The sequence below is a fragment of the Entelurus aequoreus genome, unplaced genomic scaffold, assembly GCF_033978785.1.
Source record: "Entelurus aequoreus isolate RoL-2023_Sb unplaced genomic scaffold, RoL_Eaeq_v1.1 HiC_scaffold_208, whole genome shotgun sequence".
Taxonomy (NCBI): Eukaryota; Metazoa; Chordata; class Actinopteri; order Syngnathiformes; family Syngnathidae; genus Entelurus; species Entelurus aequoreus.
The window spans coordinates 1-59,512 of NW_026908134.1; the positions used below are offsets into that span (position 1 = coordinate 1).

At 41.1% G+C, this 59,512-nt stretch overlaps 2 protein-coding genes across 2 annotated transcripts; one reads left to right on the plus strand and one right to left on the minus strand.

Annotated features, from left to right (window-relative positions):
• Nucleotides 1–11,023: 11,023 nt before the first annotated feature.
• On the plus strand, nt 11,024–37,028 carry LOC133645488 (Golgi-associated plant pathogenesis-related protein 1-like). The gene is made up of 5 exons (XM_062040328.1): nt 11,024–11,342; nt 11,615–11,723; nt 22,839–22,942; nt 24,046–24,123; nt 36,514–37,028. Exons 1-5 carry the CDS (start codon nt 11,330–11,332, stop codon nt 36,687–36,689), a joined length of 480 nt encoding a protein of 159 aa, XP_061896312.1. The 5' UTR covers nt 11,024–11,329; the 3' UTR covers nt 36,690–37,028.
• A 3,908-nt stretch (nt 37,029–40,936) lies between these two features.
• Nucleotides 40,937–54,327, minus strand: LOC133645489 (microtubule-associated protein futsch-like). Its single transcript, XM_062040329.1, has 10 exons — nt 54,173–54,327; nt 48,774–49,057; nt 43,734–48,693; nt 43,423–43,653; nt 42,960–43,051; nt 41,944–42,012; nt 41,704–41,850; nt 41,501–41,635; nt 41,303–41,425; nt 40,937–41,073 (listed from the first exon to the last, which is right to left on the minus strand). The coding sequence occupies exons 1-10, from the start codon at nt 54,255–54,257 to the stop codon at nt 41,059–41,061; spliced, it is 6,141 nt and encodes a 2,046-aa protein (XP_061896313.1). The 5' UTR covers nt 54,258–54,327; the 3' UTR covers nt 40,937–41,058.
• Between the last annotated feature and the right edge of the window lie 5,185 nt (nt 54,328–59,512).

Sequence of the window (59,512 nt, forward strand, 5' to 3'; positions counted from 1 at the left end):
AGATATAGTCGGACTCACATCGACGCACAGCAAGGGCTCTGGAACCAGTTCTCTCGAGAGGGGCTGGACTCTCTCCCACTCTGGCGTTGCAAGCAGTGAGAGGCGACGGGCTGGGGTGGCAATTCTTGTTGCCCCCCGGCTCAGAGCCTGCACGCTGGAGTTCAACCCAGTGGACGAGAGGGTGGCTTCCCTCTGCCTTCGGGTGGAGGGACGGGTCCTGACTGTTGTTTGCGCTTACGCGCCAAACGGCAGCTCAGAGTACCCACCCTTTTTGGATTCACTCGAGGGAGTACTTGAGAGTGCTCCCCCGGGTGATTCCCTCGTTCTACTGGGGGACTTCAACGCTCATGTTGGCAACGACAGTGAAACCTGGAGTGGCGTGATTGGGAAGAATGGCCGCCCGGATCTGAACCCGAGTGGTGCTTTGCTATTGGACTTTTGTGCTCGTCGCAGATTGTCCATAACAAACACCATGTTCAAACATAAGGGTGTCCATATGTGCACTTGGCACCAGGACACTCTAGGCCGCAGTTCCATGATCGACTTTGTAGTTGTGTCATCGGATTTGCGGTCTCATGTTTTGGACACTCAGGTGAAGAGAGGGGCGGAGCTTTCTATCGATCACCACCTGGTGGTGAGTTGGCTGCGATAGTGGGGGAGGATGCCGGACAGACCTGGCAGGCCCAAACGCATTGTGAGTGTTTGCTGGGAACGCCTAGCAGAATCTCCTGTCAGAGAGAGTTTCAATTCCCGCCTCCGGAAGAACTTTGAACATGTCACGAGGACATTGAGTCTAAGTGGACGATGTTCCGTACCTCTATTGTCGAGGCGGCCGATTGGAGCTGTGGCCGCAAGGTGGTTGGTGCCTGTCGTGGCGGTAATCCTAGAACCCGCTGGTGTCCGGTGAGGGATGTCGTCAAGCTGAAGAAAGAGTCCTATCGGGCTCTTTTGGCTCATAGGACTCCGGAGGCAGCAGACAGGTACCGACAGGCCAAGCGGTGTGTGGCTTCAGCGGTCGCGGAGGCAAAAACTAGGACATGGGAGGAGTTCGGGGAAGCCATGAAAAACGACTTCCAGACGGCTTCGAAGTGATTCTGGACCACCATCCGCCGCCTCAGGAAGGGGAAGCAGTGCAATGTCAACACCGTGTATGGTGGGGATGGTGTTCTGCTGACCTCGACTGCGGATGTAGTGGATCGGTGGAAGGAATACTTCGAAGACCTCCTCAATCCTACCAACATGTCTCCCTATGAAGAAGCAGTGCCTGGGGAATCTGTGGTGGGCTCTCCTATTTCTGGGGCTGAGGTTGCCGAGGTAGTTAAAAAGCTCCTCGGTGGCAAGGCCCCGGGGGTGGTTGAGATCCGCCCGGAGTTCCTTAAGGCTCTGGATGCTGTGGGGCTGTCTTGGTTGACAAGACTCTGCAACATCGCGTGGACATTGGGGGCGGTACCTCTGGATTGACAGACCGGGGTGGTGGTTCCTCTCTTTAAGAAGGGGAACCGGAGGGTGTGTTCCAACTATCATGGGATCACACTCCTCAGCCTTCCCGGTAAGGTCTATTCAGGTGTACTAGAGAGGAGGCTACGCCGGATAGTCGAGCCTCGGATTCAGGAGGAACAGTGTGGTTTTCGTCCTGGTCGTGGAACTGTGGACCAGCTCTACACTCTCGGCATGGTCCTTGAGGGTGCATGGGAGTTTGCCCAACCAGTCTACATGTGCTTTGTGGACTTGGAGAAGGCTTCGACCGTGTACCCCGGGAAGTCCTGTGGGGAGTGCTCAGAGAGTATGGGGTAACGGACTGTCTGATTGTGGCGGTCCGCTCCCTGTATGATCAGTGTCAGAGCTTGGTCCGCATTGCCGGCAGTAAGTCGGACCCATTTCCAGTGAGTGTTGGACTCCGCCAAGGCTGCCCTTTGTCACCGATTCTGTTCATAACTTTCATGGACAGAATTTCTAGGCGCAGTCAGGGCATTGAGGGTATCTGGTTTGGTGGCTGCAGGATTAGGTCTCTGCTTTTTGCAGATGACTTGGTCCTGATGGCTTCATCTGACCAAGATCTTCAACTCTCATTGGATAGGTTCACAGCCGAGTGTGAAGCGACTGGGATGAGAATCAGCACCTCCAAGTCCGAGTCCATGGTTCTCGCCCGGAAAAGGGTGGAGTGCCATCTCCAGATTGGGGAGGAGACTCTGCCCCAAGTGAAGGAGTTCAAGTACCTCGGAGTCTTGTTCACGAGTGAGGGAAGAGTGGATTGTGAGATCGACAGGCGGATCTGTGCGGAGCCTTCAGTAATGAGGACGCTGTGTCGATCCGTTGTGGTGAAGAAGGAGCTGAGCCGGAAAGCAAAGCTCTCAATTTACCGGTCGATCTACGTTCCCATAGATAGGACAAGATCACGGGTACAAGCGGCCAAAATGAGCTTCCTCCGCCGGGTGGCGGGGCTCTCCCTTAGAGATAGGGTGAGAAGCTCTGTCATCCGGGAGGAGCTCAAAGTAAAGCCGCTGCTCCTCCACATCGAGAGGAGCCAGATGAGGTGGTTCGGGCATTTGGTCAGGATGCCACCCGAACGCCTCCCTAGGAAGGTGTTTCGGTAGGAGGCCACGGGGCCCAGGACACGTTGGGAAGACTATGTCTCCCGGCTGGCCTGGGAACGCCTCGGGATCCCCCGGGGGGAGCTGGACGAAGTGGCTGGGGAGAGGGAAGTCTGGGCTTCCCTGCTTAGGCTGCTGCCCCTGCAACCCGACCTCTGATAAGTGGAAGAAGATGGATGGATGTATGGATGGATGGATGGATGGATGGATGGATGGATGGATGGATGGATGGATGGATGGATGGATGGATTTCCAAATTGTTATATTATTTCCAGGCTTTCGCGGACCATACAGAATGATGTGGCAGGCCAGATCTGAGCCCCCGGGCCTTGAGTTTGACACCTGTGATCAGGATGCAAGAAAATGCATGTTACAAGATATGTTCCTAGATATAGGAGATATTATATACTTTACAGTAGTACCGCAACTTTCAAACTCAAATGGTTCTGTGACAGAGCTCTTAAATCATAACACATGTATCTCAAATCAACGTCTCCCAGTGAAATTATTTAATTGATGCATCACAATTTTAACATGTAACATGCCTTTTAAAAATATAAACAACAACAACTACAGTAGTTTTATAAAGTCATGAAATAATAATGTTGAGCATTGGAAAGTAAACTTTTACGGCATCTCCTTACAGCTGCTTCTCCGTCAAACACACCATCCGCAGCATTTCCATATTTTCATGGATAAATGTTTAGGTTGTTATTTTAACTTTCTTGGCTGGCGTAATCGACGCATAACGCTTCAGTATGGTGCCAGCTAGCAGTAATACGATCAAACTGCTTCCCCGAGATGGAGACACGTTTTTAATTATTTCTTTTTTAATTCAATGAATATTTGAAAAAACAAAGATATATCCATCTCTAGCAATAAGTTAATGCTAGCAAGTAAGACACTGTGGCATTTGCTACGCCAATTAATTACGGGGATGATTTTAACTACTGATATTTTTTGGTACCGGTCCAAGAAGACCGTTAAGATTCTGGACTAATGACACAGTTATTGATTGCCTCTTCTCACTGCTGCAGTCAGGCAAGCGCTACCGGAGTCTCATGGCCAACACGGAGAGACTCAGGAGGAGCTTCTATCCCCAAGCCATCAGACTGCTCAACTGCACCGCTGATTAACACTTATCACAATTGCACAAAACCGCACGCACAAGAATCACTTTACTTTCCACTGTAATTACCGGACTACAATACTCTTCATTCAATGACTGTAAATACTGTAAAAACAAGAGTATAAAGAAGTCATACTGTTCCATTACCTTTGTTCATACTACTGTCACTACTTAACTGCCAAAAGAACTGTAGACACCTTAATATTTATTACTTCCTATACTGTATATACTGTGTATACTGTATATACTGTTATACTATTTGACATTGCACTGCTACTGTATGTGACTACTGTACTTGTGCTTGTACTGATACTTCTACCATAGCTACTGGGACTTATTGTGCAACTTATTGTCTTGTAATTAATGTACATCAGAGCTGTTGAATTTGTTGTATTTTTTGTATTTAGTGTATTAGAATCAGCAACTAGTGTTTGGATCCCACTGTACGCAATATCTGAAGAGCATGGAAAAAAGTATTTCACTGTTGTGTATTCTGCATGTGACGAATAAAACCCTTGAACCCTTGAACCTTGAACCTTGATATGTGTTTTTATCTACAAAACCCAAATCCAGTGAAGTAGGCACGTTGTGTAAATCGTAAATACAAACAGAATACAATGATTTGCAAATCCTTTTCATCTTATATTCAATTTAATAGACTGCAAAGATAAGATACTTGACGTTCGAACTGGAAAACTAATATTTTTTTGCAAATATTAGCTCATTTGGAATTCGATGCCTGCAACATGTTTCAAAAAAGCTGGCACAAGTGGCAAAAAAAGAGAAAGTTGAGGAATGCTCACCAATGCAAAGCGAAATGTCACGGCCAGGGCGCATTGATGCGCCCTCATCTGTTCGTCCTGACGAACGCACCTCGGGACACACCCATGGCCGCGGCGCACATCCAGGGGCACGCTGTGCGCGTCTCCGCCCTGCAGGTGCCGTCAGCTGCAATCATTTACCGGCAATCGGCTCACCTGCCTGTAATGAAGGAGCTGCCTACATAAGCCTGGACAACTTGGCATGCCGGGGCCGGAATATAGTCTACTGTACAGTAAGCGATCATCTGCTGCATTACGCAATCCTGCGCTCCCTGTGCCCCTTCGTGTTCTCAGTGTGTTTTCTTGTGTCGTCTCCGCAGTACCCTCCGTCATCTCGATAGTGAGCTGTGCGCCTCACTGTTCCCCGGATCTCCCTCTGGACTCTGACTGCCTCCCTCGATCCTTGACTTCCCCCGCATTGGACTCGGACTTCTCTCTCCCCTAGACTTCCTCATCTCTGGTTCAACGCTTGGTAACACACACTTCAACTAACTACACACATAGCCTTACACCACATACACTTTTGGATCTAGTTCACACTCCACTCTATTGTTTATTTGTATAGTTTGATTATTATATATATATATATAGTTAATATATATAATACATAATTGTACATACTGCCATCTAGTGTCTGTTTGCCGTCACCTCTTCTGCAAAACCTTAACACGAAAGCCATTTATCAACAACACCCAGAAACGCCACCGGCTTCGCTTGGCCCGAGCTCATCTAAGATGGACTGATGCAAAGTGTAAAAGTGTTCTGTGGTCTGACAAGTCCACATTTCAAATTGTTTTTGGAAACTCTGGACGTTGTGTCGTCCAGAATAAAGAGGAAAAGAACCATCCGGATTGTTATAGGCGCAAAGTTCAAAAGCCAGCATCTGTGATGGTATGGGGGTGTTTCAGTGCCCAAGGCATGGGTAATTTGCACATCTGTGAAGGCACCATTAATACTGAAAGGTACATACAGGTTTTGGAGCAACATATGTTGCCATCCAAGCAACGTTACCAGGGACGCCCCTGCTTATTTCAGCAAGACAATGCCAAGCCACGTGTTACATCAACGTGGCTTCATAGTAAAAGAGTGCGGGTACTAGACTGGCCTGCCTGTAGTCCAGACCTGTCTCCCATTGAAAATGTGTGGCGCAATATGAAGCCTAAAATACCACAACGGAGAGCCCAGACTGTTGAACAACTTAAGCTGTACATCAAGCAAGAATGGGAAAGAATTCCACCTGAAAAACTTCAAAAATTGGTCTCCTCAGTTCCCAAACGTTTACTGAGTGTTTTTAGAAGGAAAGGTCATGTAACACAGTGGTAAAAAATGCCCCTGTATCCCCTTTTTGCAACATGTTGCTGCCATTAAATTCTAAGTTTGTCAGTTCGAACATTAAATATCTTGTCTTTGCAGTGTATTTAATTGAATATACGTTGAAAAGGATATGCAAATAACTGTATTCTGTTTTTATTTACGAATTACACAACGTGCCAACTTCACTGGTTTTGGGTTTTGTAGCTGATCCTTTAATTATGACACGCTGTCACATTCAGTAAAGTGCAGCTGTTACGCATTAAAAAAAGACACGAGTAGACGATAACCATCTTGAAATAATCACAAATAAGGAAGCAACACCACACAAAAGTCTGTATTAAAAATATGTCCTCCTAGTCCCTCAAAGTCACACATTTCGTCAACCGTCCTCTAAACGATCCAGTAATCCACATGCCAATATTAATCCACTCAAAAAAGTCAAAAATTAAATAATCACTTTTTATGTATACATATATTACACACACAACACAGACATACATCAGTAGCTGTCAACACTCAATATGGCTTCCGGTCAGTCACTCAAATACGTCAGTGTGCTACATAAACACAAATAAAATGTCCTACTGTTACAAAATGCACACCCACCTAACCTGCTAATTAATTGTATTGACTTATATTATATATTTTGTATGATGTATAATGTAAAAGGTCTGTGCTCTGCAGTGCCGGCCCAAACCTCCATGGGGCCCTAAGCAAAATTCGATTTTGGGGCCCTCTATTTCTGCCAATAATATTGATTGTTGATCATTCACACACCTACTATAAACTCATTGCGGCTCTGGCAGTGTTGTTTACATTATCCTATTGTCAGCCTGACATGTCTTTACAAATGACATGTCATTTATAAAGATATGGGGGTGGCCCAGTTAAGAACATAAATAATACCAATGAATGAACGAATGATGTCCAGAGTGCCACATATGGTTCCTAATCTTAAAATGTAGAAAACATTCAGCTACAAGAGTGGCCTGGGGTTGAACAGTCCAAGTGATAAAGCTTTGTATTTACAGTAAAAGTGTCATCTTGTCTCATCAGTCTTGTACATATTAGTCTTTAATTACTAGTTTATATTTTTAGTTAATTGTTCATATTTAATGTTTACTTTGTACAAAGAGAGCGCAGTCTACTGAAGTTAAATTCCATGTGTGTTAAACATAACTGGACAATAAAGCTGATTCTGATTCACTTGATTATTTTTGGTAACAAAAACCTGAAACAGCAATGTGCAAAAAAAATTCGTAGTGCAAGAAAAACAATAAAGTGCAACAATAAAATCACTTAAATATATATAAAAAGGAACAAATTCAATTGTACAAAAAACAACATAATTAAATTAAATATCCAGCAAATACTTAAATAATATTAATGAACAGAGTTACCAGAAACAAGGTAACATAACGGTTTATAAACAAATATAAAGTTACTTCATATTAAAACTATGTAAATGTACATAACGATGTGCAAAAAAAATTTGGGGAAAAAATCAAAATAAACTACCTTAAATTAAGGTCCTTAATTCACACATTTGACCATCACATCACAGTTTTGTTCCTCTGTTCTTCACCACCCACAGCACTCCACCCACTCCTTAAAACCTGTGCTTCCTGGCTTTTCTGGAGGCAAAGTCATTTATGACATCACTGTAAGAAATCTGATGGCCGACTTTGTTATTAATACTAATCACTGCCAGTCCACTCAGTCTTTCTTGAGCCATGGAAGATCTCAAGTAGTTTTTTATTCATCTGAGCTTGGAAAAGCTCCGCTCTGCAGATGCAACAGTCACAGGAAGAGCTCAGGCTATCCGCAGAGCTACCCAAAGATGTGGGTACAACTCACTGATCTTTGATCATTTAGAAATCATCAGTCAGACTCGTACATGCAAAAAATAAAAAAATAAGAATTTTTTGTTAATTGCTTTTGGGGGCCCCCTGGTGGCCGCGGGGCCCTAAGCAAGCGCTTAGTACGCTTATGCCTTGGGCCGGCTCTGGTGCTCTGTTATACATACTGTAAATATCATTTTACTTTACTATCTATTTCTTTAATACTATTATTTTAAATATTATTATAGGGACAGGTGGTAGAAAATGGACGGATATAATGAGTGTAATTTTAATGAAGAGAAAAACACGGTGATGGATGTGTGCATGGTCTTTACAAGATGATGACATAACTGTATTGCATCTTGCACTGCACACATAGTTGACTTGTTTAGGACTAAAAAGCAGGTGTTGAAAAATATGTACCTGCTGTGAAATGTTTTGTGGTGTTGCTGGTAGGGTTGTACGGTATACCGGTACTGGTAAAGTATCGCTGTACCATATCAAAAACGGTACTATACTCTGTTCGAAAAGTACCGGTTCCCGGGCATGACGGCGCGTCGTCACGTCATGCTGGTTTTGCGAGCAGACAAGCATGTTCGACAGCGCACATTCACTGAGTACTTACAAGCAGACACAGTGTGTAGACAGGAAAACAGAGAACGGACACATTTTGGCCTAAAAACTAATGATAAAGGTAAAGTTATAACACTGAAACGCCCTCAGGAAGAGTCGGCAGTGCTTTAGCTACTTCAAAATTACCAATCCTCGTCTCCATGGCGACGAATAAAGTACATTTCTTACAAGTATCATCCCTGCAGGACGAGGAAAAACATGCTTCGCTACACACCGTGGGAGGATACAATAGCTAACCGCTAACAGCAAGCTAGCACCTTGAATGTAAACAAATGCCATAGGTGGATCTACAAGTGACATCCACTGTAATGATACCAAGTACAATAGTGTATCTAGTCAATACTACTATGATTACATCAATATTTTTTATCATCACAAAATATTTTTCCTTCTTAAAAAATTCATATTATGTTTATAAACAGAGGAAATATGTCCCTGGACACATGAGGACTTTGAATATGACCAATGTATGATCCTGTAACTACTTGGTATCGGATCGATACTGAAATGTGTGGTATAATTCAAAACTAATGTAAAGTATCAAACAACAGAAGAATAAGTGATTATTACATTTTAACAGAAGTGTAGATAGAATGTGTTGAAAGAGAAAGTAAGCAGATATTAACAGTAAATGAACAAGTGGATAAATAATACATTTTTACAGCTTGTCCTTAATAATTTTTACAACATAGAATGAGAAATGACACAATATGTTCCTGCATTGTCAGCAGACAAATTAGGCGCCTTTGTTTGCTTACTTACTACTAAAAGACAAGTTCTCTAGTATGTTCACTATTTTATTTAGGGACAAAATTGTTATTCGATTGCAATAAGAAACATATGTTTAATTTACCGTAAGAGTTTTTGTTCGAATAAAGCCAATAATGCAATTTTTTTGTGGTCTCCCTTATTTAGAAAAGTACCGAAAAGTATCTAAATACATTTTGATACCGGTACTAAAATATTGGTATCGGGACAACACTAGTTGCTGGTGTACAATCTCTTGTGCTAATACAAATGTGAATTAAAAATGCATTTTTTCACATCTTTGTTTTAGTACCGATAAGAGAGATGAATACAGTATCAATAACCTGCTCAGTGGCCTAGTGGTTAGAGTGTCCGCCCTGAGATCTGTAGGTCGTGAGTTCAAGCCCCAGCCGAGTCATACCAAAAACTATAAAAATGACCTCCCTGCTTGGCACTCAGCATCAAGGGTTGGAATTGGGGGTTAAATCACCAAAATGATTCCCGATCGCGGCCACCGCTGCTGCTCACTGCTCCCCTCACCTCCCAGGGGGTGGAACAAGGGGATGGGCCAAATGCAGAGGGTAATTTCACCACACCTAGTGTGTGTGTGACTATCGTTGGGACTTTAACTTTCATATTGATAAAATCCTAACGATATACTTCCCTACTTGTAACTTACATAACTAAAACATAACAATGAGCCATTTTCTACCACTTGCCCCTTTCGTAGTCGCGAGTGACATCAAATCTTTGTGACTTGTGTCTTTTAATTACTTTAAGTCCAGATGATGTCATATTGCAATATTTGTCCATTTCCTTGATGTCTTATGACAACAAGTACTTTGGCTTCCTTTGGGTATTCATTTAATTCAGGGGTGTCCAAAGTGTGGCCCGGGGGCCATTTGTGGCCCGCAGCTCGTTTTTAATTGGCCCGCGACACTGGCAAAATACAATTTGTGCTTAGGAAAAATGGAACCAGACCAAATTCCCCCAAAATGGGACCTGAAAACCAAAATTGCTGTTAACCTGTGCGTCTTTTACATGGTGTTTGATGAACATATGTACACATTTTTTGCAAGATATGGTAAGATTTAGAGTTTGCAAAAGCTAAATATGAATAATAATAAGTATTGATAAAGACTAATTATAAGATGAAGAATTGATTGAACTAAATTGTACTAGTTTTTTGTTACGTTTTGTTTTATGTAGTTGCAGAGACGGCGGGCAAGTGCAGAAAAGAATGGTAATGGTAAGATTTTGAGTGTGCTAAGCCTTATAATGTAATAATCATACTAATATTGATTAATAATTAAATAATGAGAATAATTGATTCAACTACTTTGTATTAGTTTTTGTTACGTTAGGCACTCCGGGGTGCAGAGACGGCAGGCAAGTGCAGAAAATAAGTCTTCTTTACCAGAGAAAGGCAGGTGCACAAATGGAAAAGAGACGTATGAAGTGCAAAAGGTACAACGTTGGGGTACAAAGCAAAATAATCCAGTCCCCAAAAGCATCCTGATTGGCAACCAGCGCTCAGCTGGCAAATGGAGGAAAAAAGGACGTGGAACAAAAAATAAGAGCGCTGGACAGGAAATCATGCAAAATAAAAAAAACTAATAATAACTGGCATGTAAGAGGTTTTCGGGTCTTGAATGTACAAAAAAGTACAAAGTGGCCCCTAGAGCCTTCAACTTTTCTGTATGCGGCCCTTGTTGGTAAAAGTTTGGACACCCCTGATTCAACTTAATGAAGATTTGGCAGTTGGCGCTCCAAGAGCCTTAAATGTTGAGTCATGAAAGACTAAATGTGTACAGTTAAGTGATTAATCAAAGAGAAAATGGATACAAGCTTGAAGCATGATAGTTCCCACCAAAGATCTTACAGCCTTATATGGGCATATGTCTCCCAGAGATGACGTCATCCAATGCTGAGCTCCCCTATCAATGGAAGGCCAGGCAGAGGGTGTGTTCTTCTCTTGAGGCTTCAAACCACTCTCAAGGCAGATGCGTGGAACTTGACAGACAGCCATGATTGTGTAGTGTTGCAACTTGAAATTTTTTTGTACAACTGCAGAATTTAAGGAGGAATGAGACCCGGCTGGAAGGCTGTCCTGGCTTGAAACATGATGCATTTAGCAGCTGTTTTGGGTTATTAGCATATTGGAAACAGCTGCCAGGCAGAAGTACCAAACATAGTTGTCAGTTGAAAAGCGTGTTAGTGTTGGACTAACTGACAACTTCCTGTGTTGGCACTATGGGGAAGTCAGGTAAGTGGGAAATGCAGCCGCGTCAAACTGTGTGCACGTTGTAAATCAAATTGCTAATTTGTGGCTGTTTGAATGCGCCTATTGTGTTGGAGAAAAGAGCAGTGAGTGATGGCACCATGCACACACACTGCCTCTGTCTGGGCTCCAAATGACCACACTCTCGTATGGATTCTGCAATAACTTTTATTGAACCCCGTGTTCTATAGTCGTGTCTTCTTTGCGCCGGCTTCGTGTCTAACATCGCCTGCTGTCTGTCCTCTTGTGTCTCGCAGCCTCAAAGCAATTTGCCGAGGAGGCGCTGCGTCGCCATAACGAGCACAGGAAGAAGCACCAGGCTCCACCACTCAAGCTGAGCAGCAAACTGAACAGAGAGGCCGCCCGGTTTGTATACACACACACTCTCACACACACACACACACACACACACACACACACACACACACACACACACACACACACACACACACACACACACACACACACACACACACACACACACACACACACACACACACGCATTCTTGTATTTGTTACCTTCTTGAGACCTGCAAAAAACTGTCTACCTCTAGTCCAAGGGTGTCAAACTCAAATACAGAGTGGGCCAAAATTTAAAAGTGAACAAAGCCGCGGGCCAAGGTTGAACAAATTAACCTTTTAATAGGGACCCAAACAAGTTTTGCATTGAATATTGAACAAGCAAGGCTTATATAACTTTATAGTGACATGCAACATCGAGTTTCAAATAATAATAAAAATAAAAAAATATCCATGGCATATCAAATACAATTTTTAAATAAAAATTGAATGCCTATTTTCTATTTGCAGCCTTCTGAGGTAAATATCAACATTAACTTTTTCCACAGGCTAATAAATTTGAAAATAAAATAACAATGAATAAACCAACCATTCAGGACTTTAAAGGCCTACTGAAACCCACTACTACCGACCACGCAGTCTGATAGTTTATATATCAATGATGAAATCTTAACATCGCAACACATGCCAATACGGTCGGGTTAGATTAGTAAAGTGCAATTTTAAATTTCCCGCGAAATATCCTGCTGAAAACGTCTCGGTATGATGACGTTTGCGCGTGACGTCACGGATTGTAGCGGACATTTTGGGACACCATTGTGGCCAGCTATTAAGTCGTCTGTTTTCATCACAAAATTCCACATTATTCTGGACATCTGTGTTGGTGAATCTTTTGCAATTTGTTTAATGAACAATGGAAACAAGAAAGCTGTAGGTGGGAAGCGGTGTATTAGCGGCCGGCTGCAGCAACACAAACACGTAGCCGGTGTTTCATTGTTTACATTCCTGAAAGATGACAGTCAAGCTTTACCATTGGCCTGTGGAGAACTGGGACAACAGAGACTCTTACCAGGAGGACTTTGAGTTGGATACGCAGACGCGGTACCTTAAGTACGCAGCTGCGGCTTCCAAACATTTGATCGCTTGCCCGTACGTGCGTGCCGCTATCTGCATGTCACGTACGTAACTTTGGGGACTTTGGGGAAATATATGTGCTGTATGAACTTTGGGGAGGTGAACGGTACTTTGGGCTGTGTGATTGAGTGTGTTGTGCGGGTGTTTGATTTGTATTGGCAGGTTATATGGACGGGAGGGGGGAGGTGTTTGTTATGCGGGATTAATTTGTGGCATATTAAATATAAGCCTGGTTGTTTTGTGGCTAATAGAGTATTTATATGTCTTGTGTTTATTTACTGTTTTAGTCATTCCCAGCTGAAAATCAGGTCCCACCCGCCTCTCACAGCATCTTCCCTATCTGAATCGGTTCCACTGCCCTCTAGTCCTTCACTCTCACTTTCCTCATCCACAAATCTTTCATCCCCGCTCAAATTAATGGGGAAATCGTCGCTTTCTCGGTCCGAATCGCTCTCGCTGCTGGTGGCCATGATTGTAAACAATGTGCAGATGTGAGGAGCTCCACAACCTGTGACGTCACGCTACTTCCGGTACAGGCAAGGCTTTTTTATCAGCGACCAAAAGTTGCAAACTTTATCGTCGATGTTCTCTACTAAATCCTTTCAGCAAAAATATGGCAATATCGCGAAATGATCAAGTATGATACATAGAATGGACCTGCTATCCCCGTTTAAATAAGATCGCATTTCAGTAGGCCTTTAAACTGCTCAGTTTGCAACACACTGATCTAATCTGATGTGCCCAAGCCAGATACCTGGCATCTTTTCTTGAATGCTAGTTCATTAATGTCGGGGCTCAGGCTTTGAGCTGAGGCAACCTTCATTATCGAACGTAGGTGTTCATCAGTCATTAGATCTCGTAGTACACCCGGACTACAGTCTTGGGGGCAGTGCCGTAAAGGCACTGCCTTAATTTCACGTCCTCTACGAGCTGTCGTCACGTCCGCTATTCATCCATTTTAATAACGTGCCGGCCCATTCGCATGATATGTGCGGCTTCTGTATGAATAAAAATAGGAATGCAACGCATACTTGATCAACAGCGATACAGGTTACACTGAGGGTACCCGTAAAAACAACTTTAACACTGTTATAAATATACGCCACACTGTGAATCCACACCAAACAAGAATGACAAACACATTTCAGGGGAACATCCGCACCGTAACACAACATAAACACAACAGAACAAATACCCAGAACCCTTTGCAGCACTAACTCTTCCGGGACGCTACAATATACACCCCTGCTACCACCAACACCCCCCCCCCCACCCCCCACCTTGTTTGTAATTGGTTTTCAATCTTCATTATTTACTTCAAGTTATTACAGTATGTCTCTATACATATTCATTTTATTTTTTGAATTAATTTTTGCCAAAGGGGGCGCATTTCAATTTCCTACACACACTTATTACATATGTTGGCCGGAGGGGGAGCACTTCGAATGTTTACACACACTTGTTATTTCATATGTTGACCAGAGGGGGAGCACTTTTAAAACCGACACACAGTCAAATTGAAAAATCCCTCCTTTTTGGTACCACCCTAATTTAGATGGATTTCACCAACAGGGGTGCAAATGAGACATTCTCTTAGATGCAAGGGTTTTCCGTATTGGGACCATGATTACGGTCCTAACATAAACACCAGTCCTCATATGGAAGGTACTTTTCCTTGTTGATGTCTCAAGAAGGGTAGAAATACAGGAACACACACACACAAATATATATATTCTTGTAGTGTGCGTGAAAATGTCAAAACAAGATCTGGACCCCTGCGGTGAATGTAATAGCCACAAAATACTATAGATCTTTTTTAGTTCTCTTCTTAATGTTGTTGCATCCAACTCCTCTGATGTTGTTTCGAGGCCAACGTGACAATATTTTAGATAAGGAAGTCCTTTTCATTTCCTCTTGCAAGTTTCATTTTGACACTTGGGCCTACATTTATGAAGTTCAGTTTAGTTCAGTTTCAGTTTATTTCGAACATGCATACGATACAATGTAATGCATCACATTTTTCTTGTTGTTTCATTACAGCATGTCCGAAAATAAGTAGAAAGAAGCAGAGCTTATTTAATCCTACCCCTTTTCATATCATAGCAATTTTATCCAATTTCCTTGTTCTCTGTAACAGAACAGTGAACAAATAAATAATATACCATAGTAAGCAAACAAATATTAAATACCTAAATAATCTTTGTCTCAATAAAAAAGAAAAAAGAAGGGTTCAAGATGTTCATCATAATTCTTGTTTTGTGTACTTTGTGAACACTTGTAGTTTGAAAAGTCTCTTAAAGTGAATCATATTGGTGCTTTGTTTGTTTTATTTAGTTAATCAATTCCATTATTTAATTCCGCATTCTGATATGCTAAAGGTTTTAAGTGTTGTACGAGTATACAAATGTTTTAAATTAGATTTACCTCTTAGGTTATATTTCTCCTCTTTTGTTGAGAAGAATTGTTGTACATTCTTGGGTAGCAGGTTATAGTTTGCTTTGTACATAATTTTAGCTGTTTGGAAATCGTTAAATTTCAATAATTGTGATTTAATGAATAAAAGTAGAGATGGCCGATATATGCGTTAAAATGTACTATCGGAAATTATCGGTATCGTTTTTTTTTATCTGTATCGTTTTTTTTAAAAATTGTTTATTTTTTTAATTTTTTTATTATTATATCAACATAAAAAACACAAGATACACTTACAATTAGTGCACCAACCCAAAAAGCCTCCCTCCCCCATTTACACTCATTCACACAAAAGGGTTGTTTCTTTCTGTTATTAATATTCTGGTTCCTACATTATATATCAATATATATCAATACAGTCTGCAAGGGATACAGTCCGTAAGCACACATGATTGTGCGTGCTGCTGGTCCACTAATAGTACTAACCTTTAACAGTTAATTTTACTAATTTTCATTCATTAGTAGTTTCTATGTAACTGTTTTTATAATGTTGTACTTTCTTTTTTATTCAAGAAAATGTTTTTAATTTATTTAAAGCAATCGGAGTGTTGCTGGTTACTGGGGTTCAATCCCCACCTTCTACCTTCCTAGTCACGTCCGTTGTGTCTTTGGGCAAGACACTTCACCCTTGCTCCTGATGGGTGCTGGTTAGCGCCTTGCATGGCAGCTCCCGCCATCAGTGTGTGAATGTGTGTGTGAATGGATGAATGTGGAAATACTGTCAAAGCGCTTTGAGTACCTTGAAGGTAGAAAAGCGCTATACAAGTATAACCCATTTATCATTTATCTTATTTTACTAATTTTTAAAAAAAGTACCTTATCTTCACCATACCTGGTTGTCCAAATTAGGCATAATAATGTGTTAATTCCACGACTGCATATATCGGTTGATATCGGTATCGGTTGATATCGGTAATTAAAGAGTTGGACAATATCGGAATACCGGATATCGGCAAAAAGCCATTATCGGACATCCCTAAATAAAAGGGTTGTATGTTCCCTATAGCCAACATTATGTATTATTCTAATTGATCTTTTTTTGTAATAGTTAGTGAATGAAGCGCACATAAAGTACTTCTGGACCTGAATAATTGATATCCTATTTATCAGACACAAATAAGATATGCCAGTACTAGATATCTCACTTGACACCTAATTAAAGGCCTACTGAAACCCACTACTACTGACCGCGCAGTCTGATAGTTTATATATCAATGATGAAATCTTAACATTGCAACACATAATAAATGATAAATGGGTTATACTTGTATAACGCTTTTCTACCTTCAAGGTACTCAAAGCGCTTTGACAGTATTTCCACATTTACCCATTCACACACACATTCACACACTGATGGCGCTAGCCAGCAGCCATCAGGAGCAAGGGTGAAGTGTCTTGCCCAAGGACACAACGGACGTGACTAGGAAGGTAGAAGGTGGGAATTGAACCCCAGTAACCAGCAACACTCCGATTGCTGGCACAGCCACTCTACCAACTTCGCCACGCCGTCCCTATGCCAATACGGCGGGGTTAACTTATAAAGTGCAATTTTAAATTTCCCGCTAAACTTCCGGTTGAAAACGTCTATGTATGATGACGTATGCGCGTGACGTCAATCGTTGAAACGGAAGTATTCGGACTCCATTGAATCCAATACAAAAAGCTCTGTTTTCATCTCAAAATTCCACAGTATTCTGGACATCTGTGTTGGTGAATCTTTTGCAATTTGTTTAATGAACAATGAAGACTGCAAAGAAGAAAGTTGTAGGTGGGATCGGTGTATTAGCGGCTGGCTCCAGCAACACAAGCAGGAGGACTTTGACTTGGATAGCGGACGCGCTATCCGACGCTAGCCGCCGACCGCACGGATGATCGGGTGAAGTCCTTAGTCGCTCCGTCGATCGCTGGAACGCAGGTGAGCACGGGTGTTGATGAGCAGATGAGGGCTGGCTGGCGTAGGTGGATAGCTAATGTTTTTAGCATAGCTCTGTGAGGTCCTGTTGCTAAGTTAGCTTCAATGGCGTCGTTAGCAACAGCATTGTTAAGCTTCGCCAGGCTGGAAAGCATTAACCGCGTATTTACAGGTCCATGGTTTAATAGTATTGTTGATTTTCTGTCTTATCCTTCTAGTCAGGGGCTTATTTCTTTTGTTTCTAAAAAAAGTTAAGCCCGATGCTATCACGTTAGCTCCGTAACTAAAGTGTTTCGCCGATGTATTGTCGTGGAGATAAAAGTCACTGTGAATGTCCATTTCGCGTTCTCGACTCTCATTTTCAATAGGATATAGTATCCGAGGTGGTTTAAAATACAAATCTGTGATCCACAACAGAAAAAGGACAGAGTGTAGAATCCAATGAGCCAGCTTGTACCTAAGTTACGGTAGGAGCGAAAAAAGATGCGTCCTTCACTGCACTCTAGTCCTTCACTCTCACGTTCCTCATCCACGAATCTTTCATCCTGGCTCAAATTAATGGGGTAATTGTCGCTTTCTCGGTCCGAATCGCTCTCGCTGCATTGAAAACAATGGGGAAATGTGAGGAGCCTTTCAACCTGTGACGTCACGCTACTTCCGGTACAGGCAAGGCTTTTTTTATCAGCGACCAAAAGTTGCGAACTTTATCGTCGATGTTTTCTACTAAATCCTTTCAGCTAAAATATGGCAATATTGGGAAATGATCAAGTATGACACATAGAATGGATCTGCTATCCCCGTTTAAATAAAAAAAAATCATTTCAGTAGGCCTTTAAAGTAATTTTATCAGTGGCGGTTATAGATATTATGTATTTAGTCCCTTGTTTTGCTTTTATAAATTAAATAACTGTCCGTGTAATTTAAAAAAAATTTCAAAGTGAAAACATGTGTAAACTGGTGTCAATGCCATCCATCCATCTATCTTCTTCCGCTTAGCCGTGTCAGCACTAAACATATATAATGCAAGCGAACTGCACTCCATTCTGCCATATAAAGCGCTCTAAAAAAACATCCAAACACCTATACATGCTATTTAATGTATGTATGTCATTTTAAGCATACCGTAGCAGAATGATTCTCAAACTATGGTATGTGTACCTCTAGTGCAGTCCTTCTTAAATTAGTGGGACTGGCTTCTAGTGATGTGCCGTCAGGGCCAGCAAGGCCTTCTCTGCTGGCCTAACATAACAACAAATCATGATCATAATTAAAGATTTAAAAAAAATATCTAAAAGTATTCATATTCTCTTCATGTCATATTATGCTCTTTCCAGTGCTGTTGTTTTTAGTTTTAGTTTGTATCCAATCAGAATTCAGCTGGCTTATGTTCCCATGCTGTACCAAATCTGTCAGAGGCCTTTAGAATCAACAATGCGGGCGTCCGTGCACTGTAAGTGATCAGGGACATACAGTGATAGACAGTTGCGATAGCCAATCAGATCACAAGTTGTCGTCAGTAAGGCCTTCTAGATGGCCTGAGGTTGGATGTGACAATTACATGTCCTGTGATTGGATACTCATCGGGACCGTTAGCGGATAAATGTGAGAACACACAGAGATGATAGACAGTTGCGATAGCCAATCAGATCACAAGTTGTTGACAGTAGCCTATCTAAGTAGCTTGATGTTAACAAGACTGTGATTGGATACTCACTCGTCATTCCAAAGTGAGTATTTATTCACAAGTTATAATTATTACAGAGGTTTATTTGAAATAGTGACAGATACAAAAACATAGACATCTGAAACAGGTATCCAATGTATGCATCAAAGTGTTTGTAGCCAAAGCTAATTTACAACACTTGTCCCCAGTTGCTATTTAGCAGGAAGTGTTGCTCGGTAGCCAGACCGGGAAAACAAAACGTTGATGAGGTGGCAGATATATATTTGCAAGGCCGTTTTCAAGAAGGATATTTAAAGAGAAACTACATCTTGTGATATGTCAGCTCAGCTGTTCTGGCGATGAAATGCTCGCCATTTTCACTCGAATAAGCCGACGACGAGGGGTACCACTGGCTGGGTCAAATGCAGAGGACACATTTCACCACACCTAGTGTATGTGTGACAATCATGGTACTTTAACTTTAACTTTAACTTATACAGGCGTCAAATAGGTCCTACTAGTTGTGAGTTCAAATATTGTATTTTTTCACTTTCAATATGTTTTTTGCAATTTTAATTTTGACAGTACCACATAAGATATGTTTTAATAGCTGATGCGTTTTAATTTATTTTCAAATGCGACAGAAAATAACCCGTTTTGTATACTGTTGATGTGATTCAATAAATTATACATGATGGTATTTTGAGAGGTAATCTTTGAAGTCGGACATCACCGAAGGCCTAGGTGGGAAACTCACGACCCGCCACTGCTGGCTTCCCTGGCGGGGCACGGTGCGAAGCGTATGACGAAGTATATGTAGCACTTCTTCACTGTAACCACGGTGAGAGACGAGGAAAGACTGGTGTGTTGCTTACAATGTTATGCAGAGGTATAGTTATAACACTTTTTAATAGGTGACATACTATTTATAGTCCAGGGGGGCGCACAATATTTTCTTCTGAAAATATTTGAGAAGCACTTCTCGAGTGGTACTTTGGCTCCATCAACTGGTACGCCAAAAAATCACTTGATGAACTATTCAAACACAGTGTTACTGTTCAAACTGTGTGTAAGGTTACAGGGGCCAAAAATAATAAATATACTTATTAAATAAAACCTCTGCCTTGTTTTTAATTAAAATCTAGGCCTACTGCGCTACTGTATTTTAATGTTGGTCATTATGGTGGTACTATTTTCTGAGGTGGTATTTGGTGAAACAAGTCTGAGAACCACAGCAGCAATGCATTAATTTCACAGATGCATCTCAACGTTCACTTTACCCTTCAACGCAACTAATCATGGCGGACGTCATGAGAACCATCAAAGACTACTTTAGGACAAATGATGGTCCAGAACCTAATATTTTTTAGCCTGAATATAAGGAGGATGAGCTACACGTTTTAGAAGCTGTGTGCTAAACAGATTAAGTTTTAGTGAAACACTAAGCATCATACAGCAGTTTTTTTAAGTGCTGAACAAGAAATACAAATTTTGAACCTAGTAAGTAAGTACATTTTTCATTTTATTTATAAAGCGCTTTTCACGGATTAAATCACAAAGCGCTGTACAAAACATAAGTGAAGTAAAACAACAATTTAATTAAAACAGGGGCAACATCATAAAAATAATACAAAGTGAATTAAAATTGATAGTTAAAAGGTGCATTAACTAAAAGCTTTACTAAAAAGAGAGAAGTTTTAAAATGTTTCTTAAAAGTGTCAACACAGTCAAGATCACGGAGGGACTGGTGCAAATTGTAAAACAATAGTAAAACAATCACTTACTGTACAATGTCTGCTCTCACTGGGATGCAGACTTATGGGATGTTCATGACTTCCTGTTTAGATGAATAATTAATCACAATCCTCTCTAGTTAAAAAAAAAAAAAAAAAAGTTCTGGAAACAAGCATCAAGTTGGCTGTCAAAGTTGACCAAATTCTCGTTTTATAGCCACAACCTTCTACTATCCAGGTGTGAGGTTTCTAGAAATAGTTTTCACCAACTCAGAGGTGATGCAGCAGCTCACCGGCTCAATATAGCAGAATAAGCTAGTTGGCTCTCTGTGACGGCGCCGCTAAAAATAGTTGGTCTGCAATAGCGCTTTTAATAAGAATATCGCTAATATTTCGTTAATATTTAAGTCACGACATTTAAATGGAGTATTGTTGGTGGATTTTGGATGTTTTTTGGTTTTTTTAGAAGGCTTTATGAGCGCAATAGAGTACTCTTATTAGAGGCATTACTAGCCAACTTGTACTTGATGTAATTTATGACTTAAAATGCAAGAAAAAAACTGAAAAAAATTCCTGGTCTTGCATAAGGATTGTGAATGATGGGCAAAATTCTCCAAAAATGTAGTTCTCCTTTTAAAGTGACTGAGCTAATTCAGCTGAGATCCAGTTAATTGATGCCTGCAGTGTGAAAGTGTGTGAAATGGGGATCACCGGAGTACAATATGTGTCATGTGATTGTGGTATAAAACACCTGTGTCTGCAGCGGGGGTCCAGTCCCTGCTATAATTGCAACATGAAGTCAAAAGAACATTCTAAACAACTCAAAGAAAAGTCGATCCTAAAAGTTTAGCAAAGAAGATTGTTGCAATAATGTTTCCAACTTACTGGGTCTCTCACAAAGTCGAGATTAATCTATAATTAAGAAACTGAAGGAGCATGGCATGTTTCTAAATCTGCCTCGAGCTAGCCGTCCTCAAACTGATTGATTGGGCAAGAAAAAGACTAGTGAGGGAAACCACCAAAATGCTCTGAGACAGGGACATCCAATTGAATAATTTTGAAGGCCACATTTCTGCTCCATTCATTATTATTATTGTTGTTTCGTGTATTCCTAAGAACCACCGTACTCTACAGTAGACATTTGATTTTAGTCTATTTTGTCAGCTACAGGAGTGCACTGCTGTTTAAGGAGTGTATGCAAAAAAGCTACTCAAAGATAATTTCTCTGACATCACTCTTGTGTTTTTAAGAATCTGCTGCAAAAGTGTGAGTCAAGTTTTATGAACTGAGCTCGCCGGCCACAGGTTAAATGGCACAAATGATGAAAAAGAGAAGACCTAAAATGGAACCTTGAGAAACAACACTAGTATAAATAAATAAGCTAAACAAATGACTACTAACTGCATCTGACATAAACAAGCTACAGCAACACCAGTTATATAAATCACATTAGGAATAAAATGTGCCAAACAGGAGAGGACTTAAAGGGGTGCCTTGAGGAACGCCTCAGTTATGTAAATTACAAGTTTGGACGCCAGTGGTCTATCTACTAAATAATGACCTGAAGGGGATGAGGACTTTTGCAGATATATTCGCCAGATATATTTTAATATATATTTTAAGATATATTTTTATTGACATCAATTTGTAAACAATGTGTTTCACTTTGACATGAAACACACTTTTCTATAATGTTTTTATCAAAAAAGCCAAATTTAATTTATAAGGCAAACGTCTGAAATATCCAAGGGAGGTGAGTATTTTTGCACAGGGCGTCACTGCTACTGTGGTTGTGACAGAACTTGCAAGAAAAGTATCATAGAACTAATGAAAAGGTTTGTGGATACACCATCTCCTCCTATTAGATGATGTGTATTTCAACTTTTGAATGCTATACTAGGTTTTCACTTTTATTGCTACAAGAAAGAAATTACAATCAAATTTAAAAAGTATGTATTTCCTACCTTAAGCTTCATATTCCTTGTTTGTTTCTGTTTCAAAACAAAATGAATGATTTGAGAATTTGGGAGTAGTTTCTTGAGTTAATTTGGGGGATTTCTGTAGTTTACAGTGCAGCAACATTTCAAAGCAGTGAGACAAAAAGCTGATGGGAAGAAGCTAATGGTTTAGACTTTTTAGCTCCCTTAATGATTTATTTTCTGCGTGCTTGTTTTGTTTTACATGTTTTTTAGTTTCTCTGGTACAAAATGGATGGATGAAGTCTTTGATTTCAAACAATGATATTGTATTTCTTTATCTCTTCAAAGCTATGCTGAGAGTTTGGCCAGCACACGCATCTTAAAACACAGCGAGGATTCCAGTAAAGGAAGCTATGGAGAGAACCTGGCGTGGGCCTCCAATGATCAATTAGGTACGTACACAATGCATAGACAACTGTAAATTGACCAACGTAAATGGAATAGGGCTGTCAAAATTAACAAGTCTGTTCGTTAATTGTGATTCATTACAAAAAATATCGCTTAATCACGAACACACTTAGATTAATCATGTAATTTTTTTGACTGTACAATCTCTTTTACCTTAACCGCTTACCGTCAGTACAAAAATGAATGAGACTCCCACTAGTGTGCTAACTTTACTCTAAAACTTTAGATAACACTTTTCCCAAGTTTTGTGCAAACAAATGACATGCATTTGAGTAAAATGTTGAAAAAGCTTGCTGGATGACATTCTGACTATACAATTGCATTTGTGTACAAGCAATCAAGCAAGTGCATATAAGCAAGCAAAATAATCAGATTGTGATTAATCATGATTCATCCAAATTCCAAAATGTGGATAATTTAATTAAAAATAATAATAATTTGACAGACTTAACATGAACTAAATCTTTTCATAAATGTAATTATTTAGGGTTTGTTCAGCTAATGTTCTTTGGGGCTGTTTTACGAACGAGATCATTGCGCACTTGAGCCCCTAGTGGCCAAAGGGAGGTATCACAGGAAAATACAGGTATATCCTAAAAGATTATTATATATTTCAGTAGTTTTCCCCAGTTACAAACAATAAGAAATCCAAAGCTGTCCCCTTTTTAACTGAAGTACCATACACTTACTGATGAGGAGCACCTCTCTTGCCATTATCCGGCACTATTTGTATCGGTCCATCCCACTAACCTTTCTTCCCTGGACAACCATGTTTATTAAGAAGAGATTTAAAGTGGATTGTGAATGCACACTCTTTTATTGAGAAGCTGGGGTCTATTTATTCTATTCCATTTTAGAGCTCAGACAGTGTGATTCACTGCTGAAATATGCGACACTCTGAGTCATAAAGCATCTCCTATGGTGCCGCACGGGGTGACCAGAAGTGCAGCATTGTAAATAAAAATGTACCCCGAAGGGATTTTGTGCTGATCAAAAAGTATTCAGTGACAATGCTGTCATTGTGATTATGGCGTACGACAGAAAACTGATGTGATGGCACTTTAAATTGAGGTTACTGTCTGCTCAGGGAAGGATGTGTCCGACCGCTGGTACGATGAAGTCAAACAGTACAACTTTAACTCTCCTGGATTCTCCTCTGGCACTGGTGAGGACCTCCTTTTAACACTTTGCATATTGGAAGAACACCAGGTATAGATGACCATCCATTCATCGTCATCATCATCATTTTGTAGACAGGTGGCATTTTTTCTTTGGGAGAAGCTATTACATTTTGGCACCAAGATGGCTAGAATGCTACTGGAGCATTTTCCTTTTGGCCCAGACTTCCAATATACCATCTGTCTAATCGTAACGTCTTACGTCATTCGCCATGAACAATAAAGTATTCTGCTAGCTAAGAAATTGACTAACTACAACATTATCACTTTATAACATCAGTCATGTAATTTGATCAAATCCAAAAATGGTATAGGACTTAATCTTAGATTAGTAACTGTCATCTTAGATAATTTTTTTCCATGAACCAGGAAGTGGTCTTTGGTTAATGGCGCTTTAACTTTTTTTGCACACTTTTTTTCCAAAACTGGATTGTCACATATGTAGAGACAAAAGTGTGCATCCAATATTGAGCTAAAAAGGGTAGGACGCATGTTGTCCCCTGATACTATGGGAAGTACGTTTGTAAAATGTTGATGGACTTTATTAATGACAGGGCGCTTGATGTTAACTTTTAGGGCAAGCTAAATCCCAGCCCTTTCCTGCTCTGTCACCAATAGGGATGGGTACAGAATTCAGTAATTTTATAGGCACCGACTGAATTCGGTTGGTACTACCACATATCAATTCACCTAAAATAAAATTCCAATACCTGTGTTGCTTTGTGACGTCACGTCCAATTGCGGACTTAACATCGGCTCAAACACTTGGCAAGGAAACATTTACTCAATCAGCATTCAGAAAAGACCAACATGCCTCTTGGTTATGTTGCAATGTTCAATGCCAACAAAGCAAGTATACCTGAAAGGCGCCACTTTCCTAAAATTGATGGTAATCTACAAAACCAGTGAAGTTGGCAAGTTGTGTAAATTGTAAAGAAAAACGGAATACAATGATTTGCAACTCCTTTTCAACTTATATTCAATTGAGTACACTGCAAAGACAAGATATTTAATGTTCGAACTGAGAAACTTGTTCTTTTTTTTGCAAATCATTAACTTAGAATTTAATGACAGCAACACATTGCACAAAAGTTGACACAGGGGCATTTTACCACTGTGTTAACATGGCCTTTCCTTTTAACAACACTCCATTAAAAATGGGTGTCCATGAAAGAGACGTTGCTTGGATGGCAACATATGTTGCTCCAAAACCTGTATGTATCTTTCAGCATTAATGGCGCCTTCACAGATGTGTAAGTTTCCATGCTTTGGGCACTCATACACCCCCATACCATCACAGATGCTGGCTTTTGAACTTTGCGCCTATACAGTCCGGATGGTTCGTTTCCTCTTTGGTCCGGAGGACGTCCAGTTTTCAAAAACAATTTGAAATGTGGACTCTTCAGACCACAGAACACTTTTACACTTTGCATCAGTCCATCTTAGATGAGCTTAGGCCCAGCGAAGCTGCCGGCGTTTCTGGGTGTTGTTGATAAATGGCTTTCGCTTTGCATAGTAGTTTTAACTTGCACTTACAGACGTAGCGACAAACTGTAGTTACTGACAATGGTTTTCTGAAGTGTCTCTGAGCCCATGTGATATCCTTTACACACTGACTTTGCTTTTTGATCCAGTACCGCCTGAGTGATCGATCGTAAGCATTGCCGCTTATATGCAGTGATTTCTCCAGATTCTCTGAACCTTTTGATGTTGTTACGGACCGTAGATGGTGAAATCCCTAGATTCCTTGCAATAGCTCGTTGAGAAATGTTCTCAAACTGTTCGATAATTTGCTCACGCAAATGGATGGATGGATTTGTTTACAAAGTGGTGACTCTCGCCCCATCCTTGTTTGTGAATGACTGAGCATTTCATGGAAGCTGCTTTTATACCCAACCATGGCACCCACCTGTTCCCAATTAGCCTGTTCACCTGTGGGATGTTCCAAATAAGTGTTTGATGAGCATTTCTCAACTTTCTCAATCTTTTTTGCCACTTGTGCCAGCTTTTTTGAAACATGTTGCAGGCATCAAATTCCAAATGAACTTATATTTGCAAAACATAACAAAGTTTACCAGTTCGAACGTTAAGTATATTTTCTTTGCAGTCTATTCAATTGAATATAGTTTGAAAAAGATTTGCAAGTCATTGTGTTCTGTTTTTAATTACAATTTATAAAACGTGCCAACTTCACTGGTTTTGGGTTTGTACATTGGCTTTGCTATATACATCCCACTAATTAGCATTTGCGATTTTAACATAGTTTTACCACCATTTGTTAATGAAAACTAAAACTAAGATTCATGTTACAATCAAATAGCAGGTCTGTAATAAGTACAATACTTACAGTATTAACACTTAGTAGGGCACATACACCTTAATGGCAAAGGCTACTTAAGTGCTAGGCAGCACACAATAGCCTACAAATTACTGCCATCTAATGTTTTGGAATTGCCACTGCATGCAAAGTCTACTATGTAATACTTGCAAATGATATACTGTAACAACTGGACAGCACAGTTATCATCATAATCAGCTAATAAATTAAAAAAATGTATCATCAAACAATTAACATTTATTCAAACACACAAAATACTAATTTAAAAAGGTATGGATTCTAAGGTGCCAATGAGCTTGTTGGTTTCCTTTCCTCTACTTTCTCAGTACCTTGATCACTGTTTTTGTTGCCTCTTGGTCTGTCTCGCCTGTCAAGTGAGCCGTGCATGAGGTTGCCGTGGTCACACTGATGTCACGCTTCAATCACAACGTGACCGTCTGGCTCAAGAGACCGGCCGTTAATAAGCTGACGACCGATCGCATTCTCAGCCTCTCGCTGGTGTCACTTCCAGTGCGCCCTGATTGTTCCAAATACTTTCTAGACTACTCGGTCACACCCAGAGCGCATCGCTCTGAGCCGCCCGTCATGCTGATTCATGCTTGACTAATGTAGGAAAGGGTTTAGCAAGAGTAGAGACTGATTTAAAGGTATACATTCCTCTCTGTGTAAATATTTAAAGGCTCTTTACTTTGATGTAGGGTTCAACTAAAAGTCTTACTTCCTGGAGAGTTGTGCTAAGTGGGAATGTGTATCCAAAGAAATTGTTTAATTAATTGGGAAAATCAGTATACAATATACAGTGGAACCTCCATTTATGAACCCCTTTTGTACAAACGTTTTGAATTACGAGCCACAGACTGACTAGAAATACCTTACCAGGGGCGGTATGGCGTAGTGGGTAGAGCGGCGTTGCCAGAAACCTGAGGGTTGCAGGTTCGCTCCCCGCCTCTTACCATCCAAAAAAAATCGCTGCCGTTGTGTCCTTGGGCAGGACACTTCTCCCTTGCCCCTGCTGCCGCTCACACCGGTGAATGAATGATGAATGAATGAGTTGTAAAAATGAATGATGGGTTCTCACTTCTGTGAAGCGCTTTGAGTGTCTAGTAAAGCGCTATAAAAATCGAATCCATTATTATTATTATTATTATTATTAGAAATATGCTTGTTGTATGAACATTTTGTTCTCGTGCTCATTCAAAAGGCAGGGCACAGTGCCTTCTAGCCTTTTTACGCCGTGTTTCTACTTTTGATACAGTAGCTCAATATGAGTCTAAAGAAACATGAAACATTCTGGGAGTATCCACAGCGTTATCACCACGCAACGACCCAACCCTCCTCCACTTCAGCTGCAGACAAAGAAGACTGACCAACAAGGTTAGGTGGATTGAATTGTTTTATTCCTGATCAATGTAGCTGCTTGGCTGTTACAGTTAGGGAGTTGGGGATTTCAAACGGTGAGTGCACCACCGGGCTAAGGTGCCAATGAGCTCGTTGGTGACAGTGTTTGCGCGGAGGAAAGTTCAGTTGTTTTGACTTTGTTATAAAATAGAAAAGTGATTCATCACTCTCAAATGTTTGTTTGATATACTGTACTGTATATTGCTTCTTAATGTGTTCAAAGTGTACACACATTTACTAAAATACGGACTGTTGTTGAGGCTGGAACCCATTAATCATGTTTACGTTGTTTCTTATGGAGAAATTTGCTTTAATTTACAAACCCTGTTCAAGAAATAGTTATGTTTAGTTCCACTGTAATAACTTTAAATGACAGACAGGGCTCAAGTCATCACTTTGTTAAAATGAAAGAAATACTGCAAGTAAAGGCAAAGCAAGCTGTGGTTTCGTGCAGCAGCTGTAGCAAAAAGGGAGGTTTGGGCTAAACTTTGTTGGGAAATGTCTTAGACTTAGACAAACTTTAATGATCCACAAGGGAAATTGTTCAATGTCTCCAATGTAAAATCAGTCTTATGACATTCTAGCAGTTAAAAACATTCACATCAAAGGCATCTATGCACATGAATTAAAATAGTCAGCTTGTGAACCTAACTTTGTAATTTTTCACTATGTTGTACAGTACATAAAATTGCACTTTATATACAGTAGTAGGCTTTCAAGCAGCAAATGTGATTCAATTGCGCCCTCTGCTTGTCACTGTGGTGAACAACAGCACCTCCATTGCTTCAACATACAGCAACTGCTTTATGATGTTTCTTTTTAAACCACACAAAACCCAAGGTTTGTGTGGGGGATGGTAAAAGTGAGCTTTTTGGTTTGTTTCATAAATTCGACGTGATCAAGTTTTTATACCTCCAACAACACAACATGAAGTCCGTGACTTACAGGGATTGGTTTCATTTAGTGCTGCAGTAGGCGTGCACACGTGCACCTTATAACACACCCAAAAAAGCATCCCTGTTTCCTGTGCTCCATGTAAGTGAGGGAGGTGCTGCTGCAGTAATTTAATACTTAGTTAATGTTGAGTTGTTATGGACATAAAATGGTTGTAACTAAATAACTGGAGCCCGCAGTCTTGTCAGCCTATGTGTTTAGGCGGAGAAGACGTTTAAACACAGTATATATTTTTCATTGTTGTTTAGCGATGTGTACCTTTCACATTTGACCCAATATGGTACCAATTACAGGTACCTGGGAATCAGTACCAGTACCAATATTCTGTACTTTAGTGTGTGCGTTCATGTGTTAAAATCAATAAATCAGTTGTTTAATAATAAAATGTATTTTTAACAATGAGCTGATTAGGATAACTGTGCCGTTGAGTTTTATCTTGTTTTATTACATATCAGAGTCATAGACTTAACATCTTTTTCACCAGCATAGCCGAAACTCTTGTCAACAAGCTGTCCCACCACTCTGGTCGCTTTGGTGTAGAACACATTAAAGCCTTCTACAGAAAGCTAAGAGTATCCAACGATGATTTCAAATTAGAAATGGTCACAGCTGATGAGGTGTTTAAAAAATTGAGCGCGCTCCACCCTAACAAGGCCACCGGCCTTGATAATATTCCCTCCAGATTCCTCAGGGACTCTGCCTCCATCATTGCCCCGATCATCACGCACATAATAAACCTATCAATTACACAAGGCCAAGTACCAAAAGATTTTAAGATAGCAAGAGTAACTCCCCTCTTTAAAAAAGGAAGCAAATTGGAACCTGGCAACTACCGACCTGTTTCTATTCTCGGCTCCATTTCGAAAGTAATGGAGAAAATAGTTTATGAACAGGTCGATAGTTACCTTGCCACTAATAAACTCATGTACAAATTCCAATCCGGCTTCAGAACTAACCACTCCACTGACACATGTCTTCTCTATCTGACCGACCACATCAAACATGAGGTGGACGCGGGCAAATACTGCGGCACGGTCATGCTGGACCTTCAGAAGGCCTTTGACACCGTTAACCACGCTATACTGTTGGATAAGCTCAGAGCAATCGGATTTAACAAAACCTCATGGAGCTGGATGCAATCTTACTTGGAGGGGAGGGAGCAGGTGGTAGAGGTGAACGGCACCGTGTCCCCCCCCTCTCGGTGAGCTGTGGAGTCCTCCAAGGCAGTATATTGGGACCTTTTACTGTTCCTAATATACATAAATGACATGTCATCGTCATGCGACTGTGAATTGTTTTTGTTTGCGGATGACTCTGCCCTGCTGGTATCCGGCAAGGACAAGTCACAGGTGGAGAAAATCCTCAGTGCTGAGCTGTGTAGAACTTGCACCTGGCTCGCTGACAACAAGCTATCCATACACTTGGGTAAAACGGAATCCATCCTGTTTGGGTCCCACATCAACCTTAAGAAAGTCAATGACTTCACCATAAAAGTGGGTGACATTGTTATCACCAGGAAAGATGAGGTCACCTAGGTTCCATTCTAGAGGCTAACCTTTCTTGTGATAAAATGGCAACCAAGGTAATCAGAAAGGTTAACCAACAAACGAGATTTCTCTACAGAATCTCCTCTCTGGTCAACAAAAGCACCTTGAGGATTCTGGCGGGAACTCTCGTTCAACCCTTTTTCGATTACGCATGCACCTCCTGGTACCCTAGCACCTCCAAAACCCTCAAATCTAAACTCCAAACATCTCAGAACAAGCTAGTCAGGTTACTTCTAGACCTCCACCCCAGATCCCACCTCACTCCTACCCACTTCTCTAAAGTGGGCTGGCTCAAGGTGGAGGACAGAGTTAAACAACTTGCACTGAGCCTAGTCTATAAAATCCACTACACCTCCCTGATACCGAAGTACATGTCAAACTACTTCCTTAACGTAAATGACCGCCATAACCACAACACCAGGGGGAGCTCCACTAACCACGTTAAACCCAGATTCCGAACTAACAAAGGTCTTAACTCATTCTCTTTCTATGCCACATCAATGTGAAATGCGCTCCCAACAGGTATAAAAGAAAGGGCATCTCTATCCTCCTTCAAAACCGCACTAAAAGTTCACCTCCAGGCAGCTACAACCCTAAACTAACACCCTCCCCGGATTGCTAATAATCAAATGTAAACAATCAAATGCAGATACTTTTTCTTATGCCTTCTTATCTCTCTCTCTCTCTCTCTCTCTCTCTCGCTCTCATTCTCTCTCTCTCTCTATATATGTCCACTACTTGCTGTCCATATCCTACCCCCCACCCCCTCCACACCCCTGATTGTAAATAATGTAAATAATTCAATGTGATTATCTTGTGTGATGACTGTATTATTCCATCCATCCATCTTCTTCCGCTTATCCGAGGTCGGGTCGCGGGGGCAGCAGCCTAAGCAGGGAAGCCCAGACTTTCCTCTCCCCCAGCCACTTCGTCCAGCTCCTCCCGGGGGATCCCGAGGCGTTCCCAGGCCAGCCGGGAGACATAGTCTTCCCAACGTGTCCTGGGTCTTCCCCGTGGCCTCCTACCGGTTGGACGTGCCCTAAACACCTCCCGAGGGAGGCGTTCTGGTGGCATCCTGACCAGATGCCCGAACCACCTCATCTGGCTCCTCTCGATGTGGAGGAGCAGTGGCTTTACTTAGAGCTTTCCTCCGCCACCCGGCGGAGGAAACTCATTTCGGCCGCCTGTACCCGTGATCTTGTCCTTTCGGTCATGACCCAAAGCTCATGACCATAGGTGAGGATGGGAACGTAGATCGACCGGTAATTTGAGAGCTTTGCCTTCCGGCTCAGCTCCTTCTTCACCACAACGGACTGATACAGCGTCCGCATTACTGAAGACGCCGCAACGATCCGCCTGTCGATCTCACGATCCACTTTTCCCTCACTCGTGAACAAGACTCCTAGGTACTTGAACTCCTCCACTTGGGGCAGGGTCTCCTCCCCAACCCGGAGATGGCACTCCACCCTTTTCCGGGAAAGAACCATGGACTCGGACTTGGAGGTGCTGATTCTCATTCCAGTCGCTTCACACTCGGCTGCGAACCGATCCAGTGAGAGCTGAAGATCCTGGCCAGATGAAGCCATCAGGACCTCATCTGCAAAAAGCAGAGACCTAATCCTGCAGCCACCAAACCAGATCCCCTCAACGCCTTGACTGCGCCTAGAAATTCTGTCCATAAAAATTATGAACAGAATCGGTGACAAAGGGCAGCCTTGGCGGAGTCCAACCCTCACTGGAAACGTGTCCGACTTACTGCCGGCAATGCGGACCAAGCTCTGACACTGATCGTACAGGGAGCGGACAGCCACAATCAGACAGTCCGATACCCCATACTCTCTGAACACTCCCCACAGGACCTCCCGAGGGACACGGTCGAAAGCCTTCTCCAAGTCCACAAAGCACATGTAGACTGGTTGGGCAAACTCCCATGCACCCTCAAGGACCCTGCCGAGAGTATAGAGCTGGTCCACGGTTCCACGACCAGGACGAAAACCACACTGTTCCTCCTGAATCCGAGGTTCGACTATCCGGCGTAGCCTCCTCTCCAGTACACCCGAATAGACCTTACCGGGAAGGCTGAGGAGTGTGATCCCACGATAGTTGGAACACACCCTCCGGTTCCCCTTCTTAAAGAGAGGAACCACCACCCCGGTCTGCCAATCCAGAGGTACCGCCCCTGATGTCCACGCGATGCTGCAGAGTCTTGTCAACCAAGACAGCCCCACAGCATCCAGAGCCTTAAGGAACTCCGGGCGGATCTCATCCACCCCCGGGGCCTTGCCACCGAGGAGCTTTTTAACTACCTCGGCAACCTCAGCCCCAGAAATAGGAGAGCCCACCACAGATTCCCCAGGCACTGCTTTCTTATAGGAAGACGTGTCGGTGGGATTGAGGAGGTCTTCGAAGTATTCCCTCCACCGATCCACAACATCCGCAGTCGAGGTCAGCAGAACACCATCCGCACCATACACGGTGTTGACAGTGCACTGCTTCCCCTTCCTGAGGCGGCGGATGGTGGTCCAGAATCACTTCGAAGCCGTCCGGAAGTCGTTTTCCATGGCCTCGCCGAACTCCTCCCATGTCCGAGTTTTTGCCTCCGCGACCGCTGAAGCCGCACACCGCTTGGCCTGTCGGTACCTGTCTGCTGCCTCCGGAGTCCCATGAGCCAAAAGAACCCGATTAGGACTCCTTCTTCAGCTTGACGGCATCCCTTACCGCCGGTGTCCACCAACGGGTTCTAGAATTACCGCCACGTCAGGCACCAACTACCTTGCGGCCACAGCTCCAATCAGCCGCCTCGACAATAGAGGTGCGGAACATGGTCCACTCGGACTCAATGTCCAGCACCTCCCCCGTGACATGTTCAAAGTTCTTCCGGAGGTGGGAATTGAAACTCTCTCTGACAGGAGACTCTGCCAGACGTTCCCAGCAGACCCTCACAAAGCATTGGGCCTGCCAGGTCTGTCCGGCATCCTCCCCCACCATCGCAGCCAACTCACCACCAGGTGGTGATCGGTAGAAAGCTCCGCCCCTCTCTTCACCCGAGTGTCCAAAACATGAGGCCGCAAATCCGATGACACAACTACAAAGTCGATCATGGAACTGCGGCCTATGGTGTCCTGGTGCCAAGTGCACATATGGACACCCTTATGCTTGAACATGGTGTTCGTTATGGACAATCTGTGACGAGCACAAAAGTCCAATAACAAAACACCACTCGGGTTCAGATCTGGGCGGCCATTCTTCCCAATCACACCTCTCCAGGTTTCACTGTCGTTGCCAACATGAGCGTTGAAGTCACCCAGTAGGACAAGGGAATCACCCGGGGGAGCACTCTCAAGTACTCCCTCGAGTGTATCCAAAAAGGGTGGGTACTCTGAACTGCTGTTTGGTGCGTAAGCACAAACAACAGTCAGGACCCGTCCCCCCACCCGAAGGCGGAGGGAGGCTACCCTCTCGTCCACCGGGTTGAACTCCAACGTGCAGGCTTTGAGTCGGGGGGGCAACAAGAATTGCTACCCCAGCTCGTCGCCTCTCACTGCGTGCAACGCCAGAGTGGAAGAGAGTCCAGCCCCTCTCGAGAGAACTGGTTCCAGAGCCCTTGCTGTGCGTCGAGGTGAGTCCGACTATATCCAGCCGGAACTTCTCTACCTCGCGCACAAGCTCAGGCTCCTTCCCCCCCCCAGCGAGGTGACGTTCCACGTCCCAAGAGCTAGCTTATGTAGCCGAGGATCGGACCGCCAAGTGCCCTGCCTTCGGCTGCCGCCCAGCTCACAATGCACCCGACCTCTATGGCCCCTCCCATGAGTGGTGAGCCCATTGGAGGGGGGACCCACATTGCCTCTTCGGGCTGTGCCCGGCCGGGCCCCATGGGGACAGGCCCGGCCACCAGGCGCTCGCCATCGTGCCCCAACTCCCGGCCTGGCTCCGGAGGGGGGCCCCGGTGACCCGCGTCCGAGCGAGGGAAATCTGAATCCTTGTTGTTTCCTTTCCATAGAAGTCTTTGAGCTGCTCTTTGTCTGATCCCTCACCTAGGACCTGTTTGTCTTGGGAGACCCTACCAGGGGGCATGAAAGCCCCCGGACAACATAGCTCCTAGGATCATTGGGACACGCAAACTCCTCTACCACAGTAAGGTGGCAGCTCAGAGAGGAGGACTGTATTATGATGATAGTATATATGATAGTATATATCTGTATTATGAATCAATTTAAGTGGACCCCGACTTAAACAAGTTGAAAAACTTATTTGGGTGTTACCATTTAGTGGTCAATTGTACGGAATATGTACTTCACTGTGCAACCTACTACTAAAAGTCTCAATCAATCAATCAATCAATTTGCAAGTATCAAATAGTAAACTCTGCATGCAGTTGCAATTACAAGACATTAGATGGCAGTAGTGTATAGACTACTGTGTTGCTTAGCCAGGAAGTAGTCTTTGCCATGAAGCTGGACGTGTCTGTCTAGTCTTATGTTGAATCTTAAAGTGTTAACACTGGCTGTTTGATTGTAACATGTATCTTAGTGTAGTTTTTATTACCAAATGTAGAGGGGTTGAAATTACCATGTAAAATGGCATATATATATATATATATATATATATATATATATATATATATATATATATATATATATATATAATATAAAATTTGTGTGTGTGTGTGGTGAAAAGTTTACATACACTTGTAAAGAACATAATGTCATGGCTGTATTGAGTTTCCAATCCTTTCTACAACTCTTATTTTGTGATAGAGTGATTGGAGCACATATGACCACAGAACTTTCCTCCCGAAGGTCTTATCGTTGTCCATGTGATGTCAGATGACACAAAAATGTAGCTGTTTGGCCACAATACCCAGCAATATGTTTGGAGGAGAAAAAGTGAGGCCTTTAATCCCAGGAACACCATCCCTACCATCAAGCATGTTGGTGGTAGTATAATGCTCTGGGCCTATTTGCTGCCATTGGAACTGGTGCTTTACAGAGAGTAAATGGGACAATGAAAAAGGAGGATTACCTGCAAATTCTTCAGGACAACCTAAAATCATCAGCCCGGAGGTTGGGTCTTGGGCGCAGTTGGGTGTTCCAACAGAACAATGACCCCAAACACATGTCAAAAGTGGTAAAGGAATGGCTAAATCAGGCAAGAATTAAGGTTTTAGAATGGCCTTCCCGAAGTCCTGGCTTAAACCCCATTGAGAACATGTGGACAATGCTGAAAAAACAAGTCCATGTCAGAAAACCCAACAAATTTAGCTGAACTGCACCAATTTTGCCAAGAGTATTGGTCAATAATTAAACCAGAAGCTTGTGGATGGCTACCAAAAGCACTTTATTGCAGTGAAACTTGCCAAGGGACATGTAACCAAATATTAACATTGCTGTATGTATACTTTTGACCCAGCAGATTTGGTCACATTTTCAGTAGACCATAATAAATTCATAAAAGAACCAAACTTCATGAATGTTTTTTGTGACCAACAAGTATGTTTCAATCACTCTATCACCAAAAAATAACAGTTGTAGAAATTATTGAAAACTGAAGACAGCCATGACATTATGTGCGTGTGTGTGTGAGCATCAAGCTAGTGCACTTTGGAAAAGTGGAGTCTTACCTTGCGTTCAAGCTTTTTTTTATCAGCTTTGTTGTCGACATGGAAAATTACAACATTACCTTGAGGCAGTTCAACTGAGTGCTGCTTGAGAGCTTGATCCCCGCCAAGTGTTTGAGCAAGGCCCTAGTCTGCAACCAAATGTGACGTCACAGGCACCAAAGGTATTGAAATATGTTACCGTGCACCGTTTTGAGCTGTGTTGTCAAGCCAGTTGTTTGCTAACATTGTAAAAGTGGCTTTCTAAAACTGAAGTTCCTCTAACTCCGTAAAGTTACGAGGTCATCCATTGGACAAATTTGCAACAACAAGCTAATCAGACAAATCCTAATGCAAGGCAGATAGCGCCAAATCTTGATAACAAAATAACAGAGCAAATCCTTCTGTGGCAGTCTAAATGTATTTGGCAAGCTGCACAAATGTAAACTTCATTTTGCTTCTTCAGCTTTTGACTGACTTTACCACTTCTATTATGTACCTCTTTGGCTACTTTAAATTGGAACATGCATTGTTATGCTTTTAGGCCATTTCACAGCAATGGTGTGGAAGAGCACTACAACGCTGGGAGTGGGTAAAGCCATTGCATCGGACGGCTCCTCTTTCGTGGTGGCAAGATACTTTCCAGCTGGGAATATCACCAACCAGGGGCACTTTGAGAGCAACGTCCTCCCGGCTAGAGGTCCTGGATTGACCTCCTAAAGATGCCTGGACTCATGATGCAAAAACCCATTTCAGTCAAGTTTGTGTCCTGCATTTCAGTCTAGAGAAGTGTCTTGCATTGGACTTAAACCATTTAACCGTTTGGGCTATAAGTAGCTTTTTTTTGTCATCGGAAAATGACTTTTAATGGTGTAGTGTGTATGTACTACTGTTTGCTAACACACAGATAACAGTGAGCACCTAACAAAGTAAATTTAAATTACTTGTGAAATCATTCCTTCTGATCATGAGCTCAACATGGTTTGTATTTTTCACTGTTATCCACTAGGATTCTTGTCTTTTTTACTTGTGCTGTAATTAATTAAATTGGAAAATCTGTCTGTTTTTTTTCAGTATGTTGGTTTTAAGCAGTGTGAACTACTATATTGATATTACATAAACCCGGAGTGCCAAAATCTGATTGTCATTTATTTTGGTGTAATGTAAAAATATGTACTTGCTCATTTTCTGTAAAGTATTTAAAGGGACTGTGCTTTTTTTTTTGCTTACTGTTCACATTCATTTTGAGAGGGTTAGGGAATGAGGGACAAAAGGCTATTTATTTTTTTGCATTCGAACATGTAAAACTTGTCTCATTCTTGGTGGTTAGCAATGCAGCTAATGGGAGCAATCAATTCTACCACTAAATCACTTAAAAAATGCATTCAAAAACCACCAACAATACTGTAACCTTTATAATAACCAAACTGTAGCTACATTGTTATTGTAAGAGCGAACACTGAGGAAGTATTTTTCTAGCGTACTAACACATCAGCGTGCTACGGTATTAGCCGTAAAAGCTAGCTACGGCGAGAGATAAGCTAGCTTCTACAACAAGAAATGCGTTTGAGTTCGTAATGCACAACACAATGCGAAAGGACACCAATCTGTACTGACTGAAAAACATGAACAATAATAACATTACAGTATCTGTGAAGTATTAGCCCACATATCAGGTTTGTTTGTACACAGCTAGCCAGACAGCGTATGTTGTCTGTCATGACACTCATTACGTGTTGCGTGTATCATGGTTGATATAAAGTTTGACTCACTCGATGGACCCTTGTCTGTCTGCTCCAGCTGGCCGGAGACATTTTTTCCGTTTTATTTGGGTAAGTACCGTATTTTTCGGAGTATAAGTCGCACCGGCCGAAAATGCATAATAAAGAAGGAAAAAAACATAAGTCGCACTGGAGTATAAGTCGCATTTTTTGGGGACATTTATTTGATAAAACCCAACACCAAGAATAGACTTTTGAAAGGCAATTTAAAATAAATAAAGAATAGTGAACAACAGGCTGAATAAGTGTACGTTATATGACGCATAAATAACCAACTGAGAACGTGCCTGGTATGTTAACGTAACATTATGGTAAGAGTCATTCAAATAACTATAACATATAGAACATGCTATACGTTTACCAAACAATCTGTCACTCCTAATCGCTAAATCCCATGAAATCTTATACGTCTAGTCTCTAACGTGAATGAGCTAAATAGTATTATTTGATATTTTACGGTAATGTGTTAATAATTTCACACATAAGTCGCTCCTGAGTTTAAGTCGCACCCGTGGCCAAACTATGAAAAAAACTGCGACTTATAGTCCGAACAATACGGTACTCGAAATAGCTTGGCTTCAAGTTCCACATTTTGCAGCTACCAGTGACTTTCACCTCACTCTGTCTGCTTCCGTCTGCTCTCAACGTCTCACTCTCCTTCGTGCTGGTTTCCAGAAGCAGTAGCTCGTCATCCGTATATTCAGATTCAAAAAGATAAGGTTATAAATCTTCATTTGTCCACATATAGTTGTCTTCATTGTTTGTTACCGAATCTGCCATGATTATAACACACTCGCGTTTGTTTCCGGAAGTAGGACACACAGTAGTTGCCGGTAGTCGGAAGTGCCCTGCTCTGGAAAGGAAAATAAATGTGCCAAGGATTTGATCAAAATGACCAAAATACGGTAAATAATATACATACCACATATTGTGTGAATGTGTCTGTTACTTAATATATATATATTATTTGCAGTGTGTTTGTAAAATTGTGACTCATTAGCCAAATCATCCAAGTGTTTTTTTTAATCACCTTTTAAACCATTTATCTGTGATTGGTCAATCAATCAGAATTACTGTCTGCCAAGTTGCTGTGTCGTCATTAGCAAACGACAATGTTACTTTCGGTCGTCATTACGTCATCAGATAAATCTCGCCAGATTAGAGCAGCCATATTTGGTATCAGATCTACAATCAACCGATTCAAGACTTTCTAACCGGACATCTACCGATCCATATTTCATATAGATCACTCCAGAGGCTCGCCAAATGATGTATTCATATCTCTAAAGTTAAAACCGATTCATTATTACACCCCTCCCTACCTGCAATGCCTCCATGGTTTCATTTTTACATTTTCGAGACCTAAATACACAAATGCAGGTATCATCCATCCATTTTCTACCACTTGTCCCTTTCAAGGTCCCATTCGGGCGGAAGGCGAGGTACACCCTGGACAAGTCTACACCTCATCACACAATTGGTAAGAAAAGTTGGTTTCGCATAGAAGGGCCCTAAAATGGGGCTAAACCAGACCTGGGCAAATTAAGGCCCAGGGGCCACATGCGGCCCGTTAAGTTTTTTAATCTGGCCTGCCGGACATTCCCCCCAAATGTTTTTTTGATCTTTAAGATGGAAACTGTCGCTGCCATTATAATGTGCAGTGATGTTATTTCAATGGTTGGAAGCTGCGCTTTTGCATGATATACTAGTTACTACTATTACTATGATTCCCGGGCGCTGCCACCGCTTCTGCTCACTGCAGAGGATAATTTCACAGCACCTAGGGTGTGTGTGACAATCATTGGCACTTTAACTTTTAACTTTAGTATGGTCATCGAAGTCACAGCAGCTCAGACGAGGCACCAACCAGTGTGGGCGTGGTTTGTGTCCACAGAGTGTTTCGAGAGCGGCCAACCTGAAATGCGGGTGTCAGGGACCGACGTGGAAGGAGATTTTTACAACAAAGTTCTGCAAAGAAAAGATTGTTGGTGGGTTTTATTTTTACCCTTCACATTCATATTTTGCCGCGTTTGTTGCATTTTTGTTGTGTTTCGCTTGATTGATAAAAGAGGAGCGACGTTCATATGTTGTCAATATTCAGTGTTTTATCGTTCATAGTTAATATACGTTTTTTAAGGCGGTCATAACGTTTTTAGCATTCTATCAGACATCATTGTGAGTTGTTGTATTAGTGTTCCTAAAAATAGTACCCAAAACACACACATAATGTACAGCAGATATAAGTGTGTTTGTGTGTGTGTGTGTGTGTGTGTGTGTGTGCGTATATTTATATATATACATATCTATATATATATATATATATATATATATATATATATATATATATATATATATATATATATATATATATATATATATATATATATACACTACCGTTCAAAAGTTTGGGGTCACATTGAAATGTCCTTATTTTTGAAGGAAAAGCACTGTACTTTTCAATGAAGATAACTTTAAACTAGTCTTAACTTTAAAGAAATACACTCTATACATTGCTAATGTGGTAAATGACTATTCTAGCTGCAAATGTCTGGTTTTTGGTGCAATATCTACATAGGTGTACAGAGGCCCATTTCCAGCAACTATCACTCCAGTGTTCTAATGGTGTAATGTGTTTGCTCGTTGGCTCAGAAGGCTAATTGATGATTATAAAACCCTTGTGCAATCATGTTCACACATCTGAAAACAGTTTAGCTCGTTACAGAAGCAACAAAACTGACCTTCCTTTGAGCAGATTGAGTTTCTGGAGCATCACATTTGTGGGGTCAATTAAATGCGCAAAATGGCCAGAAAAAGTGAACTTTCATCTGAAACTCGACAGTCTATTCTTGTTCTTAGAAATAAAGGCTGTTCCACAAAATTGTTTGGGTGACCCCAAACTTTTGAACGGTAGTGTATATATATATATATATATACACATAGATAGATAGATAGATATGCCAGCCCGCAGACACATGTTTTTCTCTAAATAATTGCCCAGGCCTGGGCTAAACAGATTTCTGACGGGGCTAGCTCCGTCACTAAATGTGGACACACCAAAACACCATTGAAACATAAAACTGTTGACCAAACAAATATAGGTGTTTTTAGCTACGCAGTTATTGGGGCAATATAAAAACATTTCCCATCTGTCAACTGTTGCATGCATTATTTCCAATAAACCACTGCTTTGCATCCTTACAGACTTTATTTATTTAGCAGGTTTTGGAGATGCAACATTATACAGTAGCAGCGACAAAGCATAGTCTTTAGGCATAGAGTCAAGCATGGATTCAGATCATCCACACCCTTCACATGGTCAGCTCCTGAAAAAAGAGGAGAGTAAAATGTCCATTTTGAATATCCAGTAAACAGTGTGAGGTTCTACTGCCATCTAGTGGAGAGAAACTTCAAACAAAGAGCTCTTACTGAGTAAAAATGACACTTGCCATTGTCTTCTATTCTATCACTTTCACTAAATCCTCCATCGCTTGTCTATCACTCCATCATTTGTTGACCATCTGCCCTATAGTATACCATTCTCTCCATCCTTACCATGATGGCGTTCACAATGTCGTTCTTGTTGTGTTTCAGCGCACGCACGGCCTTGGCTCGAGACACATTAGCCTGAGCCATCACCAGCTCGATGTCCCTCTGCTCCAGACCCCCGTCGTCCACCTGAAAAAAGATCGAAAAAGGTTTAGGGGCAATGTCACAAGTGAAGATCAGTGAGTGGTGCATGCAATAATAGACCTCCTCCTCCTCTTCTTCACTCTCCTCCTTGATGCTGAGGCTGGGTGGGACGGGGGGCGCCAGGGGAGTAGAGGTCACAGGCACCTTGAATTTCTCTGCAGCGGCTTTGTGAGCCTGTTGAGAAAGATCCTCGATCTGGGAGGAAGAGAGCGGAGAGGAATCAGACACGATGCAGTGAAAGAAAAGGAAACAAAGGTACTTACCTTAGCCTCCCCAAAAACAATATAAATGTCCGACGCGGGGCTTTTAAATACATCGGGTCGGCTGATGACAAAGAGGATACTCTTGGACTTCCTAATGGTGATCCTAGTCACACCATGGACAGGCTTTAAACCAAGTTTAGACATGGCCTACGCACACACAGAGCAACAGCTAGAGTATAATGCCTGCATTATGATCATCAAAATGAAGAACACATTGTTTTTTTAAGTGTCTTATCTGACCTTACGGGCCTTCTTCTCACTGCGGCTCTGTTTCGGTCTGTTCGGGCCTTCGTCTGCAGAGGAGAGGAGCTGCAGGAGAGGTGCAGGTGTTACATTGAAGATTATTTGAGGAAACCTGACACGTAAAGTCCTTGACCTAATTAGCTGAAAATATAAGTAGGCTAGGTTATATTCTGAGGCCCAACACCGCCATACCTCTACATTGACTTCCCACATACAGTCGTGGTCAAACGTTTACATACACTTGCAAAGAACATCATGTCATGGCTGTCTTGAGTTTCCAATCATTTCTACAACTCTTATTTTTTTAGTGATAGAGTGATTGGAGCACATACTTGTTGGTCACAAAAAACATTCATGAAGTTTGGTTCTTTAATGAATTTATTATGGGTCTACTGAAAATGTGACCAAATCTGCTGGGTCAAAAGTATACATACAGCAATGTTAATATTTGGTTACATGTCCCTTGGCAAGTTTCACTGCAATAAGGTGCTTTTGGTAGCCATCCACAACTTCTGGCAAGCTTCTGGTTGAATTTGTGAGCACTTCTCTTGACAAAATTGGTGCAGTTCAGCTAAATTTGTTGGTTGCCAAGGAACATGTGACCAAATATTAACATTGCTGTATGTATACATTTGACCCAGCAGATTTGGTCACATTTTCAGTAGACCCATAATAAATTCATAAAAGAACCGAACTTCATGAATGTTTTTTGTGACAAACAAGTATGTGCTCCAATCACTCTATCAGAAAAAAATAAGAGTTGTAGAAATTATTGGAAACTCAAGACAGCCATGACATTATGTTCTTTACAAGTGTACGTCTAGTTGTTTTAGCACAATTGTTTGTCTTCATACAAGTACTGTAAATAAAAGTAATACTAAACAGGTATGTTATTATATATATAATTAAAAAAATGTACCTCTTGAGCACTGCTAATAGTGACTGCTCTTTCTAATGCTTTGTCAATGTGTATAATGGATATAATTCTACTGTTTAATAGTCAAGGGTTGCACCTGAGATTGAAGAGGTGTCACTGGCTCTGCCTCTTCTAGCTCAGGCACTGACCCTTCACTCTCCGACTCATTACAGGAGGCCACAATGGAACCTAGACAAGCACACACACACATACAATAGTGTAGTAGAATACTGCTACAAACATAATGGGAATGAAAAGGATATAACCTAAATAGTGGTTCTCAAACTTTTTTCACCAAGTGCCACCTCAGAAAACACTTGGCTCTCCAAGTACCACCACAATGACCAATATAAGGATACAGTAGCATAGTAGGCCTACATTTTCATTAAAAATAAGGCAGAGGTTTTAATAAACATTTATATTTAATATGTTTGGATAATGTAACATTACGCGCAGTTTGAATAGTATCACTTTGAATAATCAATTAAGTGATTGTTAACATACCACAGTTTGAAAATCCCTGACCTAATGCAATCCAATAAAATGGAAACAAATCTTACAGCTGTTTTTGAAGTCTTCAGAGATTGGATGTTTGTGGTTGATTGAACAGCCAGACTGTTTGTCGGTCAGCTGATAAGAAGAGAAAGGTTGGGTTTCCTTTTGATCAGATGGACCGGTTTTCTGCAAAGATCCACTTCTGTTTCCGGTTTTCTCTTTGAGAATTGACCCTTTACCAGGGAGTCTACAATCCTCCTCGCTCTTGTCTGATCCCCCCTGTGCTAAAGTGACATCTTAAAAAAAGCACATTTATTGATCATCCTTCTAGTGAAGAACACTGAATCAGTTATTGTGCTAGATGTTTAATTCTTACCTTTGGCTGTGTCCTTTGTACAGCCTTGCTGGTTTTCTTTGTGAGACTGTGGGGAGGACTGGTTACGGCAAGGAGGGATGGAAGAAGACTCCTGTGTTGGTTCGGACAAACTACTTGGCATCTCAGAAGACGAAGATGGTAAAGGTTTGCTCAGCGTAGGATGAATGACGGTGGCCTCTACGTGGTTTGTAAGAAACTGCTGGTTGGTGGGAGAGGTTGTGTGGGACGAGGATAGCGAAAGCAAGTGCTGGACTGAAAGTGCCGGCTGTGATTCTTGTACAGGTGTGATAAGTTCATGTTTTGTCTCTGTTGATGCTCCGTAGAAAGGTGAGGAAGAGGAAACGGGAGATGTTGGGGAAGAAAATGAAGTGATGGCCTGTGATAGTATGATCTGATCATCCTGTATGTTATTGTCATTAATGTCTACTCTGATTCCTCTTTGACCATTAGACACTGGTCTGTTATCAAGCCCTTCTTGTATGTTATTAAGTACTTCTGGTCTGTTGTCCAGCTCTCTTTGTTCCTTATGTGATTCTTTGTCGAGTTCTCCCATGACATTAAGGTTCTCTCTGACACGCTTGTTTGAGTTGCGGCTCCAATCTTTAGGGCGTGTGACGTTAGGGGGGAGACACTTTTTTTCTTGAATCTGTGAAACACCTTTGTCAGTCTTTTGTTCTAATGATGACACTTTGTTGGCCTTTTTGCTTGTCTTTGTTTTGGAAATATCCTCAATCGCCACTGCTGAAGTTAGTTTTGAAACAGGAGGTTTCTTGTCATCATCAAGAATTTCAGGGCTGGAATCCGAATGAATGCCTGCCTTCATGGCCTTGTGTTGTTTCCTTCTTCGCCCTTTCTTAGTAGCATCAGTTTTCTCTGTGCAAATTGTATCCTTAGCAGCATCATGTGCAAACCCGTCTAAAAGAGTTGGTGTGGGTGACGGTTTTTCTTCTTTTTTTTTATTCTTTGCACATCTCTTTTTCATTTTCTTTGTATTATTTTCTTCATCCATTCCTGAGTTAGAACTCTCACACGGCTGTCCTTTATAGGCACCTGTATTCTTTGGCTCGTCAACAACTCTGTCAATCATAGTACCGGCATCGCTTTTTCTTTCGCCTCGAGTTTGAGACTCCACCGCAATCTCAGATTCTAACTGCAAACACATTTTTGCATCTTTGACGGGTGCAGATGCATTAGATTTACATCTAGGAATAAAGAAACCAAACGAGCCATGTAGTAAAGAAGGTACTATATTACTCGCTGCAGTGATTGTCGGACACTTGGGACTTGTTTGGCATCTTGACATTGGTGGGCTGTTGAGATGTTCATTTGTTGCACATTGGTTCTCACTAGTGTTATTTAACAACACGCTACACTGACCTTCATTTGTGGATGAAATGTCTGGTGATTTTTGTTCTTCACTGACAGAAACTCGCATTGGCATCTCTTCAAGCGGAATGTTAGAAACTGATTTTCTGACTTTGACACACTCAAACTGAGGCTTCACTTCCTCTGATAACGCATTCAGTCCTCCACATATTGCTACTTCCAGTGAATCAAAAGTAGCATCATTATTATTATTTGTATCCATCCATGTTACATGCATCTGTGTGTTATCCCCACCGTTGTCCTGATTACTGACATCATCTTCAGGGAATCTCCGCTCGCCGCCACCTGCCTCCGAGATCTCCTCGATTGACTTCCAACAGACTAAATTAGACTCAGAAGTTCCCTCTCTTATTACTTCTGCATCTTCTGCCTCATGCATCTTTCCATCCTTGTTGTCTTTTTCCGCCTGAACACAACCATAAGGATATTGTTGGTATGCTTCACTGGTCATGTTAGGAATCACTGAGGTCTGTGTACTTTGGCCTTGTGTGTCACACATGAGTACACTCTCTGTTTCTAATTCATACTTCTTCCCCAGTGACAAGGAAAGAGACTCCCCTGCTCCCCATACTCCAAATTCAGACAAAGATCCTAAATGTAATTCAGTCATCTCCGCTACAGGACAAATTTCCCTTCTTGTATCTGTTTCTGAGTTTTCCCTTTTGGGTGAGATAGCCAAAGGAAAGTGAGGTGAACCAGCCACTACGAGCACCCTCTCATCTGTACTTAAGTTCTCCTGGCCAGAGTCACCAGGGCAATGTTCAGGAGTCGAGACTAGATTGTCAGCAAGTCCAAAAATAACCTCTGGAGATGCAGAGATCGGGATATTGCTGGGATTTGGACTTGGGTCTTTAGGATAGGGGACAGGAAGCACGCCTTTGTTCAAATCATTGGTGGCAGTACCCAAATCAGAGAAACCCGGGTCAGCGGCTCTACACTCAATGCTTCTAATTTCTACTGAGGTGTTGTCATTCTTCTTTTTATTCTGGTCTTCTTCGTCAGGTGTATCATGTCTATTGGAGGACCACTGGGATGATATGAGTCTACTCACTCCTGCAGTTCCACGACTTCCTGTTTGATAACGATGATGCTTAATGAGCAATTTATACGAATCTCTGTCTGGTTCACAAGTGGGATCTTCTTTTGCACGTTTGTTTTGCTCTTTGCCACCATCTTCATCTTTTAGTTCCTGTACTGTACAGCTAGGAGTTTTTCCAACAGGAGGTAAGGAGTAGACTTGAGTAGCGGGGTCAGGGTAGGAAAGGACACAGGAGCTATGTTTAGGTTCTTGACAAGAACTGTAATGTTTTACCCTTTCAGTTGCATCCCTAGTTTTGTTACCAGATGGCTTAGGATCACAAGAAGCTGTAAATGTGCAAATAGCAAATTGTTTTAAGCCTTCATCAATTTGTACAGATTTTGTTTTATCCAATGGACTGGCACAACCTTGTGTTTCTGGGGTTTTGGGTTCCTGGGCAGCAGTGTCTGTAGAAAGACACGTGATTTCAGAGTTATCCACTGTCTCATCTGCGCTCAGTTGTGTGTGCAAACATTCTCTTTTATCCATTCTAGTGACATTTCCTTGTTGTGATTCTGACCTTTCTGTGGATTCAAGTGAATCCAAAGGTGAGCATTCTGGTGCCTGTGCATGCCTCTCAGTGCTGTATAGGCGTTCATCTTCCTCCCCATTATAGGAGGCAGAATCTAATGAGTCATCAGTATCAACTTGGAAACAGAAGTAGTCATCCAACCCCTCATTTATAGACGTGTCTGAGAGTGTATGAAGCAAGGATCCTGAGCTGTCCTCATCTGTAGCACCCTCCACTGATTTCCTGATGCACTGGCCATCTTCATCGTCATCTTCCCCCTCTTCTTCAACCACTTTTACTTCCACCTTGGCTTCCACACCAGACTCCAGACTGTTGTCTTTGTTGTCACCAGCGTCCCCAGTGTCCACAGTTTCATTACCATTGATGTCATCATCATCATCATAGTCATTGTCATCCTCTTCGTCATCATCTTCAATGTCTGCTTCCTCCTCTCCTGCTGCATATGCGTCAATGTTCTTGCCTTCGTTTCTATCCGTCACTATTTCATTTTCAGCCTCTGTGGGGAAAAGGGTTATTTCAAAGGAATCAGCTTTAAAAACAAGGCTTGTGTGAGGAGGAAATGGGATGAGAGAGACGGGTATCATCCTTTCTTCTTCTGGTATATCTTCAGCACTTGCTGTCTGAGAGAACATGAAAGAGCCAGGACCAAATCTACCAAAGGATCCAGAACAAAAAGAATCCATGTGGACAACAGGTGAGTCAGGACTATTGTTGGATGAAGCCATGTTGTCTGTATCAGGAGTCACAGCTGTGAAGGTTTTCTCTTGCTGATCAGTCGTTTGTCCATAATGTTCCCCCGATACACATGGGTCCAGTTGCAGATTCAGGCCTGTATGAGTAATTCTTGAATATTCCTCATTTGCTGTCCTGGCCTCCTCTAGTGGACAGAGAGAGCTCTCAGACTCACCGCCATCCTCCTGTGAGTCACTAGTGGGGCTACTACTGCTCCTTGGCAGAGGTGTATGTTCAGTCACCCAACAAGGACGATGGCTTTCTCTGCAAATAATGGTCTCATCATCTTTTTGAGTCTCTTCCTCCTCAAGTATCGCTGTACCAGTTATTCCAAGCCGTGGATTAATCACATCCTGAGAACGTTGCACATACAAGTCGCCTGGTCTTTCCTCATCCCGCTCTGGAGCTGTTCGCACCTTGTCCTCCCCTACTTCATCTCCAATCTCGGACAAGGATTCCACAAAGCAAGCCCGAGCCTCCTGTGCATCTTCTGTGGTCAGCAGGTTGGGAGAAGTGGAGGGGGAGGTGGAAGATGCATAAGAGGATGTCCAACTTCCTCCTTCTGCTGTCATGTAAGAGCCAGAGGGGGAGGTCATAGGGGAGCAGAGGTCATCGCTGTCTGAGGGTAAGCCAGGTGAGGGTGAGCAAGCAGGAGAGCCTGGATATGAACGATGTTTAAGGTGCGAGGAAAATGATGCCGCCTTAATTGGTGTGGAGGGAGCAGTATAATACAAGTCAGGGTCAAGGGATGACGGCATACCCACTCGGAGTGGGTCAACAGAATAAGTTGGCTCAGAAAATGATAGAGCCACTGGGCAGATCTGCTCGTGGACAGACAGGGAAGGCACTTCAACGATCGAGAGACTTTGACCCTCTTCCTTATCTGTGAAATTGTTGTCAACACAAGTGGAGGAAGCGGGTGCAGTGGGGCTGTGAACAGGGGGAATTGGTGGGGTTAGGGATGTTTCAGGTTCTGTTTGCTCATCTCCTTGTTTGTCCAGGTTTGGGGGATTTCCCACTTCCTTACTGATTTCTGGCTTGTTTACTTTTGTCTGAGGCTCTGCAAAGCTTGGCATAACTGATGATGAGATACCCTGAACACATTGTCCTGCAAAGCGCATCCCTTTCAGGATCTCTGATGGTTTTAAAAGTGTCTCTTGGCCCATCACCACCCTTGTATCAATGGTCTGCACCTCTGGGTAGTCACTCTCCACCTCAGAACCAGTCAGTACCTGGCAACAATACACACATATTACACACATTTCAATGTCATGCAACTGCTGAAGGGATAAAAGAATATCTTAACACTGACTTTGATTCTCTCCATCTTAACGGGGACAAGGCGGCCACAAGGTCCATGACCGCCTAACTTTCCGGACAACCTCGGTAGGTTGTGCCGATAGTCAGACCCTTCAGGTTGAGGTCTTGGAGTACCAGAAGAGTTAGGTGTTGCGTGAAATAGCCTTGGCCCAAATGGAGATGTGTATGTTGGGAGCAGCTTCTGTGGAGTGCTGGGAGAAGGGCTTGAACTTGTGTCACAAGGAGAAGAGCCACTGTCACTGGGTGTGGAGTCCGTGGACTGACGTCTGCTTTTTCCTGGAAACCACACCCCCATCCCACAAAAAGATGTTAGATAGATAGATAGATAGTACTTTATTGATTCATTCAGGAGATGAGGTGAACAAATGTATTTTTCTTCTTCCACATAATCTTACAATGAAACACATATCAAATGAATTCAGCCTTGCAGAGAACAGATATGATTGTTAAAATGTAACTGGTAACGTGACAAATCCATTTCTGGCAAACCTAATGAACAAAGTATGGATGTAGGAACTTTTTGTCTTTACTTCACTAACAGTGTGTCACCATAGACAACTCGATGGCTAAACAACAGTTATTTCATGCCTTGATGCTAAAGTATCGTCTTTCAAACTTGTCAGGAAAATGGCACTAGCGATGACGAAACTAAACACAATGTAACAATAGAGCAGCTAGTTTATTCACTGCGTGTATGTTAAAATAAAATCTGCTACGTAAAATGGACAACGTTGGAAAAATACGGCCAGTAGATGTCAGACGATGGTGTATCACATAGAAGGAACAGAGCCTTCATTTTAACTAGGCCACTGTCACCATGACCTCAATCTGCATGCCGATTGGCCATTTTGACACACAAGTCGCACAGGCCTGTGCCAGCCACCGACAGAAACACACACAGTTGCACTTCCCGGCTCTCATTGTCACCCTGCTTCCATCAGAAATTCCCTGCATGATGACCACCCCAAGTGCAGTAGCGTCAAAAATCATGACAGCCTTATGAAGCAATGCATGACTACATGTCAAGTAGTTTAATGTAGCATAATGCTTCCGCATCTCCACTGCAGTCTCTTGAATAGACTTGCGCTTCTCCTCCCTCTCTCCGACTTGGCAGTCTACTTTGCGGGAGGGAGGGGGGGGGGGGGGTAGTTGAAATATCTAACTCATGACTATTAGCTTTAGGTGTAATTCTGCTTTAGACTGCAACCCAAGCATTCACACTGATTCTAATTAAACACTGAGTGAATGCAGACAATTAAACATTCAAATTGATATTACCAATAACTTGTGTAATGTGGATCTTTTTTGCAAAACAGGAACAGTACAATGCACGTTCCCCACTCTGCTACCAGTACCACCCACGCTGGTTTAAAGGGGAGCTGCACTTTTTGTGGAATTGTGCCTATTGTTCACAAACATTATGAAAGACATGACAACAAATAGATTTTTTTTTATTGCATTCTAAATATTAAATAAACACAAATAAAAGTCATCTTACAGCGGAGCCAATGGGAGCTCTTCTATTTTGCTCATAAAATCCAATAAACAATCATTCAAGAAGCGCCAACAATACTCAATTTACATTTCGTGACTAGAATATGAGCCAAGTATTAGTGATATTGTTATTATAAGTGCAAACGCAGATTAACTATTTATAGCGGCGCCGTGATCACTACCGTGTGTCCCTATGTTTACATCATCGAGTTGTCTGCTGTTTACTCACTTCCTTGCTCCCTGGAAGTTTATTATAGATCATAAATCATGCATCTAACCTGGACAGAAGAAGTCTGAGTAGGTATTCCGACAACTTGGTACACTTTCACAGACATTTAGGACCCGAAAATAGCCGGAACAACACGAAAATACACTTGGTTCCCACGGGCCCCCCACCCCGTTTCTTCGTGAGGATTATGAGACATTCTTCACTGAAATGGTACATACGAACATCCTAGAAGTCGGCATCCTAATGACAGCAGACCTTGTACAGTTAGTGATGTTTTATTATGTTTGTTGGCTCTCATAAAGTCTGCAGTGAGTAATAATCAGTGATGAAGAAAAAAAAAGAAGCAATGGTCGTGGTGCGTTTTTAAAATGAATGTGCCGCCGCTTATGCTTAAAATGATCAAAATACGTAAATATTAAATGTTACTATAAATGTGCCCGTTAATACTACATATATATTTACATCATGTATATAAAACCTTAATGGAGGTGTTTGGATATTTTTTCAAGGGCTTTATAGGTGGAATTGCGTGACTTCCATAGGCTTCATTGTAAGCGGAGTTCTGATCACATTTATTTACTATTTAAAATGCTTTTAAAAAAAAATGCATCCATTCGCTGTCATGTCTTTCATAATGATTGTAAACAATAGGCAACATTTAAAAAAAAAAAAGTGCTGTTCCCCTTTAAATATAGCTTCAAAAAGATGTGGATAATGGGTTTCCCAATGTAATGCGCTATGAGTCTCTAGAGAAGAAGCGCTATATAAATATACTTCACACTTTAAAACTCTGTATCTTGACATGGCTATGATACAGTACAGCACAAAAGTCATTTTATCCATATAGTAAGATCTTCATGCCACTCCAATGTTCTCTGCTAAAGGATTATATTTACAGTATACTTGTGTTGGAATGTTTGTTTGGCACTTCACTGCAGGATGACAAACACAGAGTACAGACATAACTATTCTGACTGTAAGGCGAGACAGATCCATTGTTCAATTCTTCATTGGCCCCTGTGTTCATTCTTAACCAAGTTTAGTGTAAATCTGTTTAGTGTTTTTCACGTGATGGAACGTTCTGTGTGTGTGCCAGTGCTGTATTTATGAGGTCATGTTCTGGGGGGTCTTTGACAGATTATTATGACATTATAGCGCCATTCAAAGAAGATACACACAAAAAAATGCTGGGTTGTTTTGATAACCCAATTTATGAGTTGCGAGTGTTGGGTTACATTTTGGAGTTATTTTTATGAATAGCAATCCATTTTTTGGGTTATATGGGTATTATTTTAACTCAATTGCTGGGTCTTTAAAATGATTAACCATTTTTGGGTTGTTTTTCAACGAGTAACGCATTTTTGGGTAAAAGGCTTTTTTTTTAATTAAAATGTAACTTTTTCCTTGAAGGGAATTTTATCATGGATTAATCTCATTAACATTATTTACAATCACCCAACATTGAGTTAGCATAACTCAACTTTTGGGTTAAATAATTCGACCCAATAGTTTGGTTGGGAATAACCCAACATGGAGTTATCATAACTCAACTTTTTGGTTAAATAATTCAACGCAAAAGGGTAGAAAAAAATTAACCCAAAATGTTGAGTTAAAATAACTCAAATAAGGGGTTTGTCCTTTTCTGAACCAGCAGTTGGGTTCAAATTGGGTTATTTTTTAACATTTTTAACATTTAACCCAACATTTTTTAGTGTGTACACACTAAAAAATTAGAGATGTCCAATAATGGCTTTTTTGCCGATATCCGATATTCCGATATTGTCCAACTCTTAATTACCGATTCCGATATCAACCGATACCGATATATACAGTCGTGGAATTAACACATTATTATGCCTAATTTTGTTGTGATGCCCCGCTGGATGCATTAAACAATGTAACAAGGTTTTCCAAAATAAATCAACTTAAGTTATGGAAAAAAATGCCAATATGGCACTGCCATATTTATTATTGAAGTCACAAAGTGCATTATTTTTGTTGGGAGGCGGGGTTGAGGTGGGGGAGGGTAGCGGGGGTGTATATTGTAGGGTACCGGAAGAGTTAGTGCTGCAAGGGGTTCTGGGTATTTGTTCTGTTGTGTTTATGTTGTGTTACGGTGCGGATGTTCTCCCGAAATGTGTTTGTCATTCTTGTTTGGTGTGGGTTCACAGTGTGGCGCATATTTGTAACAGTGTTAAAGTTGTTTAGACAGTCACCCTCAGTGTGACTTGTATGGCTGTTGATCAAGTATGCATTGCATTCACTTGTGTGTGTGTGAAAAGCCGTAGATATCATGTGACTGGGCCGGCACGCAAAGGCAGTGCCTTTATGGTTTATTGGCACTCTGTACTTCTCCTTACGTCCGTGTACACAGCGGCGTTTTAAAAAGTCATGAATCTTACTTTTTGAAACTGATACGAATAATTTTGAAACCGATACCGATAATTTCCGATATTACATTTTAAAGCATTTATCGGCCGATAACATCGGCAGTCCGATATTATCGGACATCACTATAAAAAATGTTGGGTTCAGAAAAGGACAAACTCCTTATGGGTTTTTTTAACTCAACATTTTGGGTTAATTTTTTCAACCCAACTTTTGCCTGGGTTATTCTCAACCAAACTATTGGGTTGAATTATTTAACCCAAAAGTTGAGTTATGCTAACTCAATATTGGGTAATTGTAAATAATGTTCATAATAAAATTCCCTTCAAGAAAAACATAACTTTTTTATTTTTAAAAAAAAAGCCTTTTACCCAAATCTGCGTTACTTGTTGAAAAACAACCCAAAAATGGTTCATAGATTTGAAAACCCAGAAACTGAGTTAAAATAACACCTTTATAACCCAAAAATGGGTTACTATTCAATAAAAATAACTTTAAAATGTAACACTAGCAACTCATAAATTGGGTTATCAAAATAACCCAGTCATTTTTTAATGTGTAACATTTCCAATCACCATATGTACATGTATCCCACAAATGTCCTCCAATCGTGTCTTATTAGCTGGCAGCTTCTAGTTATTGATCTGTACTTTTAGGCCCAAACGACATTGTAGTCAGAGAGGAGTAGCCCGCGTTTCAACACTTCCCTCGAGCTCCTGTCCTTCATGGATTTAACATCAGGATCGGCTTTAACGGCCAAGTATGCTTGGAGGACGAAGACGTGTAGACCGTGCTCTCTGATCAAGGCAAGGAACTAAAAAAGTAACAAGGTTTTTGCAAGGTTGCAGCGTGTATGTGCCGGGCCCTGCTACTGCTGTGTCATGATCTGGAGGGGGTGGGGGCGGAGCCACATTACGCTCCTCTGACAGCTCACAAAAACTGCATGAGAGATGAGGATGAGGATGCATGCGCATGAGAACATGGTGCCGCTGTAGCAGAGGGCCCAGGGCAGGGTGGGGGGTGGAATGGCGGAGTGAGGACGCGATAAGACGATGACGTGCCTTGCAAGTCCCATTTTTTGCAAGTCACAGGCTGAGAGGAGTTAAGAGCAGGGGGGGGGAGGATGCTTTAGGGAGTTGCTTACACAGTGGGGGAGAGGGGGGTAGGGATGGCAGTTTAGGAGTATGTCATACAACTGCATTTGAGGGTATACATCACCACCTTAAGTCGTATTTCTAACCCTAACAATGTTACACACACACAACCCACAAAGCTCCTACCTGGTCCAGGGAGCCCCGGCTCCTCCTCGGCCTGCCCTGGATGCTTGTTGGCGGGGACAGATCTGTGAGCGCTCTCCCCCGGCATGCTTCTCTGCTGGCTGACTCTGACGCAACAATAAAAGCCAGAACAGACAAGGTAGGGAGAGAGACAGAGAGAGAGAGAGAGAGAGGGAGAGAGGGTGAGGGAGGGTTGATGGCTAGAGAAGAAGTGGGGGAGGGAGGGAGGAAGGGAGGGAGGCTGCAGCACGTGTTTGTCAGTGTGTGGATGAGAGGGAAAGTAGGATGTCTTCTTCTGTGGTAAAGTGCAGGGATGCTATTATTGTGTGTGTCTTTGCTTCAGAACATTTACAATGTGTGTGTGCGTGTGTGTGAATGTGTGTGTGTGTGTGTGTGTGTGTGTGTGTGTGTGTGTGTGTGTGTGTGTGTGTGTGTGTGTGTGTGTGTGTGTGTGTGTGTGTGTGTGTGTGTGTGTGTGTGTGTGTGTGTGTGTGTGCATCCATTAGATGAATCTGCAGTCTCTCGATGCCCATGTCCTCCTCCCCTCCTCCCCATCCCACCTCCTTCCGAGCTGGGACTGGATGTGAGGGAGGTGACGTCAGCAGGCCCCTGCCACTCAGTGCTGCCCCTCGTCGGCGAAGAAAAGCCCTGCAAAAACAAGGCGGCCATGGAAGTGTCAAAGAGAAGCGAGCGCACCTAAATGTATCTAATTGGACTGCGTTGCCTTCTGCTCCCAGTGCGGCCCTAACGAGGCCGCGGCCCCAGGACAACATCTGTTTCTTCTCCCTCAACTCCGCCACATCCTCCTCCTTTTGAAGAAGAACCCGGAGGAGAAGGCAAAGGTCGCAACGCTGACAGTTTCCATGGCAACCCCAAACTTCCCACCACATTGTTGCAGAGCAGAGGAGAAGTTATCAGGTTCGTTGCTTACATTAATTATGGCTCACAGCCTCTTTTTTTAAGGGAGTAGATGAGATTGCACGGTCACGTGGTATAAGACTACATTTCAGTTCAGGTGAGGCAGGACTCACATGAAAACATCCACTGACAAACACATGATCATTCAATTCTGATGTGTGGACCTGACGGCTAATTGTTATAATCACACATTGTTTGGGGCAGCACGGTGGAGAGGGGTTAGTGCGTCTGCCTCACAATACAAAGGTCCTAGGTTCGATCCTGCGCTCAGGATCTTTCTGTGTGGAGTTTGCATGTTCTCCCCGTGACTGCGTGGGTTCCCTCCGGGTACTGCGGCTTCCTCCCACCTCCAAAGACATGCACCTGGGGATAGGTTGATTGGCAACACTAAATTGGCCCTATTGTGTGAATGTTGTCTGTCTATCTGTGTTGGCCCTGTGATGAGATGGCGACTTGTCCAGGGTGTGCCCCGCCTTCCGCCCGTATGCTGCTGACATAGGCTCCAGCATCCCCTGTGACCCCAAAAGGGACAAGCGGTAAAAAATGGATGGATGGATGGATGGACACTTTGTTTGTATGTACAAGGAAATAGTATCTTTTTCTCTTATTTGGATTGTTTTTACCCCAAGATCACGGGTGTCCAAAGTACGTTTTGGCCCACAGCTCGTTTTTCTGAAAATGAGGATAATTCATGATTGATTATTATGCTATATTATTAGATATTACACTAATAACTAATGCACAATATAAGATGTAGAATTATAAGTACTCCTCTGCATACCATTGTATCCTTATCAATAGGGATGTCCGATAATGGCTTTTTTGCTATATTCCTATATTGTCCAACTCTTAATTACCGATACCGATATCAACCGTTACCGATATATACAGTCGTGGAATTAACACATTATTATGCCTAATTTGGACAACCAGGTATGGTGAAGATAAGGTCCTTTTTTAAAAAAAAAAAAAAATAAGATAAATAAATTAAAAACATTTTCTTGAATAAAAAAGAAAGTAAAACAATATAAAAACAGTTACATAGAAACTAGTAATTAATGAAAATGAGTCAAATTAACTGTTAAAGGTTAGTACTATAAGTGGACCAGCAGCACGCACAATCATGTGTGCTTACGGACTGTATCCCTTGCAGACTGTATTGATATATATTGATATATAATGTAGGAACCAGAATATTAATAAGAGAAAGAAACAACCCTTTTGTGTGAATGAGTGTAAATGGGGTAAGGTTTTTTGGGTTGGTGTACTAATTGTAAGTGTATCTTATGTTTTTTATGTTGATTTAATAAAATAAAAAAAAGATAAAAAAAACGATGCCGATAATTTCCGATATTACATTTTAAAGCATTTAACGGCCGATATTATCGGCAGGCCGATATTATCGGCCATCTGTACTTATCAACATTAAAAAATAAAATAAATATAAATTCAGAACAAATATCTTTAATAACATTGTTTTTAGTCTGTGATAGAAAATATTTAAAGTGCATCAATTTGCCTGAAATATTGGTATGTATAATAAAAGTTAGAATACATCCACATATATATATATATACATATATACTGTATATGTATATATATACACACATATATGTATATATATACATACATATATACACATACATTTTTATACATAAATAAACATACATGTATATATATACATATACATATATATATACATATACATATGTGTATATATATACATACATATATACACATACATTTTTAGACATAAATATACATACATGTATATATATACATATATGTATATATATATATATATATACATATGTGTATATATACACATACATTTTTATACATAAATATACATACATGTAAATATATACATATATGTATATATATATATACACATATATATGTATATATGTACGTATACATATATATATATGTGTATGTATGTATATATATATATACACGTGTATGTATATATATACACACATATATATATACATACACACATATATATGTACGTATACATATATATATGTGTATGTATATATATATATATATATACATGTGTATGTATATATATACACACACATATATATATATATACATACACACATATATATGTACGTATACATATATATATGTGTATGTATATATATATATATATATATACATGTGTATGTATATATATACACACATATATATATATACATACACACATATATATGCATATATGTATATATATATGTGTGTGTGTATATATGTGTGTATATATACACATATATATATATATATATATATATATATATATATATATATATATATATATATATATATATATATACAGATATATATATAGATACATAAATATATATAGATACACATATATATATATATAGATACACATAATATATATATATATATATATATATATATATATATATATATATATATATATATATATATATATATATATATATATTAAGGGTGTGGAAATTTTTTTATTTGAATTCGAATCGCGATTCTCACGTGCGATTCAGAATTGATTTCCATTTTTAAAAAATCGATTTTTTTGTTATTTTTTTATTATTTAAAATTGTTTTTATTGTATTTATTTTTTAATTAATAAATCCAACAAAACAATACACAGCAATACCATAATAATGCAATCCAATTCCAAAACCAAACCCGACCCAGCAACACTCAGAACTGCAATAGACAGAGCAATTGAGAGGAGACACAAACACGACACAGAACAAAGCAAAAGTAGTGAAACAAAAATGAATATTATCAACAACAGTATCAATATTAGTTACAATTTCAACATAGCAGTGGTTAAAAATCCCTCATTGACATTATCATTAGACATTTATGAAAATTAAAAAAAAAAGAACAATAGTGTCACAGTGGCTTACACTTGCATCGCATCTCATAAGCTTGACAACACACTGTGTCCAATATTTTCACAAAGATAATATAAGTCATATTTTTGGTTCTTTTAATAGTTAAAACAAATGTACATTATTGCAATCAGTTGATAAAACATTGTCCTTTACAATTATAAAAGCTTTTTACAAAAATCTACTACTCTGCTTGCATGTCAGCAGACTGGGGTAGATCCTGCTGAAATCCCATGTATTGAATGAATAGAGAATCCTTTTGAATCGAGAATCGTGTTGAATTGAAAAAAAAAAATCGATTTTGAATCGAATCGTGACCCCAAGAATCGATATTGAATCGAATCGTAGGATACCCAAAGATTCACAGCCCTAATATATATATATATATATATATATATATATATATATATATATATATATATATATATATATATATATATATATATATATATACTGTATATATATATATTTAACTGTTTCACCGTGCTGCCCCTATTTGATATGAAAAAATTAAATACAAAAAAAACCCTCAATAAATAATGCATTCTAATTGATCAGCGACATTAACGCAAGGGAACAATATAAAATATAAAAATCAATAAAACATTTTGTGCTGATTTTTTTTTTATTAATAGAAATGAGGATGTCAGGATTAAATGGCTACATTTTGTAGTGCACAGCCTTTTGAAGCGGGGTTTGAAGCATGATACTGATAAAACATGTTTCCTGGGTCCACACGCGCGCCCCCCAGGTGCTCCCGCCTCACTATTTGAGATGCATTGCTCTATTATTGCCCTCATTGGATTGTTTTTTACAGCATCTTTTATGTACAATATGTATCGCAATGGCCGCTGCATCCTTTACGTTTTCTGTATGCGGCCCCTGGTGTAAAAGATCTGGACCTTCTTGCCATTGAAATGCATGATTGTGCAAAAGTCGAGTGAGAATGTCTTTTAAAGGTCAATTCAATTTCACAAATTGGAATTGCGCTTGCAAACAGGAAGTAGAATTGCATTTGTAATGCGAATTGAAGGAAGTACAATTGACATTGCATTTCATTCCAATTGATAAATGTGGTGTATTCCAGAACCATGCTTTGCAGGAGTTCGTAGTTATTATTAATGTGAACCTCATGGACACATTTTATGTTCAGGTAAATTGATGGAGTTTGTTATAACCTTTGTACACATTATATTATAATTACAGTACGTTTTTGACAGTTTAGAATAAAAGTATCTTCTATAAAACTTTAATCGGATGTATTATAACTTTTATTCTATTTTTATTGATTTGTTTTTTACTTGTTTTATTTTTAATGCTTTTCATTGTTTCTTTTTATGTGCAGCACTCTGGAAATAGTTCTGTTTTTTATAAATAAAGGGGATTGGATTGGATACAACTTTAACATTTTGGAAAATGGCGGGAAAATACTTGTTTCAATGCTTTACTTTACATGTGTCAAACTCAACGCCCGGGGCCCGGATATGGCCCGCCACCTCATTTTGTGTGGCCCGAGAAAGGCTGGAAATAATAC

Coding starts and splice junctions, on each gene's coding strand:
- LOC133645488 (XM_062040328.1), top strand. Junction 11,724..22,838: donor CTGAACAGAGAGGCCGCCCG/GTTTGTATACAC, acceptor ATCTCTTCAAAG/CTATGCTGAGAGTTTGGCCA. Junction 24,124..36,513: donor TGGATTCTCCTCTGGCACTG/GTGAGGACCTCC, acceptor TTATGCTTTTAG/GCCATTTCACAGCAATGGTG.
- LOC133645489 (XM_062040329.1), bottom strand. CDS start 54,257: ATGCCGGGGGAGAGCGCTCACAGATCTGTCCCCGCCAACAAGCATCCA. Junction 43,654..43,733: donor TACAAAGGACACAGCCAAAG/GTAAGAATTAAA, acceptor GCTTTTTTTAAG/ATGTCACTTTAGCACAGGGG. Junction 43,052..43,422: donor TGAAGACTTCAAAAACAGCT/GTAAGATTTGTT, acceptor GTGCTTGTCTAG/GTTCCATTGTGGCCTCCTGT.